General features: G+C 41.9%; 5 protein-coding genes, 2 non-coding genes and 1 pseudogene across 7 annotated transcripts; 3 read left to right on the top strand and 5 right to left on the bottom strand.

The window, feature by feature from the left end:
* Window positions 1–7,675: 7,675 nt before the first annotated feature.
* On the bottom strand, window positions 7,676–7,780 carry LOC112086006. Its single transcript, XR_002899242.1, has one exon. It is a non-coding gene; the product is annotated as a small nucleolar RNA R71 (small nucleolar RNA).
* An 8,861-nt stretch (window positions 7,781–16,641) lies between these two features.
* Window positions 16,642–18,789, top strand: LOC112085992 (uncharacterized protein At3g60930, chloroplastic-like). The gene is made up of 6 exons (XM_024154809.1): window positions 16,642–16,836; window positions 16,912–17,304; window positions 17,365–17,545; window positions 17,634–17,954; window positions 18,019–18,359; window positions 18,430–18,789. Exons 1-6 carry the CDS (start codon window positions 16,642–16,644, stop codon window positions 18,787–18,789), a joined length of 1,791 nt encoding a protein of 596 aa, XP_024010577.1.
* Window positions 18,790–31,437: 12,648 nt separating this feature from the next.
* Window positions 31,438–32,175, bottom strand: LOC112085991. The gene has a single exon (XM_024154808.1). It carries the CDS (start codon window positions 32,173–32,175, stop codon window positions 31,438–31,440), a length of 738 nt encoding a protein of 245 aa, XP_024010576.1.
* Window positions 32,176–34,557: 2,382 nt separating this feature from the next.
* LOC112085990 lies at window positions 34,558–34,965 on the bottom strand (annotated as a pseudogene).
* Window positions 34,966–39,101: 4,136 nt separating this feature from the next.
* On the bottom strand, window positions 39,102–39,878 carry LOC112085989 (uncharacterized protein At3g43530-like). Its single transcript, XM_024154807.1, has one exon. It carries the CDS (start codon window positions 39,876–39,878, stop codon window positions 39,102–39,104), a length of 777 nt encoding a protein of 258 aa, XP_024010575.1.
* A 2,039-nt stretch (window positions 39,879–41,917) lies between these two features.
* LOC18015330 (probable leucine-rich repeat receptor-like protein kinase At5g63930) lies at window positions 41,918–46,185 on the top strand. Its single transcript, XM_006397323.2, has 2 exons — window positions 41,918–45,142; window positions 45,649–46,185. The coding sequence occupies exons 1-2, from the start codon at window positions 42,220–42,222 to the stop codon at window positions 46,017–46,019; spliced, it is 3,294 nt and encodes a 1,097-aa protein (XP_006397386.1). The 5' UTR covers window positions 41,918–42,219; the 3' UTR covers window positions 46,020–46,185.
* Window positions 46,186–51,184: 4,999 nt separating this feature from the next.
* On the bottom strand, window positions 51,185–51,291 carry LOC112086002. The gene has a single exon (XR_002899238.1). It is a non-coding gene; the product is annotated as a small nucleolar RNA R71 (small nucleolar RNA).
* A 13,627-nt stretch (window positions 51,292–64,918) lies between these two features.
* LOC112085988 lies at window positions 64,919–65,353 on the top strand. The gene is made up of 2 exons (XM_024154806.1): window positions 64,919–65,110; window positions 65,168–65,353. Exons 1-2 carry the CDS (start codon window positions 64,919–64,921, stop codon window positions 65,351–65,353), a joined length of 378 nt encoding a protein of 125 aa, XP_024010574.1.
* Window positions 65,354–70,960: the final 5,607 nt, after the last annotated feature.

Below are 70,960 nucleotides of genomic sequence, written 5' to 3'. Positions count from 1 at the left end.
TTCTTATTTGTCGCTTTGGAAGCTTGCATTGACGGATTTGTAGCAATGAAGAAAGTGGTAACTGTTGATGTAACTTTTTTGAAAGCCGGAATGGGTTGTCATATAGTCTTTGCTGCTTGTCAGGATGGTAATCGTCACCATTATCCGATTGCTTTTGGAGTAACTGATGTAGAAAAATATGACAGTTATGGCTGGTTTTTCATGGAGTTGAAAACTGTTATACCCGATAGTCCTGGATTGGTTATTTTTTCTGACAGAAATGTATGCCTCATCAATGCAGTAGCTGAGGTTTATCCGGAAGCTAAACATGTGTATTGCATCTGGCATCTGAGCCAGAATGTGAAATTGCAAGTTTCAAGGGATAGAAAAATAGTTGCAGAGACATTCATGCAGTGCGCAAGACAGTATACAGAGGCCAAGTTTTTTGATCATTATACGAAGATGGCATTAAAGTATCTTAAAGTGACCGAGTATGTAGAAAGGCGTGTAGAAGTATGGAAATGGGCCAGGTGCTATTTTCCAGGAGATAGGTACAACCTAGAGACTAGTAATGTTGTGGAGTCCTTGAATAGTGTATTTAAGGATGCAAGGAGGCTATGCTTATTACCTATGCTGGATAAGATTATTGCAAAGTTGTGTGAGTGGTTTAACAAGTATAGGAATGAGGCTGCTTCTACGCCACCAGGACGTAAACTGGTGGCTTTTGTTAAGAATATATCTCACAGTAGATGTGCTGAAGGGAAGAGGGTAACTGTCACCGAGTTAAACATCAGTCAGATTGAATACAGTGTAATCGGAAGCGATGGGATGAATTAGACGATGAACTTGAAAATTAAAACTTGCTCGTGCAAGTGGTTTGATATAGACAATTATCCATGTGTGCATGCCTTAGCCGCACTTGAGCATTACATGAAGCGGCCAGACAGAGAAGAGGATATATACGTAGAGGACTTGTGTTTGAAGTATTATTTAAACGAGCAGTGGGCTTTTGCTTATAACAGAACGATCTATCCAGTCCCACACAAGTCACACTGGATTGTCTCCGATGATATACAGCAGTCGAGTGCTTTACCCCCCGGAACACGAGAAAAAGAGGGGGGCAAAACAGTAGAAAAGGCATCCATCCGTTGGAGAGCGTCGACCAAGGTCTAAAAAGGTGAAGACGAGTAATAAGCGTCGCCCTGAATCTTATGGAATTTATTCCTATTTTACTGCAGGTCAAAATGCTGGAGCTGAAAATGCTGCAGGTGCCTCTGAAAGTACTGCAAGTGATAACGTGGTTTAGTTACTCTGAACTCTTTTAATTGGAGGTGTGATGTTTTACTCGGGATAACTTGGTACGACTACAATCGACTATTCTATTTGGAAATGTGATGTTTTACTATTTTCCAACGGCGACTGCAAAAGTGTTTAGGGAGTTGTGCCCTCTTTTATTTAACATAGATCCAAGAAGTATCTGAAAACCAAAATACTTAGAAGTGGCCCTTAGGGATTTTAACAAAATCTCCAAGGATCCAATCTTGTTATATTTGGATCCATGGAGGAACCCCCCCAATATGTGTGATACTTGCTACTGGACAAAGCAGGCGGCAAAATTCAGTCAAATTATTATGAGGTTTGTAAAGAGTGGCATATCTATTGTTCTCTCTCTCAAATCGATGTTCTCAGAAGTTCAATGGAAAATCGAAGTGTTTGTTGTTACTTATACTATTTATTTTCTATTAGACAATTTGTAAACAATGCTAAAAAATAAAATAAAATGATGTGTTGCTTTTAAGTGTATCAACAATGTAAATGTTTAGTTTTGGTTAGGAAAACTTGGTATAACTACACTCTAGTTATAATGTTTAGTACGGACATTTGTTGTCGAACACAAATAATTGTGAATTGGGGAGGAGAAACAAGAGCAAAAAAGTTGTGTAAAAGAAAAGTGAAAGTAGTACTTTAAGGTTAGAGCATGTCGTGTAAAAGTTAAAAACCCGATGGAATGTTCGTCGAAAGAAGAGCAAGGCGATCATGTGTTAGGTAGAATATTATTATAATAGTTGGAAATAAGATAAAAGGAGACCCGTTTCCAGGTGACGTCGTTTTTGAAGAGGTTAACCAACCCTTAACCACCAATAGACCAATTTAAACCGATTTCATAATTTGGAGATGGAAAAATACGACCACGATAATAATCAGTATTTTAAAATATGGTCGTTTTCATGCTAACACTTATCATGGACTAGTAAACAGGGTTTTAAAATACTAAAAACAATGAAGAAATAATACAAATCTCACCGCATCCGACACTTAAGTGTCAATCTCCTTCTATAGTCACATTGTCAAGCTTAGGCCATCAATGATGGAAAGAATACGTATCATTCTTTTCCTCGAATTTTGTTTGATGAACAAGTTGATAATTTGATTTTATAACCAATAATGAATCGTATAACCGGAATATATTCTTTCAAATTCAGTATTACTGCGAATACGGTATATCCACCAAAAGTATAACTATGTGGACGATGAGTATAACTGGAAAACAAGGCACAACTACTTTTTAAATTCCTAGTTACAATAAATGACATGTGTCCATAATAAAATAAATTATGTCAGCCACACGTGAGTTACGACAAGTGTTCTTTACCTGAACACGTGTCTATGTGTCAGGTAAAATATTATTATAATAATAGAAAATAAGATTAAAGGAGACCCGTTTCCAGGTGACATCGTTTTTGAAGAGGTTAACCAACCTTTAACCACCAATAGACCAATTTAAACCAATTTCATAATTTGGAGATGGCAAAATACGATCACGATAATAATCAGTATTTTAAAATATGGTTGTTTTCATGCTAACACTTATCAGGGACTAGTAAACAGGCTTTCAAAATACTAAAAATAATGAAAAAATAATATGAATCTCACCACACCCGACACTTAAGTGTCAATCTCCTTCTATAGTCACATTGTCAAGCTTAGGCCATCAATGATGGAAAGAATACGTATCATACTTTTCCTCAAATTTTATTTGATGAACAAGTTGATAATTTGATTTTAAAACCAATAATGAATCGATAACCGGAATATATTCTTTCAAGTTCAGTATTACTGCGAATACGGTATATACACCAAAAGTACAAGTATCTGGCCGATGTGTATAACTGAAAAACAAGGCACAACTACGTTTTAAATTTCCAGTTACAATTAACGTCATGTGTTTTCACTTGAACACGTGTTTTATTGGGTGGAACAAATAGACCCTACTACAATTATTTATTATTTCCTGGGTTTATCCATAAACTCAAATTTGTTTTTCTCCCTCCCAAAACATACATTTCCAATTTTGAGTTTCCTCCTCCCAAAACAGACATTTCCGAATTTGAGTTTCCCCCCAACATCAAAATTCAATAAAATATATGGGTTTAAGAACAAAACAACCAAAACACAAAACACTCAGTTTTTTGCAAAATAAAAATTTCTTGCAAGAATGCCAAGTCTCGACTCGTCATCCGACTCGGAGATTTCATGCGGGAGCCCTCCACCCGAATTGTACGAAGATTCTAGAATCTCGCGATTCTGTTATTGTCATCGTAAACCAATCATCAAAACTTCCCACACCGTTTTGGATCCGGGAAGAAGATTCTTCGCTTGCAATAAGGAATACGTAAGGCAAGTTCAGCTGTTGATTGCTTTTAATTTCGTACCAACGGTTTGTGTCTTGTAGAATCCCGGATGTCATCTCTTCAAGTGGTGTGATGAGTCGATGCTTGAGGAGATTGCAGATGTTTGGCATGATTTGATCGAGATGCAAGGCCGGAGTGGTTGGACTAGAAGTATGAACCGGATTCACTCGACAGAGATTTCCCAGCTACAGGAATCGGTAAACAACCTGAAGGAGGAAATGGTTAAGGCAAGGAAGTCTCATGCTCTCCTTTATGAGGTGGTTTGTGACTGGGTTTTGAAGGAAATGGATAGGGAATTGGAGCAGACGCGACAAACTAAGATATTTAAGACATGGTTGTTCTATCTGTTCTTGCTGTGGCCTCGGTTTCTTTAACTATCTACCTGTTCAAGTAGTTACGATTCATGGTTCTACTCACGACTTACTCAATTTTCCGAAAAACATGTGGTTTCACCAAATGATACTGAGTATTACATATTTTTGATTTTCGGGAAAATATGTGGTTACACCAAATGATACCGAGTATTACATATTTTCGATTTTCGGGAAAACATGTGGTTACACCAAATGATACCGAGTATTACATATTTTTGATTTTTGGGAAAACATGTGGTTACACCAAATAATACCGAGTATTACATATTTTCGATTTTCGGAAAAACATGTGGTTACACCAAATGATACCGAGTATTACATATTTTCGATTTTCGAAAAAACATGTGATTACACCAAATGATACCGAGTATTAGGGTTTTCTTATTAGGGATTCCTTATGTATAGACTGAGATAATATAGTAGATAGAATAACACAAGGAATTTTAATAATAATATTTTTTGTAAATAAATATATTACAGACATAATTTTTTAATAATAAAATATTTTACAACGGAAAATAGTAAAACATAAAATTTATTATTTTATTGTAAAAACGCCATGAATTAATTCATGGCGTGTGCCTCGGTCATCAGGTGGGCCTCCTTCTTGAACCTCTCCGGTTCCAAGACGCACATGCGTGCGACGTCTGCGAGGTAGTTGTTGTGTGAGCCAAAACTCGCACAACCAAAGATTTGTAAGAAAAAACTAAGGGATCCGAAAATTCTCGGGTAATCGCAAGAACAGTAAGATCAAAGAAGGTTTTTATTGCTGTGAAAGTGTTTAGGTATTGTTGCTTAGGGTTTCCGAAGTTACCAAAAATTGCATACATTGTCTATTTATACTAACTTTCTAAACCACCTAGCCGAGAATCTCGGGAGAGATTTTAGGAACATTTCCTTATCGCTTTATGCGGCTACCGCCTCAAGGCATCGCCTAGGGTTTTTATGGGCTTTCTCCCTTCAAGACTTTGGTTCGGTCCATCTCGATAGGTAACGGCTCGGCCCACTCTCCTTCTTGCACGGCTAGGCCCATCTTCACTGGTATACGACTCGACCCATCTTCTCTCATACGCGTGATAACACCGGATTTTGACCATTTTTATGGATCATTTTAATATCTTTTACAGGTGTTTTTACTCCACTTTCAAAGATTTTTGAAGGATTTCTATGTTTCCGGATTTTAAAAGACTTTTCAGGTAATTTGAGATAAAGAGGCATAAAATGGAACAAAAAGACTATTTTGGATAAATGCAGACTGTCAGAACTCTCATGGAGAGACGAAGACCTTCTCACCGTCCGATCACCCTCAAAATTGGATAAGTTATAGAAGAATCAACCAGCTTTCAAATGCACTTGGTTTGGAGACATTCCAACGGTTGGATATCAAGATATTCCATTAACCCCGAAGCCACGCGGAGTCGGCCAGCAGCTCACGCGACCGCGGCCAACAAGCTATCTGCCGTGGTCAGAAGCTTCCCGACCGCGGCCAACAAGCCAATTGCCGCGGTCAAAGCACTCCCGACCGCGGCATTCAAGCTCCGACTTAAAGCCCACTTATCTGAAGCCCAAAGTCATTCCCAACCTCAATTCCGGAACCCTAGAGACCATGGAGTATTGGAGACTATAAATACATGTCATTTAGGTCGTTTTTAAGAGAGCTTTTGGATACTTTACAGAAACCCTTTTCCTTTAGCCGTTTTTATGCGATTTTTGTAGAAGATTGTTCAAGTCCGAGTTCTTCAATAGAGAAGCTTTCTTTATCCCTTTTCTTTACTGTTTTTCATTACTTTTATTAAAACCAATGATGATGTCGAACTCAGCCATGTCTGAGTAGATCCCGAGTTGGGCTTAGGGCTCCCGAAAGGGGCTCTCATAATCGATTAAGACATCTAGGTTTATAGATCTGGGATTTCGACCTGTTCTCTGTTTATTCTTGTTCTTATTGCATGTATGCTTGATTGATCACCTAGTATCTGATCTAGATAGTTAGTGTTGCAAAAGTTTTCATTAAGTATCAGCCCTAGAATGAAACAGGCGATTTTTTCCGTAGGAGTGGAAACCTACCTGCGGCGAGATCGTGACTATTGACAAGTCTTATGCAGCTCTTGCGTTCTCTCCCTTCCAGGGCCAGAGTGGAAACCTACTGGTCAGGGTTGCGAGAAACAGTTGGTTATGATCACGACAGTGACGTAGTCATAGCGCTGTACTCTAGCTCTAGAACCCATATATTGTTATCCTTCAATCCCAATCTATCTACCTTAATGTTAAAACCGATTATGATCCCTTAGAGTTCCCAAAAGCTCAGCGTTTTTAGCCATAGTTTACAATTCCATCGATTTTTACTTGCTTTCTTAGACCTCCATTTCAATTTCCTTAGTTCGTTATTTACTTGCTTTATTTACCTTTCATGCGATATTTTACTTGCCTTATTTTTGTTTAGTTCGATATTTTACTTGTTCTACTGCCTTTCATTCGATTTCTTTACTTGCCTTTTAGGATAGATTTATTTGCTTTATTTTCCTTTTGTTTAATTCAAGAAAAACAACCAACCTTTAAAACCAATTTAGTCTAGACATAAAGTTAAAAACCATAGAAGAATACCAGGCACACAAATCTCTGTGGATTCGATCCTTAAATACTACAACAGATTAGCTGTGCACTTGCGGCTTTCTTTTGTTTTGTTAAGGGTAAAACTTGTTCCCTCACGTAGTTGACACACTCAGCACCGCATCAAGTTTTTGGCGCCGTTGCCGGGAATTTGTTTCGCTGCCTTTTGCTATTTTTCTTGTTTTAACTTCTGTTCTAGACACCTGATCTCTAGTTCTTTCTTAAAGTTTTTCTGAACTATCTTTCCCTTCTTTTGTCTTTCTCTGAATTGCATGAATACCAGGCGTAGACCTGCAGGAGACATTCAAATTCTAGACAAGATAGACAGACACGAAAGAGAACTTCGAAGGCTTAGACGAACGCAACAACGACGACCAGCCTGGAGATCCTATTAATCGAAATTTAAATATGGACCAAGACGGGTCCGAACATGGAGAAAACAAAGAGAATGATCACATAGAAGGTGATCATGCTCGACAAGATGGAGAGGAGGATGAGGTTCTTCCAAGAAACCACCAGAACCGAGAGAGAGAAGGACGTGAAGACCTTGATCCACCCATCAATGTAGCCGATGGTGACCACCCAGCAATGCAGCCGAATGAACGCATTCACCGCCCCATTCCGCCAGCAAATCAACACCGAAGACAAGCTAGGAACCATCGCATAGCTGATTTTGATGCACCTACTCAAAATTTTCAGAATCGATCTGCGATTCAAGTACCATTTCCAAACCGGAATGAGTTTGAAGTCAAGCCTCAAATCATCTCATTGGTGAAGCAAAACCAATTTCATGGAGTTCCTTCTGAGCACCCAATGGACCATATCGAGCTTTTTGAAGAAATTAGCAGCATGATGAGAAAAAACCAAATTCCACCTGACTATCTAAAGTGTAAGTTGTTCCCTTTTTCATTAGCAGATAAAGCTCACCGTTGGTTGAAGTCTTTGCCTGCAGGATCGATTACTAATTGGGAAGAATGTAGAACTGCTTTCTTGAACCACTTCTACACTAAGTCAAGGTCGAACAATTTGAGAACAAAGATCTCAACCTTTCAACAAGGGCCAACTGAATTTTTCTATGAAGCTTGGGAACGTTTTAAGGTATGAACGAGATTGCCCTCATCATGGATTTCATGGATCAAGCTTGCTGAGCACATTTTATCGAGGTTTGCAACCAAAATACAAACTTTCACTTGATACAGCTAGCAATGGAGATTTTGGGCAAAAGACGATAACTCAAGGAAGAGCCCTCATCGAGAATTTGGCTCAAGCCAATAGCAATGATTGTCCTGAATATGATCGATCGATGAAGCAAGCCGGAACAGACAACAAGGAGATAACCGAGTTGAAGAACATGGTGAGCCAGCTTCTGAGGAGCAACAATCGCCCGATCCATGCTTGTGAAACCAACAATGGCGCAGAAGATGAAGGACCTAGTGATATCGATCACATTAATCAAGCATTTCAAGAAGAAGATGTGAACTACGTAGGAGCACTAGTGCCATACCAAAATCGCTCCAACAACAACTTCAACAACAACTTCCGGAATGCAAATTACAACAATCTCTCTTACCGCAATCCAAATGTGGAGAATCCTCAAGATCATTACTATCCACCTCAGCAAAAATCATTTCAAAACAAGTGTCAAGGCGGAAACTTTGGATGAATAGTACCATACCAACCGCGACAGCCATATAACTACCAAGGTACGAATTTTAACAATCAATTCGTACAACAGCAGGGAGTCACGACGAACCAGCTAGCTTCACAAATCGGTAGACTTGAACAGTCAATCCAACAACTCGTTATGACGAACGAAAAAGCATCTAAAGACGTGAACGTGAAAGTGGACTGCATGTACAATGATCTGAATGGTAAGTTTGAATCTTTATCTTCGCACGTAAAAAAGTTAGATGTGCAGGTTGCCCAAACAGCCGACTCTATGAAGAGGCAAAGTGGAGTTCTTCCAGGAAGAGTTGAAGATAACCCTAAGAAGTTTTGCAACGCCATAACCACATTTCCCGAAGAAGAGTCCGGAACCGATGGAAAGGAAGAAGAAATCCCGATCTTTGTAGCACTGTACAAGGATATCGATCCCAAGCAGCCACCGTTTAAGGTACCCGAACGATCACCGTTTCAAAGGCTTACCAAAGCCGATGATCCGGGACGTTTTGTTTTCCAGTGTTTCATTTCAGGAATAAAGTTTACAGACTGCTTGTGCGATTCCGGAGCCAATGTCAACATAATGTCTAAGACATTTGCCAAAAAATTGGGCATAAAAACCTTAAGGACATCGACGGTTAAGGTTATCTTTGGAGATTCATCTCAAAAAGATACTGAAGGGGCGATTCATGACCTACAAGTTCTAGTGGGAGATAAGATTGTTCCAGCAGATTTCCAAGTCCTGGAGATGGATAAAGACAAGGAGAGGCCACTCATTTTTGGGAGGCCATTCCTAGCTACGGTGGGAGCAATAATCGATCACGCAAACCGGCGTGCTGTTTTCCTCAATGTGGACAGAAAAAGGTACTATCCTACTATCTTAGATGAATTTCCAAGCAAAGGAAACAGGCCAAAAGAGAAAGAAAAGGAGAAGCCGAAAGATTTTGCAAAGATCAAAATCATCATTCCACCACATGCAACAGAAACTAGTGAGGACCAAATCCAGGAGCTGATCGAAAACACAAAAAGGGTTCTGAACAACATTAAGGTCCGAAAGAAGATTAAAGGTAAGAAGATTTCTCTTCAAGGGGAAGAAGTAAAACCTCCACCAACCGGAAGTGATAAAGGCACATCAAGTGGAGTGCCATTCAAATCAGCCTGATTCATCATGCTTACGTCGAGGTAAACGACTTAAAACAAAAGCGCTTAATGGGAGGCAACCCATTTAGGTACTCTTTCTTTTAGTTTTCTTTTCCATTTTAGAATTTATGCTTTCTTTTTCTTTTTAAGTTTTAGGTATTTTATAAAACAAAAACACAAAAAAAATCAGAAAATTAGAAAAACCAAAGAGAAAAAGGTAGGTCTTTAGCTGCTCGGCCCGGTAAAGACGAGAAGATTGAAAAATAGGCCGCAGGAGGAAGACCCGCGGTCGCAACTGACGGGACCGCGACAAAAGGTGCATCGACCGCGGCAACGTGAATGCGACCGCGGCCGAGCCCTCATCCACCGCGGTTGCGCGTCTCCTGACCACGGCCGTTGGTCGTTGAGGTGATGTCGCGGATTTGTGACGTTTTTCGGTGATTCCCGGTGTTTCCCGAAATGTTCCCGGTAAAACCCGAAAAGATCCTCCGTAAGTTTTAAACTTTCCTAATGTGCAAACAAGAAAAGGTAAGTTCCCGTAAACTTAAAAATTTCCAGAATTTTTCCGTTTTTGTTTCAAAAACGCTTTTTAAAGAAAAGAAACAAAATTTTTGGATCAAAAATCTTTCTTCTCTTCTTCTCCAAAAAAAAAAAAAAAAAAAACTTAGAGATTTAGGAAGAAGAACACATTTTTCAATTCTTAAGCTTTTTAAGAGATTTTTGGCTCAAACCTCACTCTTTTTCGAAGCTGATTTCAATTATGCCATCAATTCTCTCTTTCCAGCAAGATATGAACCTCAAACTCACCATTCTTACTCGATTTTGAACTTAGGGTTTTCTTTAAAAACCCAGAATCTTGGTCTATTGATGGTGGAAATAGTTTAAGGATAATAGATTATCCATTTAGGTTATCTAAAAATCGATTTTAGCACCTAGCTTAAGAGGAATTGAGATTTTTGAAATTTGGATTCTTCATGCTTCATAAAAATCGAATTTGGAACAGCAAAATTGATGAATTTGATTTAGTCTTGTGTGATTAGTGATTAGGATTGGGTAATCTTTAGAATTCACATGGAAATTGCTCATAAAAACCGATTTTTAGAAGATTTCTATGTTGAGGACATCAAAAATCCGAATTTAGTCATGAACTACTCGATTTCTCTGATTTAATATCAATTTTGTTTGCTAATAATTTTAATTAATCTCTTTATACTAGTATTAGTATAACAGATCTTAATTTGTTAAAATTAGCACCCAAATTCACTCTTTTTCCAAGAATCATTTCATTTTGCAGAAAATGGATGAAACCAGATCCCGAAGGAGCCGTCAAACTGGTGACAGCTCCGATGACATTCCCGACGATGCTACTCTAGGAGAGTACATGCTGAACCAAGCCAGACCGAGAAGAAGAAGCTATGTGATGAGATTGCTCCAGCAATCAAGAGAAACACGAGCACCTCCCGAGCCACCACAGATTCGATACATTGGGAGGGAGACAAACCCGAGAGTGGACTATGCAAGGCGTTTCAAGAAGCTGAACATCAAACCCACGCCTTGCATTGATTATCATACACTTGAGATGCTTGGAATCAGAGAGGATGTAATATGGTACATCGATGCACTTAAGCTGAGACCCTACTTGGAGCTGAACCTTCCGACTTATCCTGAGCTAGTCCGTGAGCTTTTAGCGACCGTTACACTCCACCACACAAAGAGGAGGAACCCTAGAGCATCAGATGGCATCTTGTCATTCTCTATCCGCGGACAGCCTTATTCTCTCACCATTTCCGAGGTTTGTGAAGCTCTTAAGCTTCCATACACTGATGGCATTTATCTTGAAGATGAACCTGATCTTAACCTGTGGAGGGAGATTGGTCATGGAACCTATGATAGTGGGAGATCTAAGTCAGCCCTTCTAAGCCACCCAGCAGTGAGAGTTGTGCACAAACTCTTAGCACACACGATTTTCTCTAGAGCCAACATGGGAGGTGTCTTGAAGACTGAGCTCATTACACTTCAGATTCCGTTTATGGATGACCCACGACTTGCCTGCTTTGCCTGGATCATATCGCAGAATATGGTAAAGGTGAAGCATGATTTACATGGTTGCGACGACGCTACTCCAGCCTTCGGGAGTGCTATTACAGCGATACTACAGGCTGTAGGATTCGATTTCTCATCTGATGATCCACTTCCCGATGTCTGGTATGATCTACTTTATCTTTCTCTCGATCACACTATCTCTCGCGCCGATTTCGATCCAGACAGGTTTGGTTACAAATATTGCACTCGCACTGAGGAGCACCGAGTCCGCTTACCTTCATTATCTATACCGAGATTGTGCAACGGAGGACGCCCTCGATGGACTCCGGAATCCGATGATTTTCTGCCATCCGTACCTCGATTACCATTCACCATTGGCCAGTACATAGTGGCCAAGGCGAGGCGTGATGCAGCTGCGGCCCGTGCTCATTTTCAGTCATCCATTCCGACCGGCCACGCCTCATCATCTACATCATCACACACTCATTCCAATCTGGAGCGCAGAGTTGAGAGACAGGGACGACGCTTTGAGCGCGTTGTCACCTTCTTACAGGAGCAGCACCAGTTCACAGACGACACTTCAGAGGATGAGTGATTGACCAGCACTTCACTACCATCACGGTTCTATCATCATTTTCTTTTCTTTTATCTTATTTTGCTTTTATTCACCATCTTCTCACCAACTTTTTCACACTGGGGACAGTGTGATTTAAGTCTGGGGGAGGATGTCTATCCGTACTGATTATTTTCCTGCTTTTGCTTTTAAATTTCAAGTACTTTTTAAATTTTAATATGTAACCTATTCGACATTAAGTATTTTTCAGGAATGTTTGACGCAAAACTATGATGATTTAGACCTGCACACTTCTACACTATGCATGATAGCTCATTTGTGGTTAGCACTAGACTAGGCGGTAGCTAGAGTACTTGCACCACGAACTCCCACCAGAGGACTTCTATTCATGGAGATTCTTTCTGACAGGATATACTAGCTCACTATATTTGGACTTAATATTGATATCTAATTTTCTCATCATTGATTTTAGGCAGGCATCGACATACACATCTAGGACGTCTTTTACCATCACTTTTACCACTCTTTGTCGTCCTAGATGACCAGTTTATCTTTATATGGTACCTTACCCTAAACCCAAAACCTTTGTTTTCAATCCTCATGCATTCTCTCTTGAGTTTATAGCAGCAGATATGTGCAAAAACGTCGGAGAGAAGAGGAGCGACGCAGTTTTCAGTCACTCGCAAAAGAGACTGAAAGGAATTGGGAAGGAAGAGTATCAGAAACATAATAAAGCTTTACAAGACAGATATTAACTGGTAAATTCGTGCTCTCTAAGACTCTATATCTAAAGGTGTTCCCTTTTCTTTAAAAAAAAAAAAAAAAAAAAAAAAACGTGAAAAGAGAAAGGGAAACAAAAAGCCTAATGAGTCTTAGATTGTCGAAATTTGTGGAGCAATGAGCAACCACTATTCGTTTAAGGAGCTATTGTTTTGAAAGATTTACAAAAATCTAAGTCTGGGGGAGTTTGGAGAGAACTTGAGGAAGAAGACCATGAATCTATGTCAAGAAGAAAGTGACTGAAAACTGTGGATACCAACAGCTTCACTCTCTTTTGCGGTTTTGCATAATGTCCTGCATCCTCCAGATCTTCAGGTAACCCTTAAACACAAAAAGCCATAACCCCAAAATAATCCTTCTTTACACCTAGCCTAGATTGCCTTGCCTAGATTTTCTTTGATGAGAACCACCGAGATTTTTAATGAATGTTAAGAGCTAGTTGACTGGAAGTTAGATCTTAGTGCATAGATTTCTGCATGACGGATTAACGGACTAGTTATGCCTGTATTGCTAGTGAGAATTTTCTAGGCTATTCCCGATTGATGCATACTGATTGATATTGGTCTAGAAGTTTGGTCTCTGAGATTTTGTTTAGTTCCTGCGTTTTCAAACCTCTCGCCGTGATTTAGCCTTTGTTTTGTTTGAGGACAAACAAAAGACTAAGTCTGGGGGAGTTGATAACACCGGATTTTGACCATTTTTATGGATCATTTTAATATCTTTTACAGGTGTTTTTACTCCATTTTCAAAGGTTTTCAAAGAATTTCTATGTTTCCGGATTTTAAAAGACTTTTCAGGTAATTTGGAATAAAGAGGCATAAAATAGAACAAAAAGACTCTTTTGGATAAATGCAGACCGTCAGAACTCTCATGGAGAGACGAAGACCTTCTCACCGTCTGATCACCCTCAAAATTGGACAACTTATAGAAGAATCAACCAGCTTTCAAATGCACTTGGTTTGGAGACATTCCAATGGTTGGATCTCAAGATATTCTATTAACCCCGAAGCCACGCGGAGTCGGCCAGCAGCTCACGCGACCGCGGCCAACAAGCTATTTGCCGCGGTCAGAAGCTTCCCGACCGCGGGAAACAAGCCAATTGCCGTGGTCACAGCACTTCCGACCGCGGCATTCAAGCTCCGACTTAAAGCCCACTTATCTGAAGCCCAAAGTCATTCCCAGCCTCAATTCCGGAACCCTAGAGACCATGGAGTATTGGAGACTATAAATACATGTCATTTAGGTCGTTTTTAAGAGAGCTTTTGGATACTTTACAGAAACCCTTTTCCTTTAGCCGTTTTTATGAGATTTTTGTAGAAGATTGTTCAAGTCCGAGTTCTTCAATAGAGAAGCTTTCTTTATCCCTTTTCTTTACTGTTTTTCATTACTTTTATTAAAACCAATGATGATGTCGAACTCAGCCATGTCTGAGTAGATCCCGAGTTGGGCTTAGGGTTCCCGAAAGGGGCTCTCATAATCGATTAAGACATCTAGGTTTATAGATCTGGGATTTCGACATGTTCTCTGTTTATTCTTGTTCTTATTGCATGTATGCTTGATTGATCACCTAGTATCTGATCTAGATAGTTAGTGTTGCGAAAGTTTTCATTAAGTATCAGCCCTAGAATGAAACAGGCGATTTTTTTCCGTCGGAGTGGAAACCTACCAGCGGCGAGATCGTGAGTATTGACGAGTCTTATGCAGCTCTTGCGTTCTCTCCCTTCCAGGGCCAGTGTGGAAACCTACTGGTCAGGGTTGCGAGAAACAGTTGGTTATGATCACGACAGTGACGTAGTCATACCGCCGTACTCTCTCTCTAGAACCCATATATTGTAATCCGTCAATCCCCAATCTATCTACCTTAATGTTAAAACCGATTATGATCCCTTAGAGTTCCCAAAAGCTCAGCGTTTTTAGCCATAGTTTACAATTCCCATCGATTTTTACTTGCTTTCTTAGACCTGCATTTCAATTTCCTTAGTTCATTATTTACTTGCTTTATTTACCTTTCATGCGATATTTTACTTGCCTTATTTTTGTTTAGTTCGATATTTTACTTGTTCTACTGCCTTTCATTCGATTTCTTTACTTGCCTTTTAGGATAGATTTATTTGCTTTATTTTCCTTTAGTTTAATTCAAGAAAAACAACCAACCTTTAAAACCAATTTAGTCTAGACATAAAGTTAAAAACCGTAGAAGAATACCAGGCACACAAATCTCTGTGGATTCGATCCCTAAATACTACAACAGATTAGCTGTGCACTTGCGGCTTTCTTTTGTTTTGTTAAGGGTAAAACTTGTTCCCTCACGTAGTTGACACACTCAGCACCGCATCAACGCGGCTCGCCCATTTTCTCCTCACGGTTCGGCCCACTTGAGTTTGGCCTACTCCTCTCACGGCTCGGCCCATCTATCTTTTTCCACGGCTCGGCCCACTCGTCTTGGTGAGCACAGCTCGGCCCACTTGTTTTGTGGGTCGGCTCGGTTCGTATCTGGCGGGCAGCTGTTCCTTCTTGCCTAATTGGTTTTCTCCGGTACTTGGTCATTTTCGAAATGGTTTTATCTGATTGGAGTGAAACCGACCTCAACAGTTAGCCCCCCAGCTCATCAGTTTCGGAGACGAGAGTGACGAGGTTCATTGCTCCTAGCCATGGGATAAAATATCGAGTTAAACCGTCGCGGAACAATTCCAGGTGAGGCGTTTTGGGAATAAAAATGCCAAGCCGTTCTTTGACGACGCATACAAGCGAGCCGTCTTCGGCGAGGCTGTTCGAAGGAAATTGCCGAGCCGTTCAAAAGATGATGTTACTTTGACAAAAATAACGCCGAGCTGTTTTCAACGACGTGGTGTTTACGTAGTGCCGAGCTATGTTTAGCGACAAGGCGTGTCAAGATAAGAGATAATGTCGAGCCGTTTTGTTAACGACGAGGCGTGGCGCAATCTGTGCTGCTTGATGAGATATCTTTAGGAAAAGGATTGTACGCGAGGCAATTTGCGAAAGTTATGCCGAGCCGAATAAACGACAAGGCGTTTTGTAAAAGTTATGCCGAGTCGAATAAACGACAAGGCGTTTTGTGAAAGTTATGCCGAGCCGAATAAACGACGAGGCGTTTTGTAAAAGTTATGCCGAGCCGAATAAACGACAAGGCGTTTTGTAAAAGTTATGCCGAGCCGAATAAACGATGAGGCGTTTTGTGAAAGTTATGCTGAGCCGCATAAACGACGAGGCGTTTTGTGAAAGTTATGCCGAGCCGAATAAACGATGAGGTGTTTTTTTCGAAGAAGATTGCCGAGCCGTTTCGCGTTAAGGATAACGACGAGGCGTTCTTATGAAATTGTCGAGCCGTATCGACAAAGCATGGTTCGGTTCGCACAGCTTGATAAGATATTCTCAGATAACCATAGCTGTGTCATGTGCTCGGTTTATCTGGACATAGCGGCTGTTAGTTCTTTCCAAGGCATCTTGAGTGTTGGCGTGTATGATGGACGCGCCAAGAGGTTACGCATTTGCCGCGGACTTCACGCGCCCCCATTGAACACCTTTGCGCCATCCCGAGGTCCACGCAGACTTCATGCGCTTTGGTTTTCCTATAAATAGGTGAGCTCCTTCGTTCCTTCTCATAATCTTCAGATCCATTCGTTTTCACTAAAAGGTAGCTCACCCTTCTCTCTTCTATCTCTCTCTAGTTTATTTATTTTTCGGCTAGGGTTCCGAGGTCTCTGCCGCCTCAGATCTTTTTCTGACGAAAGTTGGCCGGGTAGAATTGTATTTTCCGTTCCAGCTGTAAATCATGTCGAACCATTCCAACGATTCATTAGATTCACTCTTTAACTACGGGCCGAGCCGTGTAGACGCCGAGGCGAGAGGTGTAACAGGGTCCTCCGAGGCGTCTATCTCGCCGAGCCCTTCCAACCGTTCATCCGAAAGCAACGAGGCGCTCGCTCTCCAGATGACGAGCCGTCGGTTTCGACGAGCCGCCCTCAAGGTCCTGCTCTCGACAAAGATGTTAATCATGCCGCAGTGAAAGCCGAGGAGGAAGCGTTTCCCTTTGATCTGTTAGGAGGAAGCGTTTCTCTCTGATCTGTTCGAGGCGAAGCGTGAATTAGAACGTCTCATGGCATCCCGAGGTGCTTCTTCATCTGGGCGAGGGAAGCCAAAACGAGTGAAAAGACAAAAACCTGACCCGCCCGGCTCTACGCTCTCCTCCCCTGACTCACTCGAATCATTGAGATGTCATTTCGGGATATCCGAGGCGGTAGAGTTCGTCCTTCCGGAGAAGAATGATCGAGCCGACAAACCCCCTGAGAATCAATTTACTCTGTACGAGGCGTTCTTTGAGCTTTGTTTTCTCTGGTTCCCGATCTGCGGAGTTATCCTTGAGTACCTCTGGAAACATGGGATCTCAATCGGGCAGATCATGCCGAGGGGTCTGCGGCACATGATCGGTATTCTGGTTTGAAGTTTTGAATGCGGGCTCGATATCGAACTGAATCACCTGCTAAACTTTTTGGAGATCAGAAAAGCTCCGAAGGGAGACAGATTTTACATCTCCAACAAGTCCAACCGCCAGATCATAGGTGGTTTTCCAAGCAAGGATCAGTTTTGGACCGAGCGCTTCTTCTATGTCTTGGTGAACGAGGCGTCAGTTGGCGAGGATTACGTTCAAAAAACCAAGACCGCTTGGGGACCACTTGGTAGCCGATCCGAAGCTTTGCCTCGGCTCGAACTGTTATTGTATAATCTTCCCTTACTGAGCTGATTATTTTTGTGTTGTTTTTGCAGTTCAGAACATTCTTCCCCCAATTCTCGACGACCTCTTTGTTGTCCGAGATTCTCTTGCGGCTCGGAGAGTTAATTGGAGGAAGCATTTTTCATTCGAGAGAGTGGAAAGAGCACGAGCCATTCTTGCCGGAGTTCCTGTTAGCTCTTCGTCTTCAAATTCCTCACTAGACACAAGGGAGAAAATGGTGATCATTACACTTAGAGATAAGAAAAGGCGTGAAGAAGAAGAAGCTGCGAGACGAGCCGCTAAGGCAGCTCAAACAGAGGCTGAGGCTGTCCCTCAGGATGATCCGCCGAGCCGTGGAGGCAAACGTTACCGAGGTAACCGAGAAAGAAGCAGCGCCCGAGGTGGAACCGGGCGAAATTATTCCCGAGGCGCCCAAAGATGACTCTGCGGCGCGGAGTAAAACTCCTTCCAACTCGGCTATTCTGGCTCTTCCAAAGTCATCGAGGCCCCCGACTTGGGTTTTACAGAAGCATGATTCTGGCCGAAAACATTCGGCCGCTGATAAGGGGAAGGGCATAGCTATCCAAAAGGACGAGCCGGCCAAGAAGAAGCGCAAGCAGGCTCCCGGTGATCCCGCTTCACGCAAACTGGTCGTCGACGACCCTGACGCCTCGGCAATGATGTTTGCACGTGTTAACAATGTGAATACGCGTCTTCCTCCTCTTGAGAAGCTGAGGAGACCGAGGTCGTATGGCGCGATGGCACAGCGCGGTACCAAGGTATGTTCTGTTTACTCTCCTTATTTTATCAAATTCTTACTAAGTGTTTAACGCGTATTATTCTTTGCAGTTTGTAGCGGCCATCAACGAGCTGATGGTTGAATACGAGGCGGACCTGTCTAAGGTCGAACGTCGCCTGGACGAGGCTCGGAACGAGACTGCGGCGGCGAAGGGGAAGCTGGACGAGGCAATGACCAGGTTGTCGAGGCTAGAAGAGGAGAAGATAGTTCTTCATGCCGATATCGACAAGGTTTCCGCCTCGGTGATTCGCCTCGAGGAAACTAGGAGAGCCAAAAGCGTCGAGGTGGCGTTGCTCAAAAGGTGTATCGAGGCCAAGGATGCCTTGTTTAACGCCAAGGTCAAGCGTGCGAAGAAGGAAGCGAGGCGAGAGCTGACGGCTAAGTTTCAGGAGCGCCTTGCCAAGGTGTAGGAAGGTTTGGCCAAGCTCGAGAAGGCCAAAACCAATGAGAACGAGCTGGGGCAAATCAAGGGCAACCTTGCGATGATTGCCGATCTAAGGAAACCAGACGCCCCAACGCTCGACGACGAGGAGGCGAAGCTAAAGACCTGGGAGAGCGAGTACACCGACGACGAGGCGTATGAGCGCATTGCCTCTGAGATCCGAGGTGAGCTGGTCTTCTCGCCCGTGTTGCCAGACTCTGTAGACACCAGTCTTGGTAACGAACCACTCGAAGAGACAGCGGCCAACTTGGGTGTCGTAGATCCGACCGGATCGAATGCGGGTACGCCAGCCCTCTCGAACCTCCTTGCCGAGCGTGGAACGCAGTCCGCGGCTTGATTCTCTCCTTTTCCCTTATATCTTCTGTCTTATATGTTTTTGTACTTAAGGTTTGGATGACTTTATCTGTTTCTCGAACTTTGTATGTAACTGATGCCTGGATGGCTTTATCCACCTGACTTATTGATTTGGCTATGGTTATATTCATCTTTTCCTTGGTCGTTTTTTTTGTTGGATTTGATGCGTTTGTTCTTGATTGAATTTTTTTGACGAAAACTGTTTGTTTGGAACGAGTTATCATTATCGAGCTGTGTCGGGAATGCTTTCGATTGCTTCCCTGGCCGAACTGTTTACGAAAGATCGATAGAAAAACGGGCTAAGGGACAAGTTGTTAAGGATTCTGTTTAAGTCTAAATCCCGAGCTGGGAGTTGATTCGTGGAGTGTCTTCGTTTTAGGTAACTCTTAAAAGAAACTAAAGTTCCTTTGTGCCTTCCATCGTTAGTGTCGAGGCGTTTGAGTTAGGAAAGAGAGAAAAAGTGTGAGGCATTTCAGATCGGATTTGGTCTATGGCCGTTTGAAGCGCTAAGTTTGGATCTCCCGTTGCCGAGGTCTACGTCCTGAGACGATATCAAAGTTTGATTATAGACCGGCGTTCCCGAGGGGGTGAATGTGTTTAGCCGGGTTTTAAGGGTTCGTTCTGGTTTTAGAGAAAGCGATGTAGTCTCGACTCATAATCTCGTGTACGATGACGAACCTTGGTGACCGATACGTTTTCGGTCTTAAATTTGTATAACGCGCTTGATTTTAATCCATGGAGGATGTAACTTGCACCCTCGTCCTAGGAAAGGTGGTTAAAAGTCCATTTAGAGAACTTTGTGACTGTTGCCTCGCTGTGGCCATCAACGAGGCGAGGTGTTTGGAGACTTAGTTTGCCAAAGTGGATACAAGGACAAGTGAAAGTCCGAGGCGATCAAGTCACGATAACTTGTCGAAGTGATGAATGAACGAATTAAAAATCCGAGGCGAACATGAAATAAGTAGCTGATTTAAAACGAATGAGAAACTAGCCGAAGTGACAATGAACGAATTAGAATTCCGAGGTGAACATGAAATAAGTAGCTGGTTTAAAACGAATGAGAAACTAGCCGAAGCGACAATGAACGAATTAGAATTCCGAGGTGAACATGAAATAAGTAGCTGATTTAAAACGAACAGAAAATTGGCCGAAGTGGCAATGTTCCTAGAGACGGTAGACGAGCTAAAATTGTAGAGTTAAATGAAGGTATGTGTATACGTACCCACCCCCCCCCCCCTTTTTAGGAGGAGGGACAGCTGAACCCGTCCGAGGACGGGCTGCCTATGTATTCTTTGCAGGGATCAAGCCGTCCCGTAGTTCATGTTGACCGTGTTGTAGCCTTAGTGATAATACTTCTTCAGGTGCATTGCATTCCACGATTTTGTAATTGCTTCGTCAGCTACCGTCGCAAGTTCGTAGACTCCTGGGCAAACTACTTTTGTAATCTTGTAAGGACCTTCCCAGTTTGCTCCGAGCTTTCCTGCATTCTTCTCGGCAGTGTTTTGGAAAATGTTTCGAAGGACGAGCTCTCCTTCTTTAAATCTTCGACTGCGGACATTTTTGTTGTAGTATCTCGCCGTCGCTTGTTGGTAGTTTTGAATTCGGATTAGAGCCTGGTCGAGCCTTTCGTTGATCAAATCAAGTTTGTCCAACATCATTAAGTGATTCAAGCCTTCTTGTCCCAGTAGAAGTCTTCGTCGAATACCTGGCATTACGCATTCCGCTCCATAGACTAGAGCGAATGGAGTTTCTCCGGTGGCTCGGCGCGGAGTTGTCCGATGCGACCAAAGGACTCCTTCGAGATCATCTGCCCATCGTCCTTTCTTGGCGTCGAGCCTCTTTTTCAGACCGTCTAGGATCGTCTTGTTGGCTGCTTCGGCTTGTCCGTTCCCTTGAGCATATCTTGGCATAGATTTGCTTAAACGGATTTTCCATTTCTCGCAGAAAGCTTCGAAACGCGTCGACATGAACTGGGTTCCGTTATCGGTGACTATCTCGTAGGGGACCCCATGTCTGCAGATGATATTTTTCCAGACGAAGTGTTCGACTTGAGCATCCTTTATGCTCGCGTACGAATAGGCCTCGACCCACTTAGAAAAATAATCCGTGAGGACGAGCAGAAAGCGCTTCTGCTTTGATCGATGTCGAGGTCCAATAATATCCATCGACAATCTCATGAAAGGATAAGGTGACGAGATCGATGACAGCAGCTCGGTAGGTTGGTGAATAGTTGGCGCGTGCCGTTGACATTTCTCGCACTTCACCGTAAACTTCTCGCAGTCCTTGACCATCGTAGGCCAGAAGTAACCGTGTCGTTTTATTTTGATCGCGAGCGACCATCCGCTAGAATGGTTTCTGCTCGCGCCGCTGTGCACTTCGTGCATGATCTTTCTTGCCTCCGGTCCTTCGACTCACGTCATGAGCGGTCCTGAAAATCACCATTTAAACACCTCGCCGTCGACAAGAACATATCGCGCGGCCTGAGCCTTTAATTTGCAGGCTTCCCACTTGTTGGTTGGTACTTCCCCATCGGCGATATACACTCGGATGGCTCCGAGCCATTCTTTGTCGCAGCCGTACTCCAGCTCGGCTGGTGAGGCGTCTTCATCCATAGCGACTGCTTCGTCGTTTTCTGGTTCCTGCTCGGGAGGGTTTATCATCCGAACTCCTTCTACCTCTTCGATGCTAGGACGTTTTATGAATTCGACTAGAATTGTCTGTCGGAGATCCGGGTCTGAAGTCGAAGCAAGTGCTGCCAAGGCGTCAGCCGAGGTTTTCACCTCGGGGTATTCGTGTGAGTTCGAACTCGTCGAACTTTTGCACCAACTCTCTGACCACCTTGAGGTAAGCTCCCATTTGTCCGTCCTTCGCCTCGTATTTGCCATTGAATTGACATGCTACGAGCTGTGAATCTCAAAAGGTTCTTATCTTTCGAACTCCGATTCTCTATGCTAGTCGTATGCCGGCGATCAACGCTTCGTATTCTGCTTCGTTGTTCGAGGCGTGGATGTTCAAGCGAAAAGACTGCTCCAATATTTCTCTGGTGGGAGAGGTGAGACGGATTCCTATTCTGGAGCCGTGTTTAGACGACGATCCGTCAACGTGCAGCATCTATACTTCGTATGGGGTTGGCTCGTTCGTCGCTTCGGCCGGAAGTTCGATGAGAAAATCTGTGAGCACCTGTGATTTTGCGGACGATCTGTTTCGATACTCGATGTCGTACTCGCTTAACTCTATGGCCCACTTGGCGAGCTGGCCGGATTGGCTCGGGCTGTGTAGGATCGAGTGCAGCGGAAGTGTAGCAAGCACCACAATCGAATGTGATTGAAATACGGACGCAGCTTGCGAGCCGGGATTACGACGGCTAGGGCGACTTTCTCAATCTGGAGGTAGCGGGTCTCGGCGTCGGTCAGTGTCTGGCTGACGTAGAAAATGGGTTTTTGCTCGGATCGTTCTTCTCTTATAAGCACCCCACTCACAGCTGTAGCAGATACGGCGATGTAGAGGAAGAGAGGCTCTCCTTCAACTGGTTTCGCCAAGATCGGCGGGCTTGCCAGATAACTCTTCAATTCATGGAAATCTGCTTTGCATCGCTCGTCCCACACAAATTTCTTATTTCCCCGAAGGGTGTCGTAGAAAGGCAGGCACTTGTCGGTGGAGCGGGAAATGAACCTGTTTAGCGCAGCGACCCTTCCTGTAAGCCTTTGCACTTCTCGCTTCGTCCTTGGAGAGGGCATCTCGATTAATGCCTTGATCTGTTTGGGATTCGCTTCGATGTCTCGGTGAGTTACCAGATAGCCGAGAAACTCCCCCGAGGTGACCGCAAATCTGCACTTCGTCGGGTTCAGTTTCATGTTGTGTTTGTTCAACTGTTCGAAGCATTCTCGTCGGTCCGCGATATGATCTTTCTCTTCGAGTGATTTGACTAACATGTCGTCGATGTATACCTCCATTGTTTTTCCGAGCTGATCTGCGAACATTTTATTGACGAGCCGTTGATATGTTGCCCCTGCGTTCTTAAGTCCGAACGGCATGACTTTGTAGCAGTATATCCCGCGATCAGTTATAAATGCCGTTTTTTCCCGATCATCAGGATGCATCAGGATTTGGTTGTAGCCGGAGAATGCGTCGATAAATGTTAACAGCCTATTTCCCGCAGTGGCTTCGACGAGCCGGTCGATGTGCGACAGAGGGAAACTGTCTTTTGGACACGCCTTGTTGAGGTCAGTGAAATCTACACAGACCCGCCACTTACCGTTCTTCTTCTTCACAACCACTGGATTCGCAAGCCAGTCTGGATATTTGGCCTCGGCGATTGATCCTACTTTGAGCAATCTCTCCACTTCGTCGTTAACTGCTTTAGCTCGTTCGGGTCCGAGCTTCCTCCTTTTTTGCTTGATTGGTTTGAAGGTTGGGTCCACGTTCAGCTCGTGAAATGTGACGTCGATGCTTATGCCCGGCATATCTTCGGCTGTCTAGGCAAAAGTGTTGATGTTCTCTTTGAGGAGGGAAAGAAGTTTGCTTCTCAGAGGTTCTTCTAGTTTTGCTCCTATTTCGACGCATCGTTCTGGACGCACTTCGTCAAATGCACACCGAGTCCACTGCATCACATACCAGCTTGGTGCGTGTTTCGCGGCTCTCCGCGATCTGTAATTGCTATAAGAGTTTCGAGAGCTCGTTCGCAGGCTCTCGGTTGATAACACCGTATTTTGACCACTTTTATGGATCGTTTTGAAATACTTTTTCTATGTTTTTAATTGCTTTTAAGTATTTTTATTACGTTTTTCTAGTATTTGTAGTTCCAAGACTCTTTTCAGGTAACTTAGGGAAAAGCTTAACAAAATGGATAGAAAACCAGATTTCAGCTCAGAGTCAAATCTTCAGAAGTTCACCCCTGATTGAAGGCCTTCTCACAGTCTGATCCAGCTCAAATTTGGAGACCTTAAAGATGGAAGTATCAGCTTTCCAGTGCACTTTACAGCTTGGCAATCCAACGGTTCAATCAAATGATACGCGAAGAGCAAGATGTCCCGTAAACCAGCCGGCAAGCACTTCCACCCGCGGCCAAACACTCATTCACCACGGTCAGGAGCATCCCGACCACGGCAAAACACTCGTTCCCCGCGGTCACACTTGTCCCGACCGTGGTCATCAACCTCCGAGCCCAAAAAGCCCATTTCTGAAGCCCACATTTGGAGAAACCCTAAGTGACGTCCAGAGAGGTCTTGAGCACTATAAATACATGTCTTAGGAACCCTAAACGAGAATAACCGAATACCATCTATCATTACTTCATACTTTTATTGTTTTTGCTATAGCTTTTAGGGAGAGAGAGATTTGTTCTCTTGAACCCTTGTTCTTTCTTTTTCAATTTCGGTTTCTATTCTACTTCTTAATACTATGTCTTTGATTTCGTTCATCATGTCTGAGTAGTTTTATTGTTGAGATTAAGGGATTTTCGATGGGGATTATATGTTCGATGAGGATTCCATGAGCTTTTGAGCCGAATCTTAGAACTTTTTCTTCTGAATTCATTTTTACTGCATGAGAGTAGCGTCATGAACTACAATCTGATCCAGATGCTTGGTGACACGAAAGTGTTCATCAGGTATCAGATCTAGTTTGGGAGAGCAAAACAAACATAGGAGTGGAAACCTACCTATGGGCGATTTGTGAATTAGGACGAGTCTTAAACATAATGCATCTCTTCTCTTCCAGGGCCAGAGTGGAAACCTACTGGTCAGGGTTGAGAGAGATAGTTGTCTATGATCACGACAGTGGCGTATTCATACGTCTGTGACTCCAGTTCGAAAAGTTTAAGCTAAGATCTTATCAAATTTCCTCTCTAGCAATGTTTTGAATCGTTCGTACCCCTGAGAAAACTTCCCTGAACCCCAACGCCTTCTTTCCCATTGATTTACACCAATTTTCTTTCAAGCTTTAGTTCAATATTGTCTTTCCTTTTTAGTTCATTTTCATTTAAGCAATTAGATATCCGTTTTTTACATTTTTTGTCATTTTCGTTAAGTTTAGTTATTACGTCATTTAATTCCCGTATTCTCTTTTAATATTTCGTTTTTACATTTTAAACACACTACCAAACCCCCACTAAACCATTTGGTTCTAGACTTCCTTACTTTATACTTATTTCAAAGTCTTTTTGTAGGAAAAAATCCTTCTTCCCTGTGGATTCGATCCCTAAGTACTACAATCGATCAGCTGTGCACTTGCGGCTATTGATTTCATTTAGGGTAAAACTTGACAACCCTCGACACCCACATCAAGTCACCACTCAACATCAAGTTTTTGGCGCCGTTGCCGGGGAAGGCACGCATTTTCTTTTCTTCAAAACCCCGAGAAAGGTTAGTAAATCGACTCTAGAACCCCCTTTTCTGCAATTTTCCATTTTCGGTTATTTTGTTTCCATTTCAGAAGATATGGATCCTATAAATCGAAATATACAAAATGAGGAAGGTTTCTATAACACTCCTCAAGCCACAAGACGCAGAGAGAAGCATCTACACGATCTCTACGAAAAAAACTCAAAGCGAAGACTACACAACGTTCCAGAAGGAGCCCTACACACCTCAAATGGCAAACCCTAGATACTCTATGTATCGCCTACCTCACCAAGTTCTCCAACAAGATGAGAACGTCCAGCTCAGCAATAGACTGAGTCAGCTCGAAGGCGTGATCAGACAGTTCATAGAAGCTCAAGCAACCGCTACAACTGCTCTAAACGAAAGGATTGATGGGATATCGAAACTTTTCAATGAAAAAATCGATAACTTAGCCTCACAAGTCAATTCAATTGAAGAACGTGCAACCAAGGACGCAGCTATGATCGCTAACAGGTTCAACAGCATGGAGGAAGAGCAAGCAAAACACAACTATGAGCTTCGCAACACCAAAAAAAAAGTCATGGACCTGGATTTCAAACTTGATGACGTGGACAAAGCCCTAAACGAAGCTAAGAACGAGTCTTATGACTTTACAGTCGAAGTTTCAGAGAAGGTTTACAAAGTCATCGACAAAACCGAAGAGTTTGACTAAACCATGGACAAAGTAGTCTATGCTCTTGATGAAGTTGAAGAAAAGGTTGAGGAGATCATGCAAAGACTTGGAGAACAGATTCCAGCAACCAAAACTAAAGACTCAAGTCCAGAGAGGAAGTACATCGAGCCAGAAGACCCAGGAGACCATTCAGGAAGCAAAGGAGGAAGCAACAGCAGCAGACCAGCTCGGAGGCAAACTCCCGCGGTCGCGTTGGCTCCGACCGCGGCCAACAAGCGTTCTCCCGCGGTCGTGATGGGTCTACCCGCGGCCCATTGTCGTTTCCCCACGGTCGCGGCACCTGCAGTCAAGGCCAACCGTAAAAACGTTCCAAAACAGTCCCGTTCAGCTCATACAAGCATCTGTACGTCTGGTACACCTCCTGGGATGACTAAACCGCTTCATCAACAACTGGTTTGCTCCATAAGCACCCAAAGATCTGAAGAAGAGGACAAGTCACGGCCTTGCAACATGGCTTTGTCTTGTGAAGATGAGTATGAAGAACAATACTCTGAAGATGAAGAGTATGGATTGTTTGTAGAAGATCCAAACGCAGGATATTCCTCAGAAGATGACTCAGGAGAAATTCAATGGATCACCAACAACATCAGTAGAGAGAAGCTAATGGAGTTCAACAACGTAGTCAGGTCATTCCCTGCTCATTTAAGCTTTGATGAAATCTGGAAACTTGGTACTTCAAGGAGTCTAAATAGGATATCCATAGATACTTTATGAGAGCTCGATACATGACAACACCAGAAGCAGCTGTCTATGCGATTCACCTCAAAAATCCGGAAGAGTGCAGCCACTACACCAACAAAATCAGCAAAGAAAAGCTCGACGAATTCAATGATGTGGTTCGAAATTTGCCTGAAGGAATCACGTTTTCCAGAGCTTGCAAGGACTTTATGATAGGCCACTACTTCTGTGAGAGCAAAGAATCAATCCCTGAGATAGAAGACTTGTTCAATCATGCAAGAAAAGGTAAACCTGTTCGAACACTTCACAAAATCGAAGGTGTAGGTCAGTTTCTTATCTCTTGTTCTATTAGAGGAGAAATGTTTAAAAACGTGTTATGTGATTCTGGAGCTTGTCTTAACATGATGTCCAAGGCAATTGCTTTGAGACTTGGTATTAGACACCTGCGCAGGACTAGAGCAAAGATTAGCCTAGCTGATGATTCAAATGCAACACCTCAAGGAATAGCTCATAAAATTCCTTTGAGAATAGGAGATTGCATAGTGCATGTCGACTTCTACATTGTCGAGACGAGAGATGCAACATATCCAGTGATTCTCGGATGGTCTTTTCTAGCAACTTTCGGAGTTATAATGGACTGGCCAAACCGGAGGATTTCATTTGCTAATATCGACAAAGATGTCTTCACAGAAGCTGTCCCATACAACAGCAAAGCAGGAAAACGTTCTGCAACAGAAGAGTTTGAAGAAGAACTTTGGAGTGACAAAGAACCTGCTAGGCAAAGCAAGGAGATGTCGAAAAAGACTTGTCTCAGGACAAGGTTTTCTTCATTGGAATAAGTCACGTCCAACACCAAAAGTCGAGCTAAACGACTTAAAACAAAAGCGCTTAATGGGAGGCAACCCATTTAGGTATTGTTTTCTTTAGAATTTTTCTTTCTTTTTCTTTTGATCTTTTTCTTTTTCTTAGTTTCAGGTGTTTCTTATAAAACAAAAAAGCCAAAAAAATAAAAAAACCGAAAAAAACCAAAAAAAAGGATGGTACCTGACTGCTCGGCCCAGCAGGAACAAAGGAGAAGCAGGAAGAGGCCGCGATATAAGCCCCCGCGGTCGCAGATGTTCTGACCGCGGGAAACCTATCATCGACCGCGGTCGCGTGATCCTGACCGCGGCCAAACGCTTGGTTGCCGTGGTCGTATGGCCCCTGACCGCGGCAATTGGTTGTTGAGATCCAAACCCGACCCAAACCATCCCTTTCACCTCATTTCACCTCACCAATCACCCTCCACATCATTCATCACCTTCCACCACCTTCAACCAACTAATCACCTTCCCAAACCCCTTCGAATGAATCCGGTTCATCTCCACCAGCATCCCGGATCCAGGTAAGTTCTCTTTGTCTTTACCAATTCGATTATCTATGCATTTTTCTCATCCAATCTTGACTTGTTTCACACTGAGGACAGTGTCATTTAAGTCTGGAGGAGGATTTCATCCCTTTCTAACCACTTTTCTTTCATGAGTCTTGCATTATCTACACTTTTTGCATTTTCCTTAAAGTTTTTCAAAATCGGTTTTCAAAACAAAATACGTTTTAAAGGGAATGGTTAACATAAATCAATGATAGTTGACTGTGTGCTTTAGATTGTTCCTAGTGACATGCTCATTCATGATTTAGGACTAGAGTAGGCGGTAGCTAAGCACATTTGAAACGAAGTACCCCAGAGGAATTTGAATGATTTCGATTTAGATGAAGGGATACACTAGCTCTGTTTTATTTGGACTTAATTTGGACTTAATTTTTTCATTGAAGCATTAGACCAAGGAAACGAATCATACATTCAGGACTCCTTTATCTTTTTACCACTCTCTGTTGATCTTGAATGGCTAGTTCATCTTTAGCTAGTTCCCCACCTTAACCAATCCTCTTTCAAACCACATGCACTCTTGTTTTCTATTGTCTTATATGCAGATAAGTGCAAAAACGTTGGAGAGAAAGAGGAACGACGCAGTTTTCAGTCACCAAGGACAGAGACCTGCGATTTGCCGGAAAAGTTCCCGGAAGGATTCAACACAAGAGGAAGCTCAGTTTGCCTTAGAAAAATCTCAAATTTTGGTACAATCTCGTTCTCTAGTCTCTCTCTCTTTAAAAGACATTTCCGTTCAAAAAAAAAAAAAAATAATCCGAAAATAAGAAAAGAAAGGAAATAAAAGCCTTAGAGAGTCTAGAGAGGTCGAATTTTAAGTCCTAAGGCAACTGGAGTTCGATTTTATGGAGTTTTGGAGATTGTTTTCTGATTCCCGGAAAGAATCTAAGTCTTGGGGAATAGCTGTTTACAACAAAAAAGGAAGGATTATGCAACAACATTTGGCAAGAAGAAGTGACTGAAAACTGTGGTCATCAACAGGTCCTTATCTCTCTTGCGGTTTTGCATATTATCTTGCATCCTCCAGATCTTCAGATAACCCGAAACACTTTAACTCCACCACTTAAATAGCCCTTTAATGCCAAACGCCGTCTACCCTGGATGATGTCTTTAATGAGAACTCACTATTGAACTTAATGAATGTAGAGAGCTAGTTGACTGGAATCAAGATTTAGATTGTTTAAGTTTTGCATGACGGAAAAAGTGGACTAGTATCTCTTGTGCATTGGTGAGAATTTTCTAGACTAAGTTGTGGATTGATGCACTATCTTTGGTCCTAGTTTAGGAGTTCATGTCTATGAGATTTGTGTATTTCCTATTTTTGTTGTCACTTAACCAGTTTATGCTTTTGCTTTGTTTGAGGACAAACAAAGGTTTAAGTCTGGGGGAGTTGATAACACCGTATTTTGACCACTTTTATGTATCGTTTTGAAATACTTTTTCTATGTTTTTAATTGTTTTTAAGTACTTTTATTACGTTTTTCTAGTATTTGTAGTTCCAAGACTCTTTTCAGGTAACATAGGGAAAAGCTTAACAAAATGGATAGAAAACCAGATTTCAGCTCAGAGTCAAACCGTCAGAAGTTCACCCCTGATTGAAGGCCTTCTCACTGTCTGATCCAGCTCAAATTTGGAGACCTTAAAGATGGAAGTATCAGCTTTCCAGTGCACTTTACAGCTTGGCAATCCAACGGTTCAATCAAAAGATTCGCGAAGAGCAAGATGTCCCGTAAACCAGCCGGCAAGCACTTCCACCCGCGGCCAAACACTCATTCACCACGGTCAGGAGCATCCCGACCGCGGCAAAACACTCGTTCCCCGCGGTCACACTTGTCCCGACCACGGCCATCAACCTCCGAGCCCAAAAAGCCCATTTCTGAAGCCCACATTTGGAGAAACCCTAAGTGACGTCCAGAGAGGTCTTGAGCACTATAAATACATGTCTTAGGAACCCTAAACGAGAATAACCGAATACCATCTATCATTACTTCATACTTTTATTGTTTTTGCTTTAGCTTTTAGGGAGAGAGAGATTTGTTCTCTTGAACCCTTGTTCTTTCTTTTTCAGTTTCGGTTTCTATTCTTCTTCTTAATACTATGTCTTTGATTTCGTTCATCATGTCTGAGTAGTTTTATTGTTGGGATTAAGGGATTTTCGATGGGGATTATATGTTCGATGAGGATTACATGAGCTTTTGAGCCGAATCTTAGAACTTTTTCTTCTGAATTCGTTTTTACTGCATAAAAGTAGCGTCATGAACTACAATCTGATCCAGATGCTTGGTGACACGAAAGTGTTCATCAGGTATCAGATCTAGTTTGGGAGAGCAAAACAAACATAGGAGTGGAAACCTACCTATGGGCGATTTGTGAATTATGACGAGTCTTAAACATAATGCATCTCTTCTCTTCTAGGGCCAGAGTGGAAACCTACTGGTCAGGGTTGAGAGAGATAGTTGTCTATGATCACGACAGTGGCGTATTCATACGTCCGTGACTCCAGTTCGAAAAGTTTAAGCTAAGATCTTATCAAATTTCCTCTCTAGCAATGTTTTGAATCGTTCGTACCTTGAGAAAACTTCCCTGAACCCCAACGCCTTCTTTCCCATTGATTTACACCGATTTTCTTTCAAGCTTTAGTTCAATATTGTCTTTCCTTTTTAGTTCATCTTCATTTAAGCAATTAGATATCCGTTTCTTACATTTTTAGTCATTTTCGTTAAGTTTAGTTATTACGTCATTTAATTCCCGTATTCTCTTTTAATATTTCATTTTTACATTTTAAACACACTACCAAACCCCCACTAAACCATTTGGTTCTAGACTTCCTTACTTTATACTTATTTCAAAGGCTATTTGGAGGAAAAGATCCTCCTTCCCTGTGGATTCGATCCCTAAGTACTACAATCGATCAGCTGTGCACTTGCGGCTATTGATTTCATTTAGGGTAAAACTTGACAACCCTTGACACCCACATCAAGTCACCACTCAACATCATCGGTACGTCTTCATCTTTTTGCGATCTATGTCTGCTCGTGCATCGGTGACGGGATTCTTCAGCTTGTGCTCTGCGAAGCAGCACATTCACGACTCCTTCTGATTTCCCCAGATCGTTTTGATGCCTGCTGGAGTCGGGAATTTGAGGCAGACGTGATAGGTGGAAGGGACCGCCCTCATCGCGTTGATCCATGGAGTTCCCATAATCGCATTGTAGATTGCTGGGTGATCGGTGACGCAGAATTCGATGATCCTAGTGACTCCGCCAGCTACCACAGGGAGCCTAATTATTCCCATAGTCATCATTGTTTCTCCTGAAAATCCGGTTAGAGGTTTGGGGATCGCCGTCACCTCGGAGAGATCGATTCCCATCCTTCTGAGTGTCTCCCAGAAAATGACGTCTACCGAGCTCCCAGTATCGATGAGCACCCTCACTACATCATGATCCCTGATCGTCAGTTCGATCACCAGTGGATCGTTGTGTGGCCTATCGATTCCTGCCGTTTCCTCCTCGGCGAAGGAGATCACTGTATTCGGGATATCGGTCGGTTCTGTCCAATTTTCCTTCGCTTCGGCTCGGCGCTGATAAGCTTTGATGGAGGACATCGTATCTTGGTAATATTGAGATCCACCCATGATCATGTTGATCCTTTGCCTCGGCTCGGGTCGCTCTTCGGGTTCGCCTCTCCTGTCGCGCTTGGTGTTATCGCTCCTTCGGGGAGGATTTGCGGGTTCTGCCGCGCCGCTCGGCTCGGCTCCTTCTTTTGTTTCATTAGGGACGAGGTCTTTGAGGTTAACCGCGTTCTGGAGCTCTCCCGCCGCCATCTTATCTGCGAGTTTTGCTATAGAGTTCGGCATTGTGCCGTTGAATGCCCGTAGGTCTGGTGATACTCGCAGAATGCCTTTTCGTCGTAGTTGGTGGGCTTTCTTACCCAAGTGTTGTTGCGCGGCTCTCCTCTTCCGCGTCCAGTGCCTACTTGGTAGTTATGGGCACTTCCGCTTCTAGGTTTGTCCGAGCTCTGCGTTGTTGCGTTGTTTGATGGATTGCCTTTCTTCGAGGGGCGCGTCAAAATTGAGCTTCGGATTGCTGCTTTCGTTGCTTCGTACTGCTCGTCCAGATTCTTCATCTCTTCCTCGTTTACGACGAAGTCTGATGACCGATGCAAGGCATCTTGAATCGTTTGTGGCGTGTTGAGTGCCATTTCCCGTCGGAATTCGGATTTGTACCACAAAGACCGTTTCAGAGCTTCGAGTGCAGCTTTGTCGCTTATTCCTTCTATTTTGGATACGACTGCCTTGAACCTTGCCATGTAATCCCGAAGCTGTTCGTTCGGTCCTTAGGATAGCGTCCACAGGTCGGCATCAGAAGTTCCTCTATCCATAAACATCGAGTATTGTTTAAGGAACAAGGCGGAGAGCTGTTGGAAACTGCCGATTGAATTGCGCTCCTGCCTCGAAAACCACTCGAGCGCGGTTCCCTTGAGATGTTCCACGAAGAGCAAGCAATATCCGGCATCTACTTCCCGCTCGGTCAGTTTGGCAGCATTCTTCATGAAAGCTCATCCCATTGCTATCCAAAACGCTGTGATGTGTGCTTTCGGATCGGTCGTTCCTTCGTAGAACGGTATTCTCACCTTCCCGGGCTCGGGAATCATAGCCTCCGTGATTCTCGCCGTGAACGGTGTTCTCTGGGTTTCTTCAAGCATCCGATCGATCTCGGGCGCAGCACTCGTCGCGTTATGCACTTGAGACTTCATGGCGCGTATCTCGGCTACTGTCCGAGCCATTGAGGCTCGCAGCTCTTTGATTTCAAGGGTTTGCGCGTGAGTCATTCCCTTTGATTGGGGGAGTCGTTCCCACTCTTCTCTCCTCGGCTCGTCTTCGCGTTCCGCCTGCTCGATCCATTGGAGGTTTTCTTCTTCTTCAGTTGGGTTGTCGCCGCGAGCCAGATCGGTGATTTCGTCAGTCCGGACGCCATTTAGTGCCGAGGCGAGCTCTTCTTGGCTTATTCGCCAAGCCGAGCCGTTCTGTTGCGAGTTCGTGGTTCCATCGTGCTGTTGGGCGTCCACGTCGATCGCGTCATTCTCCTCTTCGCCGGCTCGTCGCCTTGAGTTCCGACAGAGTGGAGGCGGCTCGGTCATGTTGACTAGGGTTGCCGCGGGAGTCTGTTCGCCGAGAGGACGAAACATTGGTGGAGCCAAGGGATTCCTTGCGCCGCTTCCCAAGGCCTCTGCAGGCGTTGAGAAATCGAAGCGTCTCCGGATTCCATCTATCGGGTCGGAGATTTCGGTTCTCCAAGTTGGGTGTCGTTGCTCGGCCGCCATCGCGTCGAGCCTCTCTGTAATCGTCTCGTTTCTTTTGTCCTGCTCGTCAATCTTCTTCATCAACGCAGCCATCATGTTTCGCATCTCCTCTTGGGTTTCGGTCGTCGCCGTCGTTGCGCCTGATGCTGGAGCGTCCTTCTCCGCGCCGTTATCGTTGTTGTTGTTGTTGTTGTTATCGTCGAGGGTGTTGCTCGCCATGTTCTTTGGATCTTAAAGTCTCGTCGATTTAGAGTAAGAAAGTTTCGACTCCCCACAGACGGCGCCAAATTGTGTGAGCCAAAACTCGCACAACCAAAGATTTGTAAGAAAAAACTAAGGGATCCAAAATTTCTAGGGTAATCGCAAGAACAGTAAGATCAAAGAAGGTTTTTATTGCTGTGAAAGTGTTTAGGTATTGTTGCTTAGGGTTTCCGAAGTTTCCGAATGAATTGCATACATTGTCTATTTATACTAACTTTCTAAACCGCCTAGCCGAGAATCTCGGGAGAGATTTTAGGAACATTTCCTTATCGCTTTATGCGGCCACCGCCTCAAGGCATCGCCTAGGGTTTTTATGGGCTTTCTCCCTTCAAGACTTTGGTTCGGTCAATCTCGAAAGGTAACGGCTCGACCCACTCTCCTTCTTGCACGGTTCGGCCCATCTTCACTAGTGTACAGCTTGGCCTATCTTCTCTCATACACGGCTCACCCATTTCCTCCTCACGGTTCGGCCCACTTGAGTTTGGCCTACTCCTCTCACGTCTCGGCCCATCCATCTTTTTCCACGGCTCGGTCCACTCGTCTTGGTGAGCACAGCTCGGCCCACTTGTTTCGTGGGTCGGCTCGGTTCGTATCTGGCGGGCAGTTGTTCCTTCTTGCCTAATTGGTTTTCTCCGGTACTTGGTCATTTTCGAGATGGTTTTATCCGATTGGGGTGAAACCGACCCCAACAGTTGTCCTCTTCCTCCACCTTAGGGTGAAGCAGCATGTCATGGAGCGCTTGGAGGAGTTCCTTCACTGTCGTTCCAACCCTCCAGGTAGCGGTGACGAGTAGCGGATGGAAGACGCGGGGTTTATCGATGTTGGGGTGCAGAATCGGCATCCACGACACCATTGGTGGCCTGAAGGGGTACTCCGGTGGGAAACGGATGGAGATGAAGAAGATGCCCCCTTTGTATGGACTACTAGTGTGGCCCAACAGCGTTGCTTGCCATTCGTAAATGTCTTCTGCCACCGGCCCTGCACTGAACCTATTCGCCGGAAACCGCAGCAACTCCCTCAGTTGAGTCATGATCCACGCCTTAGGGTCCATTTTGAAGTGATAAAGAGAGCAACGATAGCACTAGATAGAGAGAAGAGGATTTAGAAGATAGATATGAGTGAGAGAGAGAGCGAGTTATATTTATAGAAAGAGAAAGAAAAATCCTAGGGTGTGACTCATATAATAAATACCCTTCAATTGTTCAGCCTTATCGTGCGGAGAAGTTACAAGTCACATCTTTCTCTCCCCTAGTAAATCAAAAAAATATTTATTAACTTAATGTATTGGTAAAAATCAAATATAGTGTTGTAGTTGTACCAGTCTTACGTCAGTTAATGAAAGACTGGTACAACAACCAACACTAATGCAATGACTGTAAGACTGGTACAATTATCAAGCATTAACAGCCGTAAGACTGGTACAACTACCAACACTAATGCAACGGTTAAACATGTGGCGTGATTATCTTTTAGACAGTTATTATTATATATTTATCTATTCACTTTTACAGAGATAAATAAACGCGTCATTCCTTCTTTCCTCGTTTTCCGTCCATGCAACGCGTCTATACAAAAAATAATTCCTCTCACGTGAGTAAATGCTGAGTAGACAAATATCCAGGGAACATTGTCTATACACTAAAAATATTTAAACAATGTTTAGTAATCTAGTAGTCTTCCCCAAAAAATTTGAAATTCATGAAAAGTGAATACTATTGCCCACTCTATATAGACACTTGAGATATTTTACTTCAATAATTCTTCAAGTAGTCTCATCGTTTATAACAATACATAAACAAAATGGAGAAATCAGATGGAAAAAAATATGATGAGAATGGTCTGCTAATCATCAACCCACCACCTTTGATAATGAGATTTGGTGTGGTGGAACCTAAGTCGCCACCTTTGCCAACTGATTCTGAGATCGAGCAAGCAGAGCTGTGGGAACAATTTCATCTCCTCAGCAAATCAAATGATCAAGTCAAGCAAAATTTTCTAAAGGTAATATATTCTCTCTGTTTAATGGTTTATAAAATATGTCCTGATCATGAGTAAAAATTTCTATATTTTTTTTTCTTGAGGAGAAGGACAAAGACATCTCAGTCGATAAAACTCCCCACACACGTTATACAAAACCGGAACACAAATTGATTCTGGATCTGGAGATAGGATTGAAGTGCATGCATTGCGGATTCGTGGAGAGAGAAATTCGAAACATGGACACATCCGAATGTGTAAGTAATTAGTCATTTTTTGGTTATAGCAAATCTAAAATAAGTTGAAATCTATATAACTGGATTATAATCAGTTGATGTTGTTTGGTTTTTAAATTTTAATTGTAGACATAACTCATGATTAAATAATAATATTGAATACAAATTTAGGCTATATGATTTTTTAAACATAAATGAGATTTTCTACGTCTCTGTTCGAAGGGAGAGATAAAGAAGATAAAGAGGAAGAGGTCTGAAATGTCATCGAAATTCACATGAAGCCTCTTTTTTTATGAACAATTCATATATGTAATCTCTTTTTTTTTTCCTAAGAACCTTGGTGTTTAATTTTATGACATTTGATAATTTATCTTTGGAGAAATTTTTATGATTGGTTGAAAATTTTCATCAGAAAAATTGACAATAACTTGATGATATATAACATGCCAACATTTTAGTAATATAGACGAATGTTCGAATATCGCAGTATATGAGTAAAAATCATATATTTTCAATAACGCATTAATGAAAGTAGCAGTTATTCCTCTCTCTCTCATACGGTCGCATTTATTCGACATGACTACTCACTTCCTCCATTTTCTATTATTTAAGTTCGCAAAGAAGTTCCAAAATCCATTCTACTTCTTCATTACTTTCCCAAATCCATCACTTTTTCCTTCCTCCTCTCTCTCAGGATTCAGATTTTCCTTTTGGGGTGTTATTCAATCTGTATGTTGAAATCAACTCCACTAGATTAGAGTATATCAGATTTTAAAATTTTTTAATTCCTTTAGAATCTAATGTATATGAGTTGTTTAAAATTTTAAATTACTTAGCAGTGTATTTAGAAAGTCACATGCTATCATTTAAAATCTAATAGAAAAGAATTCTCAAAAAATTTTGTCGAAGTAAAAAATCTCACTAGTCTCTATAAACATGGCAAAGAAATTATCAAAACAAAAATCAGAACAATTGCTAATCCAGAAAGATATTATTTTTTCTTTGATGACTTAGGGAGAGAGAGAAGAGAGAGAAATGTGTGCTAAAGAAAAGAGAGAATAGTGAGAAATTGAGTTTTCATAATAAATGGCTTGTTGACTTATGGAAAGAGAGAATGGAGAGAGAAATGGACTAGGAAAAAAGAAGACGTATGAAGAATGAAAAGACAAAATGGAGGGAAAAGAAAAAAAATTGGAGGGATGAAGAATGATGTATTCGATGGATTAATACATGGAGGGAAGAAAGAAAAAAACAAATGTTAATAATTATTTGTATTGAATTTTATAATTATCAAAATCTGAGGGTAAAAGGTTAGATTTTGATTGCTATATTTAACACATAAAAATAGGTTCAAATTCAATTAAAATCTTTCACTTAAAATCAGTTGTAAGAATCTGTTAAACATGAATAACATAAGATTTTAATTGACTTATTCAACTCTTTAATTGAATAACAATGGATTTCAAAGTCTATTAATGAAGAGATTGTAAATACATGAACCAATAACATTGGATTTTGAAGGAGAAATCAAAATCAATTATTGAATAACAATAGATTATAGATGGATTTAAACTCTATTAAAAACCATGATTGAATAACACCCCCTTTATATTGCAAAATCCATCATTTTCTCTTAAGGTTTCAGAACACAAAACTCGGCCTCGACCACTTTCATATATAAATCCATGGCAGACTACTCCTACCTACTAGTCCTACCAGATGAACTACTGGAAAAGGTTCTAGCAAAGTCGGCTAACACAATTGGTGACCTAATAGGGATTCGCTCGATTTGTCATAGGTTCAACGACTGCACCAGAGGCCCTGGCTTATACGCTGAAGTTGATCCCTTTAATATGGATCATCCAGTGGATCAAGATGTCCATCTTATCATTGATGTCATCAGAGAGTTCTATAATGCACGATATCCAGGCATGCTTTTCATGTGAGGTATGCAACTCTTTTTTCATCGACACGATTTTGGAGGGATTCTACTGATCAAGGATGCAGCGGATAGAGGGTACACACGTGCAGTATATGTCTACGGGATGTTCATGAAACTTGTTATGGAACATCCCGAGGGTGATGAGTACCTCATCAAACTAATCCGGGAAACAATAAGGAAGTTCACCCGCGAGCTCGTTGAAGAAGTATATCTTGGTTGGCCAATGGGGTTGCAAGAGATGTTCGATGAATGCCACCGTCGCTTTTTACCGCGCCTCAATACTCTTATCTACTGTCCGTGCGGTACAGTTAACCGATGGGAGCGTTGGTGGAATGATGAGTATAAACCAGAGAACATCTGCAACTACTGGTTCTTAACTCGCGAATGCGGAAGGTTTTTCCTATATGTGTACCGGGTAGTTAGGGTTTTTAGGTCAACTGGTGAATGTGTCTGATGTTTTATGTCTTATGTTTTTTGTTTTTTGTACTTCCTTATGTTCTGGATTCAGTATGTGCACAATTCGTAATGTTTTGTACTCCCTTATATTGTGTACAAATATTATTCTAATAATTTTAACTCAAACTGTTTAGGCCTAGTATTCTACATATATAAGTGGTTACACCAAATAATACTAAGATGGTTACACCTAATAAAACTAGGTTATACCATTTATATGTGGTTTCACCAATAATACCAAGTTCTCCCAATATTTGGTTTTCAATAATCCAAAATCAATAATAAAAATAGAAGTACACACCCTAATACAGTTTAATCCAAATACAAATACATATATCAAATGTCATATGAGACTTAACGTCTCTGCCTTGTGTTTGGCCCTAGCTTTGATTGCTCTTGTTTCCGTTTACGTGCACCCACTTCTGCGTTCACAACGTCAGCACCGTCTGGTTCTACATACACATACCAAGTAATACAACATAGTGTTACCACAAAATATTAAGTATTACCAAATCAATGGATATTATTCTTCAAACTTCAATACCTCTTTACTTTTAAGCAGGTACGGAGATCGGGCTACAGCTGCTCTGCCTCTTTCAGCTCCGCCTCTTTCAGCTCTGCCTCATTCATCTCCGGCTCTTTCTGCTCTGCCTCCTTCTGCTCCGCCTCCTTCTGCTCGGCCTCCTTCTGCTCTGCTTCCTTCTGTTCCGACTCCTTCTGCTCCGGCTCCTTCTGCTTCTTCTTCGGCTTCTGCTTCAGCTGTTTCTTCTTTGGCTGTTTCTGCTTCCTCGCTTTCTCAGTTGTCACCAGACTTTCAAGTTTCTCTCCACTTTGTTCATGTTCATGTTCTACATCATTTCGGAAAACTTCTTCTCCCTCATCTCCTGGTCCTTCCCTTTCTCTTCTTGTCTCTTTTACATATTGTTCTACAGAGCAGAGTCTTGTATCAAAGCCATCCATTCGAGCACTGATTCGGAGAAACTGAGCGTCCATACTCTTCTGCAAGCTCTGAAGCTGTTCCACCAATCCAAGAGGCGCCACCTTCTCCGTCCCCACATTATTCTTAGCCGCTACAGGATGGTTTACCCACTCCTTATTATCTCGGGCATCAACATCGATCTTGCATATCTCTTTCCAAAATATCGGCTTCTTTTCCTCAACTAAACGCCTCGTCCAATTTTCAGGAACAATATCTTCCTCTTCATTCCTCTCCATGACTCCAGCAAGCATAATTACCTCATCCTCGGATGGTTGCAATATACTCTCGATGACCCTAGGGTTACCCAGTGTTTCATAGAGTTCCGACAAAGGAAAACCTTTTAGGGTGAATGGTTGGAACTTCTGCCTGCACATCCGGGGACAATCCCTCTCTGCTTCTCTAAATCTTCTTTGTATTTGTTCTTCAGACATGGGATGGCCTCAAAGGCTAGCAACTACACATAAACCCAACAAATTACACTTAAGCTCATAGTATTACATAGTTACAAATTCTTTATAATGTGACATACCTCCAAGGAAGTAACAAAGCTTGGAAATGTCCAGGCATCTGTTTCGACGACCCCTTTGCCTCATTGTGTGCTCAATTTCTTTCATATTTACATCGAATGAATACTTACCCTAAGAAAACCTTTTACAAGCCTCGAGATCATCCACAATCCTCAGGAATAAGGGGTCAACAGATGGTGCTCCCTTACCGGTTTTCGTTTTCCCACTAATTATAGAGGATAAGAGGTAGACGACACACATCTTCAACCGAACAGGATTAACAAGCCCTCGCATCGACTCTAGCTTTTTCTCAACAGCAGCAAGGGAGGGGACGGTTTCCTGAAAATATATATTCTTAAACGAAGAACTTCCTATGCTCTCATAGTCCTCTGGGTACGGGAGACAGTTTAACCCATACAAAATGACATGCTCTCTAAGGGAATAGCGAATTGGTACGCCATTCACTACAAACCAGGCTTCCCTCTTCTTATTTGTGTTTGCTGTCCGAAGAAGAAGCAACCACATTCCCATCATCTTGTGTGTTGTGTCCTCATGCATGGCCCTATGCATATGCCAAAAGTGCTTGAACTGTGGGTGTTCTGTAAACCATAACAGCTCATGGGATTCAAGGTCTAGGGACTCCAATTTCGCAACAGCTTTGTGGATATAACATCTTGTTCCCAGCTTTATTGCATTATGATACTGACTGGGCTCGAAGAACATTCTAACGGGTGGCAATGGCTGGTTCTCCTCCTCCTCAGCCTCAGCCTCAGTTCCTCTCCACAACACTATCTGATTATTACCCGTCTCTGATTCGGCAACTCCTTATACTATTTTCTCCTGCGATGATTCGAAATCTGAGTACAGTTCTAGTCTAGCATATCTAAACACTCTTTCGTTGCCTAAATCCATGACTCATATTTTGTAATTACCAACCGAATAGAGAACATATAAATCGAATTTTTGGATTCTACACAAAACCAAGTTCAAATCTACAAAGTAATCTAGATAGAAATTAGAAATCAGAGGACGAAGAGGAACGAACCTGATTTAGCGAGGCGTTGATTCAAGACAGGCGCAGAAAATCACTTGTAGTTGTCCCAAAGAATACTAGACGAAGACGACGACGAGAGGACGATTGCGAAATTTGATTTTTTTTTTTTTTAATTTAAGGTTTGACTTACCTCATTTTTGTCCGAAAACCCGATTTCTTCGGATTCAACCCGATATGACAGATTGAGTGTGGATCTTCGTGGTTGGGTTAGTAAATATGAAATTTTAGTAAGAACCTCCAAGTATTTGACCGTTTTCTCCCTTTTTTTTGCTTTAAAATAAATCGAAAACAAATTAAATATTATGAGGAGGAGATTTGAGAATTTTTTTACTGCAGAAGGAGTATGCGAGATTATTCTTCCATAAGAAAACAAGTTTTTTTTGTTAACTGTTTATCTCTCATCCTTTTGTCTAATAAAGGCAGTGATGGCATTATGAAATTAATACTGTTCAAAAACTACTTGAAATATATACATCTAAAAACATATCTTTTTAGCCAATTAAAAACTTAAAATTACCGTATTTTTTAAGAAACTCGTTTTTTATTGTTGGAAACTACTAAAAAGACGAAATTATTTAAGCATTCTTATAAGATTGAAAAAAAGAATTAAGCATTCTACTTTTAACTTACAGTAATTATTTTTTATTTGTTGTAGCTACAAAGACAAAACGAATATTCAGGTTCTTTTTTAACTTGAAATAAATATAAGCAAAGTTGATAGTCCATTACACTTGAAGGCTTCTGAAACTAATATTAAAAGACGCAGGCCAGTACGAATAGAGATTATTTTAATGAGGGAAAAAGCGAATTTCAAACTTCAAAGCTCTCAATGATCAAAAAAACTAATCATGCCTGGACCATTTCCTTTAAATATTGTTTTCTTGGAAGGTCTGCATCTCCTTTTTTTTTTTCTCGCTTTTTCTCATCAAGAAACCAGTTTCAAAAGTCGCTTTTTTGCCTAGAATCTTCAGAGGTAGGTGTTTTGGATTTAGATCCATGGTTTAGGGTCTATGTTCTTCTTTTCGATATTCTAGTTATGCTCAGATGAATTGAGTTTCTTTTTTCTTGGATAATCTTTATGGTATGATAACATCTTGTTTGATGTCTTGTAAGGAAGACTAAAGCGATTCTGTGTGTGAATGAACCGTCAAGGAGATGATGAAGCTTACTGTTGTTGCCAAATGTTTTTTTCTTCTTCTTTCCCTTTTGATATCTGAGACGAGAGGGTTGAATTTAGAAGGTCAATATCTTCTTGACATCAAGAGCAAGTTTGTGGATGATTTGCAGAATTTGAAAAACTGGAATTCAACTGATTCTGTACCTTGTGGATGGACCGGTGTGAGTTGCGGCAATTATTCCAATCCAGAAGTTTTGTCACTGAATCTCTCCTCGATGGCTCTCTCGGGTAACCTATCACCAAGTATAGGTGGATTGTTTCATCTCACGGATCTAGATCTGTCATATAATGGGTTATCAGGTAATATTCCTAAGGAAATTGGGAATTGTTCAAGCTTGGAGGTTCTTAGGTTAAACAATAACCAGTTTGAAGGTGAGATACCTGTGGAAATAGGAAAGCTTTTGTCTTTGGAGAAGCTGATCATATTCAACAACAGAATCACAGGGTCTCTTCCTATGGAGATTGGGAACCTCTTGTCTCTCTCTCAACTAGTGACTTACAGCAACAACATCAGTGGATCATTGCCACATTCCATCGGCAAGCTGAAAAAACTGGCAAGCTTTCGAGCTGGTCAGAACATGATTTCTGGAAGTTTGCCTTCTGAGATTGGTGAATGTAAGAGCTTGGCCATGCTTGGTCTTGCACAGAACCAGTTGAGCGGTGAAATACCAAAAGAGATTGGTAAGCTCAAGCAACTTTCACAACTGATTCTTTGGGAAAATCAGTTGTCCGGGTTTATTCCAAGGGAGATTACAAATTGCACAAGTTTAAAAACTCTTGCTCTCTACAAGAACCAGCTTGTTGGGCCGATTCCGAAAGAAATTGGGAACCTTGCGTCGCTTGAGTATCTCTACCTTTACAGAAATGGGTTGAATGGAACAATCCCAAGAGAGATTGGGAATCTCTCAAGTGCAATTGAGATAGATTTCTCAGAGAACGGTTTGACCGGAGAGATACCATTGGAGTTTGAGAACATAAAAGGGCTGGAGCTTCTTTATCTTTTCGAGAACCACCTCACTGGTACCATCCCAGTGGAGCTTACTACTTTGAAGAATCTAACAAAGCTTGATCTCTCCATCAATGCTTTAACTGGTACTATTCCTTTGGGGTTTCAGTATTTAAGAGGGCTATTCATGCTGCAGCTGTTTCAGAATTCTCTTGGTGGGATCATTCCTCCAAAACTTGGCGTGTATAGCTATCTCTGGGTGCTTGATCTGTCAGATAACCATCTCAGAGGAAGAATCCCAAGCTACCTCTGCTTTCATTCCAATATGGTCATCTTGAACTTAGGTGCAAACAACCTCTCTGGCAACATTCCTACTAGCATCACCACTTGCAAAACTCTGGTTCAACTTCGTTTAGCAGGAAACAATCTCGTTGGTAGATTTCCATCGAACTTGTGTAAACTGGTTAATCTCACTGCCATTGAGTTGGGACAAAACAGATTCCGTGGTTCCATTCCTCGGGAAGTTGGGAACTGCAGCGCCTTGCAAAGGCTACAGCTAGCAGACAATGGCTTTACGGGCGTGCTTCCTAAAGAGATTTGCACACTTTTAGAGCTTGGGACCTTGAATGTCTCATCTAATAAGCTTACTGGAGAGATCCCTTCTGAAATCTTCAATTGCAAGATGCTCCAACGACTTGACATGTGCTGCAATAATTTTTCTGGAACTTTACCAAGAGATGTAGGTTCTCTTTACCAGCTTGAGCTTCTGAAGCTCTCGAATAATAAACTTTCGGGTATGATACCGTTGGCTCTAGGGAATCTATCTCGTTTAACCGAGCTACAAATGGGCGGAAACTTGTTCTATGGTAGCATTCCAAGAGAGTTGGGAAGCTTGACTGGTTTGCAGATAGCATTGAACCTCAGTTACAACAAGTTTACCGGAGAAATACCTTCTCAGCTAAGTAATCTTGTTATGCTTGAGTTACTTCTCCTCAACAACAACAATTTGTCTGGTGAAATACCAAACTCTTTTGCTAATCTCTCCAGCTTGTTTGGTTACAATTTCTCATACAACAACTTGACTGGTCCTATTCCACTTCTCCGTAACATGTCCACTTCTAGCTTCATTGGTAATGAAGGACTTTGCGGCCCGCCGCTCAACCAGTGTATCCAAACACAGCCTTCCTCACCTTCTCAGTCGACCGCAAAGCCGACAGGAATCCGTTCCAGCAAAATCATAGCCATCACCGCAGCTGCAATTGGCGGGGTCTCTCTTATACTCATTGTTCTTATCGTCTACCTCATCAGACGCCCGGTGAGGACTGTCACTTCTTCAATCCAAGATGGTAAACCGTCAGAAACGTCTCTCGACATTTACTTCCCACCAAAGGAAGGATTCACTTTCCAGGATTTAGTTACAGCCACCGATAATTTCGATGAGAGTTTTGTAGTTGGGAGAGGAGCTTGTGGAACCGTGTACAAGGCGGTTTTGCCCGCCGGGTACACTTTAGCTGTCAAAAAGCTAGCATCAAACAACGAAGGTGGAAACAACAACAATGTGGATAACAGTTTTAGAGCAGAGATACTAACTCTTGGGAATATCAGGCACCGAAACATCGTCAAGTTACATGGATTCTGCAATCACCAAGGATCAAATATGCTTCTGTACGAGTACATGCCCAGAGGAAGCCTTGGAGAAATACTACATGATCCTTCGTGCAACTTGGTTTGGTCTATAAGATTTAAAATTGCTCTTGGTGCAGCTGAGGGTCTTGCGTATTTACACCATGATTGCAAGCCGAGGATCTTTCACCGTGACATTAAATCAAATAATATCCTGCTTGATGACAAGTTTGAAGCTCATGTGGGTGATTTCGGATTAGCAAAAGTTATTGATATGCCACATTCAAAATCCATGTCAGCCATTGCTGGCTCCTATGGCTACATTGCCCCAGGTATTTTTTTTTTTTTACTCAGTTTGTGCAATTTGGTTTTACGGTTAAGAGTGGACAAAATTCTTGAACCGAAACAAAATTGATCAATCCCAATTTGAGCCAATTTTTATCATTAAACGGTATATAAATTGGTATGAAAATTTTTCCAATCAATTGGAACAAATTTTTTTAAGTTTATGCAACCTCCTTCCCCAATCAATAGAAATCTATTAAAAAAACACTATTTTAGTTAACCATACTGGAAAACAATATATTCAATATATATATTTTTAAAATAATTCATTGTTGAAAAATTAATCTTAGTTTTCGTTGCAGGTTTACCGAACTGATTCCGAACAGATAAATTAAATCTAAACCAAAATAAAATTTGTAACTATTTTTTGTAAAATCTAAAATCTAAAACATAATTTTAACAATCCAAACCAAACCAAACCGAGCCGAGTACTCGATGCTTTAGCCTATTCTAGGTGAGAGTAATTAAACTGAAACTTTTTATAATTTTGCAGAATATGCATATACCATGAAAGTTACAGAGAAGTCTGACATCTATAGCTACGGGGTGGTTCTGTTGGAGCTAGTAACTGGTAAAGCACCGGTTCAGCCGATAGATCAAGGTGGGGATGTGGTGAGTTGGGTGAGGAGTTACATAAGAAGAGATGCATTGTCATCTGGAGTTCTCGATGCTCGGTTAAAGCTAGAAGACGAGCGAATCGTCTCCCATATGCTCACTGTGTTGAAAATTGCATTGCTTTGCACGAGTGTGTCTCCCGTCGCAAGGCCATCGATGCGACAAGTTGTTCTCATGCTTATTGAGTCAGATAGAAAGGAAGGAGAAGAAAACTTGGATGCAGAACTGAGACACACTACTATCTCATGACTCCATACATTGGTATTGTAACTTATCTCAGATATGACTTTTCTATGTAATCATGCCGGATAACTATTGTAAATTCTATGTAGCTGTATCAAAAGATATATCTCTTACGAGGATTCTAGCCTTCTAGAATTTAATAAAATATCAGTGAATGTAATATGGATTATCTGACAACTAGGTGGCGCGGGCATTATTATATCTAAAAATTATTAACAAAATAATTTAGTTTTTAACTAAAACTGACTAATTATTTAATTTTACAATCATAAAAACATTGCAATCTTAAAAACATTCGCAATCATAATAACAGACACAGTTCATGGTGATGGTTTATTCGTGATTATTTAGATTTCGATTTCTAGATTTATTGAATTTTAGAAACATCATAACTTTTCATTTCATTTTTTGAGAAATAATTAATTTAATTTTCGCAAAATTTTTATTATTTTCATTTACTGAATCATGAAGATGTATAAATGTTATAATAAACTTGAAATTAATATTAAGTTTCCTAATGTTTTTTATTTTATTTCAAAAAGTAAACAATAATTGGTTTTGTTTGATTTCAATAAATATTAAACGTAATTATTATAATTATAAACCATATTACATATATTAAACATAGAATTGTTTACACTCCATACCACTTTCTGACTTTTAATTATATTATATATCACTTTTTGCTATCCTAATATTTTCTCACATTTTACATTAGCTGAAAGACAATTATCTCTTTCTTCTATATTTGTAATTTATTAAAAATAAAACAAAAAGAAAAATAAAATTTTTTCTTTCTCATTCTCTCATGTCGATAACTTCAAAAATATTTGGTTTATTTTTTTTTATTTTTTTCTCTTTCCTCTCTTTCCCCTAAACTTATATCCCTCATATTTTATTTTATTTTATTTTATTTTCTTTTTATTTATTTTAAATAAAATAAATAAAATAAAATATGTAGGATAGAAATTTGGGGAAAATAGAGGAAAAAAAAAAAAATAGTGGTAGTAATGGCGACAAGAGAGAAGGAGAGAGATAGACTTTTTATTTTTTATTTGTTTTATATATAGAGTTGTTTACACTCCATATTACTTTTTGACTTTTAATTACACTCTATATCATTTTCTGATATCCTAACACTTTCTTACCTTTTAGATTGGTTGAAAGAAAAAATATCTCCTTCTTCTACCCTTTGTAATTTATTAGCTAAAGATAAAGCAAAAATTAAAATAAAAAGTCTTTATCTATCCTTCTCTCTTGTCGACAACTTCAGAAATATTTGCTATAACCTATATTTCAAAGTCAAACACCAAACTAAGCTCTTTTTTTTGTCTCTCCAACTTTTGCCATTTTGTCACAATTTTATCCTTCCCACCTAAATTATTAACGAAAATGCCATTATACATCTATTATTTCGATTTTTCCTTAATTTGGCTAAAGTCTCATTGGTCCTCCTAAAGACCTTTAATTACAAAAATGCCATCTTTTTCAATTCCTTCAACCACCATGAACAACCACGAAATGGGAATAAATGCTTCTCAACCAATTTTAAAGCTGTAATAAGTAAATATCTGAGCTCATTCACTCATAACCTTGCTCATTCTTTCATAATTTCTTCTCCAAAACATCTGGGCTAAGTTACAATGCGTTAGGCCATGTATTTTTGGTGATTTCTGGTTACTCGACACCTGGGTTGTTTATTTTCGGTGAAATCATGAGTTCTAGTGCTTAAGAGAACCGTGGGCGAGCTCAATTTTGTTAAAAGTAATCCTCGCACTTCAATTTCTCCACATTTCAGTTTTCATATCGCGAAAGTACACTTCTCGTGAAGTATACTGAAGTCTACTAGTGATATGTCTATATTTTGCATCATTTAGGCTGCATTTTAGAGTCCATATCATGTGTTTTCTCATGTATATTGAGTCTTTAGGCATCAAAATAGGTTTTAGGACTTGCATTAGGTTCCAAAGAGTCTTGCATGTTTTGAAGTCTTTATCAGGTGCTTTGGAGGCTATTTGGAGCTTAAGAGGAGGATATGGAATGAAAGCGGTAAAGAAAAGGGTCAAAAATGGTGAAAACAGCTTGGAGGAATTTCTCGGCCAAAATTCGTACCGGCTGGACGAAAACCTCGGCCAAAATCATTACCGAACGGTCGTTATCGGCTAAAAATGAGTATCGGGTGACAATCCCATCGGGTGAAGTTTTACGCCGAGGCGAGAAGATTTATCGGCTAAAAAGCTTACCGCGGTACATGATTCTCGGACATTTTCCTTACCGCGGGAAGCATTTCTCGGCCAAAATCTATTTTCACCCGCGCACTTCAAAGATCACCAATCCGGGGAACCTTCCAGTCCGAACCAGTTGACGGGGTCTTCATCAAAGTTGGAGATAATCAAGCCAAGATCTTAGAAAAGTTGGAATCATGCAATTCGGACCAGTGAGAAGAGAGATATCGCCTCCGGAAAACATGCCTGTCTCGCATGCACCCGAACGCCGATCAGCTGAGCTTCAAAGATTACGTGGGACGGAACCCTTCCGATTCAAACCAGTTTACAGAGCCTTCATCAATATTCAAGCTCTATGAATGTTCCTTCCGGAACGCTTGAAGTCACTCACTTCGGAGCGGTAGTTTGGAAGATACCGTCTCCGGAGTACACATCGGTCCAAAAGCTGTACTTTCCGGTCATTCCAATGCGGTGCAAAGATGAGCAATCCAGGAAGCCTTCCACCTCCCAAGCTCCAATGGTTTCTTCACCAAAGTTTGAGCTGAATGAGTCATCTTGACTGGAACTGGTCTCAAAGCATTTGGAGTCGTGTGCTGAAAGTTATTGCTTCCGGAAGACAAGCGGGTCGATACGAGCCCAAATGAGTTGCGATACGCGCTAAGTATTCTCTCGAGCCTAGACATCGCTACCTCGACACTGCTCAGGCCAAGGCTCATCTCTTGAGAGCATTTTGGGCTACACCTCGTACTGATCCCTCGGTATGTTGAAAATCAAGGTATGCTTACAAGAGAAGTAAAGCTGAAAACGACTAAGTGTTGAACATGCACCTCGGGACAAAGACCTCAGCATTGCATGCCGGACTCCGTCTTCCTGAACCTCTCGACTACCAGGCTCCTCGGCATTATATGGCGAGGTCCCTTGTCACAACTCCAAAATCAAGAACAAGGTGACTTAAGAGTACACACGTGAAGATGGATCGAAGACTAGGGTTCATGCATGTTCTTGACGTGTTCTTCACGAGATCTCCATCTTAATCTTTGTTCACGTTCACCTCTCGCCATCAAGGCCTCGGCTTCACACTCCAACACACCGTGGTGCTCACCCAAAAACCCAAGAAGGCGGCTCAGTACACGGTTTGTTCCGGGCTGACCCGCAACACTTTCCCTTCACTATAAATAGATTTTAGGACGAAAAACCTAATCATCTTATCTTTTATCATCTTTTAGCTTTAAGAACTTGCCTCTTTTGTGAAACTTGATTAATCTAATCCGATATCTCGTTTTTGCATCAGAATCTTGTTCTTGTTTTATTTCTTTTCTTCTCCAGCATTAAACTCCTTATCATGACTAGCTACACGTCTTGCAAAGGACTTAGTGAGCTCGGTATGATCAGTGAGTAGTCGTTTAAGCGGCTTTAGATAGGTAGATTAGGGTGCTTTCAAGATAGATTAGTGGGTTTAGGTGTCTAGTCTTGCATGTTTCATTCTTTAACCGACGAGATCTCTAAGCTGGATCCAAGCACATCACTTGAGGTTCAGATCTGAGACATATCTCGCATCAAAAGTGTTTGTAGAAATGTCTGAACCACTCGGTTAAGGGTTTAAGAGTCTTTCATCGCGAGAGTGATAGTTTGTTCTCTTAAATGACTTATTGAACTGAATCTTAAAGCTGGCTGATTCATGCTTCTCAAAAGGGATTTTGGTATGAAAGAGGATCAATTTAGGTGTTTAATGATTTCATGAGAAGATTAACATACTTTGAGTTCATGTTAAATGAAACTACTTGATAAATCTGATTCATTAACTTACTAGTCTAGCTTGGAAGCACCCGAGTCACATATCCTGTCTAAAGCTTCTGCCTTTATCATATATCATCATCATCCGAATCATTTGCTTATTTACTATTGATCACTTGCATCTTCAGCTAGTTTAAATCTCATCTTTTGCTTCATTTTCATGTTTACTTGCTTGTTAAGTAGATTAGTAAAAAACCTTTACCTGTTCATCTTGACTTAAGACCACAAGTAACATAGACTAGTATCTCACACGCAAGTTTGGATTGATAACCCCTTGTACTACAAGACAGGGGATTGATAACCTCTACAAAGAGCCTCAAAAACTCTTAGTTATCAATTGGCGCCGTTGCCAACTTGTGGGAGCATTAGTCTCTTATTTGTTCTTATGATCAAGAATCTACTTTCTTTTGTTTTACTAACTCTTTTGCAAGTTCTGGCTTTGTTTTCAGGTGCATGAAAACCAGATCTCGCAGCACAGAACCACCTCTGCCCTACGACAATAACATCAACAGGATCGAAAGGCGAGCTCGCGAGAGAGAACGGCACTTTGAAAGGCTTGGAATGGCAGAACAGCAAAGGATAGAGCAGCAAGCTCAAGATGCCGAGCACAAGGCTCAGGCTAATCAGGCGCAGGCAGAAAGAAATGAACAACAAGCCTTCGTTAACCAACAACAGGCTCAAAGAAATGAAAGGCTTGCTCAGCAAAATCAACACCAAGCAAATAGAAATGAGCAGCAAGCCCATCATGTTCATCCGCCTCCGCCACCAGCTCAGAGACAACCTCCTCCGGTCTTTGTTGGAGAAAACGACCGAGCTAACGCACACCAATATAGAGCCGGGATTCAGGCACCACCTGTGAAAAACAATAACTTTGAAGTTAAAGCTTCCCTGCTCAATATGGTGCAGAACAAAAAGTTTCACGGTCTACCCGGAGAGGACCCTCTTGAACATCTTGATCAGTTTGATCGGGTTTGCGACCTGACAAAGATTAATGGCGTGTCAGAAGATAGCTTCAAGCTACGCCTGTTCCCATTCAGCCTCGGTGATAAAGCTCACCAGTGGGAAAAGAACCTCCCGAGGGGTTCAATACAAACATGGGAGCAGTATAAACTGGCGTTCTTATCAAAGTTCTTCTCCACATCACGCACGGCCAAGCTAAGGAATCAGATCTCACGTTTCACGCAGCACAACAACGAGAGCTTTAGCGAAGCCTGAGAACGGTTCAGGAGCTATACCAACCAATGCCCACACCACGGCTTCTCGGAGGCATCCCTCTTGAGTACTTTATACCGAGGTGCACTCCCCAAGATCAGAAACCAACTCGATACAGCTTCAAATGGAAATTTTCTTGGGAAAGAGATCAATGCGGCAATGGAACTAGTGGAGAACCTCGCAATGTCCAATGACACGTATGGAGAAGATTTTGACAGGGCAAACCGTTCAGAAGGTTCTAGTGAATAACAGCGCATGAAGAAAGATATAAGGGAGCTACAGAGCAAGCTTGACAAAGTTCTAATGGCTACACAAAAGCCAATACACTTTAGAGGCGAGTTTGATGAGCAAGGGCCAAGTTTTGATAATGTAAATGAAGATGGTCTAACTCAAGAGGAGCTGAACTACATAGGGAATCAGCAGAGGTATCAGCGGTTTAACAACTACAGCAATAATCCCAACCTCTCTTACCGAAACCCAAATGTAGCTAACCCTCAAGACCAAATGTACCCTGCTCACCAACACCAACAAAGCTATGCTCCAAAAGCTCCATTTCAGAATAGCTTTCAGCCCAAGCAACAATTCAGTGGGCAGCAGCAGAGTTACAGTCCGCAAAATCAACCAGCTCAAAGCAACACCTTTAACAGCCAACCACAGCAACATAAGTTTCCACCAGGGTTCAATCCGCAGCCGATGGGTAATCAGCAACAGAACCAGGGAACATGTAAGAATCAGATGGGACCTGATGTCTGTGGGATTCTACAGCAATTGTTACAAGGTCAGCAGAGGGTTGAGAGTCAGCACGCTACAATGCAACAGGATATTAGAGAGCTTAAGCAGAATCAAGCCTCTACATCATCAAGAGGACCGGCTTTACCAGGCAAGTCGGAGCCTAACCTCAAGGAATATGTGAACGCCATCACATTGAGGAGTGGTAAAGAATTACAAGCTCCAGCACCTAAGACAAAGCTCATTGAGGCCAATGAGCAACTCGGAGGGGAGGCAGCCTCAGATGATGCTCAACAAGAAGAGGTTTTAAAGAATGACCCGATTAAAGACAAAGAAAAAGAGGTGGAGAAGACACATGAGCTTGAAAAGCCCTACGTCCCACCACCACCTTACCAGCCCAAGATACCATTCCCAGGGCGTTTCAAGAAGAAAATTCTAGACAAGGCCAAGGCGGTCTTTGAGAAACACTTGGAGAACACGCAACTCACTTTGCCTATCATAGACGCTTTCTTAGCTATACCACAGCTTGGAAAGTTTCTAAAGGATGCAATTCTCAACAAGACAAAGGAGCTCCAGGGTATGGTAATATTGAGTCACGAGTGCAGTGCTATAATTCAGAGGAGATCTATACCGAGAAAGCTATCCGATCCGGGCAGCTTTACTTTGCCGTGTGCCATAGGTCACTTGAAGTTCTCAAATTGCTTATGTGACCTAGGAGCTTCTGTGAGCTTAATGCCTTACACGGTGGCCAAGAGACTAGGATTCAAAAGCTATAAGCCGGCCAAGATCTCCCTTGTATTAGCTGATAGATCAGTTAGACTACCGGTGGGCTTACTTGAAGATCTACCTTTGAGAATCGGTGAAATAGAGATCCCCACGGATTTCATAGTTCTTGAGATGGACGAGGAACCTCTAGACCCCATTATCTTAGGGCGACCGTTCTTAGCAACAGCAGGAGCGATCCTCGACGTGAGAGGGGGTATGATTGAACTACACATCGGTTCCGAAACCATGAAGTTCAACGTGAAGGAAATGATGAAGAAACCGACCATTGGACGTCAGGTTTTCTATGTGGATGCTATGGAGGAGCTAGCTGATGAGCTCCTAGAGGAGCTGAACGCAGAAGACCCATTACAAGTGGTCTTAACACGGGAACAAAGCGAGCACGGGTATTTGAACGAGGAAAGCGAGGTGTACAAGCATCTTTTAGACCAACCGAAGGAACTTGGAACTAAGACGAGGTTTCTGAAGCTCAGGAAGAGTGGCCTCGACATTTTAGACATCAGGGAGTCCAAGGGTGTTGAGGAGACACCTCGGTGTATCATGGCCGCGACAGCTTGTGCCGAGGTCGATGGTAAACCACGCGAGAAGGAAAAGGCCAAGGAAGCTGTTCAGGGCCAATGCAGCTTTGATGCCGATTTGAATGAGGCTGATGTGCTCCCTGTTGAGCTCAAGCCTCTACCAACAGGGCTCAGGTACGCTTTCTTGGGCTTAAACTCCACATATCCCGTGATCATTAATGATAGCCTGCTTGAACATGAAGAGAGTGCATTGCTTAGTGAGATAAGAAAGTTCAGGAGAACCATAGGATATTCTTTAGCTGATATTAGGGGAATCTCTCCTGACATATGCACCCACAGGATACACCTAGAGGACCAAGCTATGTCCTCTGTTGAGCATCAACGACGCCTTAACCCGAACCTCAAAGAGGTGGTTAAGAAGGAGATACTCAAGCTCCTTGAGGCAGGGATAATTTACCCACTCTCTGACTCAAGGTAGGTATCTCCTGTTCACGTTGTGCCCAAGAAAGGTGGGATCACGGTGGTTAAAAACGAAAAGGATGAACTTATAGCCCAAAGAACCATAACTGGTCATCGCATGTGCATAGACTATAGAAAACTTAATTCTGCTTCTAGAAAAGATCATTTTCCTTTCCCATTCATTGATCAAATGCTTGAGAGGCTAGCTAATCATCCTTATTTTTGTTTTCTTGATGGGTACTCGGGTTTCTTTCAGATCCCTATAGATCCCCGAGATCAAGAGAAAACAACATTTACTTGCCCTTATGGAACTTATGCTTATAGGAGAATGCCTTTCGGTCTTTGTAATGCACCGACCACTTTTGAAAGATGCATGATGCATATTTTCTCTGATTTAATGAAGAGAAAGTAGAAGTGTTTATGGATGATTTTTCCGTATACGGCTCCTCTTTCTCCGATTGTCTTGCTAACCTATCTCAGGTTCTAAAGCGATGTGAGGAGCACATGCTCGTCTTGAACTGGGAGAAATGCCATTTCTTGGTCCAAGAAGGGGTTGTCTTGGGGAACAAGGTATCAGAGAAGGGCATAGAGGTGGACAAAGCTAAGATCGAGGTTATGGTGAACCTACAAGCTCTGAACTCAGTAAAAGGAATAAGAAGTTTCCTTGGTCACGCAGGGTTCTACAGAAGATTTATCAAAGATTTCTCTAAAATAGCTCGACCCTTGACGAGACTATTGTGTAAAGAGTGGAGTTTATCTTTGATGATGAATGTGAAGAAGCGTTTAAGAGAATCAAGGAAGCATTGATCAGTGCACCGGTTGTACAAGCCCTTGATTGGTCATTACCATTCGAAGTGATGACGGATGCATCTGAATTTTCCGTGGGGGCTGTCTTGGGGCAAAAGAAAGACAAGAAGCTTCACGTGATCTATTACGCAAGCCGCACCTTGGATTCAGCTCAAGAAAAGTATGCCACAACTGAGAAGGAAATGCTCGCCATTGTGTTTGCATTTGATAAATTCAGGAGCTATTTAGTGGGATCAAAGGTCACGGTCTATACAGATCACGCGGCTTTGAGGTATTTGATGACCAAAAAGGACGCTAAGCCGAGGCTTCTAAGATGGGTTCTGTTACTTCAAGAGTTCGATATGGAGGTGCTTGATAAAAAGGGTATTGAGAATGGAGCTGCCGACCATCTCTCAAGGCTGAGAATCGAAGAACAAATCCCCATAGACGATGCTTTACCCGAGGAACATCTCATGCTAGTCAGGTCTTACTTAGAAGTGGAGGAAGCCAACACGATCATGGAAAGAAGCCTCCCGTGGTTTGCAGATCTGGTGAACTACTTGTCATGCGGTTTAGAGCCACCTGATCTTGATGCTTATCAGAGGAAGAAGTTCTTTAGAGATGTGATGAGATACCATTGGGATGAGCCCTATCTATACGTGCTTAACAATGATCATCTCTATAGACGATGCTTGGCCGAAGAGAAGATCTATCCAGTGCTACAAGAATGCCACGGTTCAACATATGGGGGTCACTTAGGCGCATTCAAGACGGTCGCCAAGGTCTTACAAAGCGGTTTCTGGTGGTTTCTGGTGGCTGACCATGTTCAAAGACGCTCAGGATGTAGTCTCGAGATGTGAAGCTTGTCAAAGGCACGATAACATATCCAAGAGGAATGAAATGCCTCAGAACCCGATTTTTGAAGTAGAGGTCTTTGACTGTTGGGGCATTGACTTCATGGGTCCCTTTGTAAGCTCATACGGGAATCAATATATACTTGTTGCTGTGGACTATGTGTGTAAGTGGGTTGAAGCGGTAGCATCTCCGACTAATGATTCGAAAGTTGTGGTAAAAATCTTCAAGAGCATCATTTTCCCAAGGTTCGGAGTCCCAAGGGTGGTCATCAGTGATGGGGGAAGCCATTTCATCAACAAGACTCTTGAGAGTCTGTTGAAGAAGCACAGAGTAAAGCACAAGGTGGCCAGCCCTTATCATCCTCAAACAAGCAGCCAAGTGGAAGTCTCAAACCGCCAGATCAAAGCCATTTTGGAGAGAACCGTGAGCTCATCTCGGAAGGATTGGAGCAAGAAACTAGATGATGCTTTGTGGGCTTACAGAACCGCATACAAAACCCCCATTGGAACCTCACCATTTAACTTGCTCTATGGGAAAAGCTGTCACTTACCAGTTGAGTTGGAATACAAAGCCTTGTGGGCAATGAAGCTTTTGAACTTTGATATCAAGACAGCTCAGGAAAAGAGAGTTCTACAGCTTCATGAGCTTGAGGAGATCCGTTTAGACGCTTTTGAGAGCTCCAAAATCTACAAAGAAAGGACAAAGGCGCTCCATGACAAGAAGGTACACAAGAGAGAGTTCAAAGAAGGGGATCAAGTTCTGTTGTTCAACTCAAGACTTAAGCTGTTCCCTGGAAAGCTAAGGTCTAGGTGGTCCGGTCCGTTTACTATTCTTGAAGTGAGACCATATGGAGCCGTTGTTTTAAAAGGAAAAGATGGACAAGGCTTTGTGTAAACGGTCTGAGGGTAAAGCACTACTTGGCATCAGAAACAAGAGAGGGAGCTACCTCAGTTCCTCTTCTTGAACCCGAAACTGCCTGAAAAGGTAAGTAAAGTCAAACTTAGAGACGTTAAACAAAGTGCTCTTGGGAGACACCCCAAGCTTATCCTTGTAAATACTTCATTTTTCATCTTCTTTTCCTTTTTACTTAAAGCTTTTTAAAGGGTTTGTGAAGTGTTTTCAGGTGTTAGACAGCGAGTCTTGTGATTAAAGAAAAGAGAAGCTTGAGAAGACACAGCATGATGACTTAAGAACAGGAGTACTCGTAGCCTCGGTATCGACCCTCGGTATATTCATACTGCGGTCACCTTTTACCGAGTGAAAGTCTGAGAACCTCGGCTAAACTCCTCGCCTTATTTGCATCATGGCCGTGTAGGAAAAGTGAAATGGTGAAATGACTAAGTGTAGGGGAAGCCCACAGTGTAAACACCTTGGTATAATTATACCGAGGAGCAATGTTTGCATGAAACGGTTAAAAACCTCGACTTGAGGGCGCAACCAGTTTACACCAAGGCCAACTCGTCAAAACCCCCAAGCACCAAGTGTTCTTTGTTCAAACAAGTACCCTCGGCATGATGCCCTCGTGGTGGAGCATGCCGAGGTGCCCGGTTTCACGAAAGAACAAAAACAAGAACACTTGGAACACTTAGATTGAAGAAGAAGGGTTACACGATTCATGGGAAAGACCTGAAGGCCACGGAAATCTACCCATTAGCGTGAGCTCAAAACCCTCGGCTTGGTACCCTCGTGGTGGAACATGTCGAGGCTGCTCATGTTAACACGAGAAAATTTGGTTTAGACTGTACGGCCCACGTCATTCCCATACCGCGGTCATTTGGAGGCTTTGCGCAGTATTTTGAATTCAAACGCGCGGTCAAGGCGATTTTTGGCGCGGTCAATGGCTGGAGCTGGAACAGAAGGGGGGACCAGTCCCACAACAGTCCAAATGTCAGCTGGAAAGCGCGCTCCAGCCCATACCTGCCTCCATACTGAGCCAAAACGCAGAGTTTGCCTTCTTCATCATTTTCTCTGCATTTCACGAACACAACTTTCTCATTTCTCATCAGTTTCACGCGATTCCAAGTGTTCTAGACTCGTTAGGGTGTTGTCTATTCTGCATAAGTATTTCGCTGAGCTTGAATCATGGATTCCCAAAGGTATTTGCATTTTAAAGAACTCATCTTTTTCCTTCATTCTTTGCGAGCATTATTGTTTGTAAAATGTGGAATCGATTCGTTTAAACCGTTTCAGCCTTTGGGAACGTTTTAGGCTGAAACGGTTCTTGCACTGAAAATGTGGATAGACAACACATAAAAAACCGGTTCTTGCACTGAAAATCGTTTGTTCTTGGGTTTTTAAAATTCACAAGAAAATGCGCTTGGAATCGACTTTAATGGTGAACTGAGTTTCTGAGCTAAACTGTCTAGATATCTTTGCTTCCACCGGCTGTATTGGCTTGTTTGCAAATCACTTTGATGTTTGAGAAGCTATTAAACCGGTCTTGTTAAAGAGATAGCTCTGTGCTTAGTGTTACACTTGATTCTCACATCTTCCTTGAGAGTTTCTTTCGCAGAATGACTGAGGAACAGACCATTCCGGCTCACGAGACAAGCAAGAACAAGGTCCAGAGGAAGGGCACAAAAGGGAAAGCTGTCGCCTTGGCACGAGGTGGGGGAACAAGAAAGAAAACCTCCGCAAGACCCGAAGGTGAACCGGCTGCGAAGAGAGCAAGGAACGATGAGCTCGCGCTTGCACCAGTGCCTGAGCCAAGGAGGGATGGGAAGCAGGTGGTTTCTGACTTTGATGAGGAAGACGATGGAGCTCTGGTTCCACAAAAAGAAACAAGGGAACGCGAGACCCACCGTGGCAAAGGACCAAAGAAAGAACCGAAAGCCGAGCCTGAAGGAGAGCATTTCCTAACCACTGAAGAGTACTTGGACCATTTTAACTCGGTGAGAGTGGCTCAAGGTCGGTTCCCCGACATGGATCTGTTGAGGAAGCTTGAGATTCTCGACGATGTTACCCTCATCTTTCAAAACATGGGTTTGGCCGAGTTCTTTGAGCTGAGCGACGTTGCATATGAAGGGATTACACAACAGTTCCTTGCCACTTTGGAGGTCATTATATACCCCAAGAGAGATCCCAAGCGCTTACATGGGAAAGGATTCGGCCATATAGAGTTTGATATGGATGGCGTGCACTACAAGATCAGTTTCAAGGAGCTTGATGAGATATTCGGTTTTGTGAGGAACGGGAGCTCCCTTGATAAATTTGTGTACCCGAAAGAGGAGTTAGCTGCTTTGTGGGAAACCATTGCTTTTGGACCCTACTTGGGAGGCAAGAGCAAGACGAGCTGCATCAGGAACCCCGCGATCAGATACGCTAACCGAGTCTTAGCCTCCATGTTCTTCTCAACCTATAATCCGGGAGTTATTCACTTGGCCGAGCTTGAAATGTTGGGACTTGGTCTGAAGATGCTCATCACGCAGATGAAGAACATGAAGGAGTTCCAAGGGCCAATCCATGTACCTTCTTTAGGCGCGTTCTTCGCGATCCAAATGCTTACCTACCGTCACAATGTGTGGTGTAATCGGAAGAAGAAATGCACGAGGAGGCTCCAGAACAGTTGGATTATGACTAAGATCTTGAGAGCTAAAGGGTTTGTATTCCCAGACTCACCGTCAAAGCCGAGCCTCATTGATGAGCAATACTTAAGCAAATCTTCGGAGGCAAGTCAGGGAACAAATGGGTTTACAACTTCACGCTGATGCACAGAGACGGGATGCAGGTTCTCTTGCCTAACCGAGGCCTCACCATGCTAGATAAGCAATGTAATGTCTCTTTCTACGTCCTCAAGGATCAGCTGTACAACCCGTTTCTCGATCCGCGAATGCGCAACCAGGCCGCGACTAGTAGGCCTCTGAACGAGAATGGCACGACCGGATGTGAGAATGAGGAGCCGAGACACTCTGAGAGAAGAATAGGGGCTGGCCGATACCATTTTGATCCATACGTGTGGGGAGAGCCTGAATAACATACCAAGAAGCTGTACTCGAGAGTCAACACCCTCCAAAAGTGGTGTAAGTGGCAAGACAAGACCATTCATGCGTTGGTGGACTGTGTAAGGCACCTGAAGAAGAAGGTCAAGCAACTCACCACACCATCTTCACCTGACAAGAACTCGGCGACCTCAACAGCACCGGTTGCACAAGAGGAGGTTGGAGAGAGCTCGAACGCGAGGAACCCGGACTTTCCACCAGGCAAAGAGGACTGAATCGATCTTTCCACGACATTCCTGCCTGAACCCTCTGAAAGCAGCCCACCACGTCAGTCCATACCCTCCTGCTCAACATCAAATCCCTCGCACTACTTGGGATCAGACCTCTCCGACTGAGGTATCGACTTCAAACCCTTGTAAATATGCATCTTGTATATATCATCTTGCATTTATCTAGTTTTTCCTTTTTACTTCTCTCACACGCTTTTATAACACAAGGGACTGTGTTATTTAAGTGTGGGGGAGGAGCTTTGTGTTTTCTGATCTTGTTTTCTTTGTTCTTATTTGACTTTTTGCATTCTTGAGTCTCATCTAGCTTAGTGCATATGAAAAACCTGAAAATTTTCACAAAAAAATGCTCACTCTAGTTGCATCTCGCATTTTAAAATCGAGTCTAGTTGCATCATGTAGGATTGCATCAATGCAAGGAGCAATGATAGGTTTTTCCTAGAGAGTAAATCGCTTGAGAACTTAAATTAAATATGCTTGTGAAATTCATTCTGTGCTTGCAAAGTCTGAAACGATTTGAATCTGAGAAGCAAGTTTAAATTGATCTCAACTCTAATTAAAGTGAGAACCCTGAACTTGACATCTAATTATCATGTTTGTGCATATCATTGTGAACTCATGGTTTCCACATACATATTTGAGCTTTCTTATCCCTTTTTATCACTCTCGCTAGCTCAAATAGCTGATCTCTCATCTTGAGACAGTTCCATGCCTTTAACCTAACCTTTCTTTGAAGCCTAAACACCCTTCTTGTGTGCATGATTTGTGAGGCCTTGTTTCTAGTAGACTTGGTAAAAAGTGTTGGGTTTAGAGCGACAAAGATAGCTCTGCATGTAGACACTGGTCCATCATCAAGGGCCAGTCTAGGCTACTGTGAAAGTAAAGCATCGGTTTTGAGTGAGCGAGCTGAAAAGAAAAGAAATTGAGTGATGAAAGTGGAAAGAACCGGATTGGATAGGGGAACGAGTGCTAAGATGAAAGAAAGCGAGTATATGCTAAAAAGAAAAGCTCATGTGTTAAAGTAAAAAGAGCCTCATGGAAAAGAAAAGAAAAGATTCAAAAGAGGCATGTCTTAAGAAGAGCTTGTGTGTTAAAGAAAAGAAACTCGCTAAGTTGTTAAAAGAAGCATTCCCCTATGATGAAATGAGGAGAGTAACGAGAGCTCATTGAGAGTCAAAGGCAAAATGCCATTTGGGGGTGAGTAGACTAGGGAGAAAGCCTTGTGAGGTTCAATGCCGAGTGTGAAAAGCATTTTGGGTATGGGGTAGATGCAGTTCTATCTTTGTATGCATCCGTTGCTTTTTACCCTTAGCATTTTACTAAAGTCTACTAATTTTTGAGTGATCCCCTTGCATGGAGTACCAGTTACTTGATTGAGATCATTTTTATCTCAAAACCCAGTCCCAAGCCGAATGAATTCATCTTGATTTGCATGAACATGATCCACCGGTTACAAGCTTAACGAATGTGAAAGAGTTGAGAGAGAAGAGAACTTGTGGAGATTCCTTGTTTTAGATGATATATATCTGAGTATGGCTTTGCATTGCATATTTGAGCATGAACTTGAGTTCTCATTGTGATCACTTCTCTCTAAAAAGGAAATATGAGCTCCCATTGCATTACAACCTCTTTCTCTCATTTGTTCTTTTTGCTTGAGGACAAGCAAAGGACAAGTGTGGGGGAGTTGATATGTCTATATTTTGCATCATTTAGGCTGCATTTTAGAGTCCATATGATGTGTTTTCTCATGTATATTGAGTCTTTAGGCATCAAAATAGGTTTTAGGACTTGCATTAGGTTCCAAAGAGTCTTGCATGTTTTGAAGTCTTTATCAGGTGCTTTGGAGGCTATTTGGAGCTCAAGAGGAGGATCAGGAATGAAAGCGGTGAAGAAAAGGGTCAAAAATGGTGAAAACCGCTTGGAAGAATTTCTCGGCCAAAATTTGTACCGGCTGGATGAAAACCTCGGCCAAAATCATTACCGAACGGTCGTTATTGGCTAAAAATAAGTATTGGGTGAAAATCCCATCGGGTGAAGTTTTACGCCAAGGCGAGAAGATTTATCAGCTAAAAAGCTTACCGCGGTACATGATTCTCGGACATTTTCCTTACCGCGGGAAGCATTTCTCGGCCAAAATCTATTTTCACCCGCGCACTTCAAAGATCACCAATCCGGGGAATCTTCCAGTCCGAACCAGTTGACGGGGTCTTCATCAAAGTTGGAGATAATCAAGCCAAGATCTTAGAACAGTTGGAATCATGCAATTCGGACCAGTGAGAAGAGAGATATCGCCTCCGGAAAACATGCCTGTCTCGCATGCACCCGAACGCCGATCAGCTGAGCTTCAAAGATTACGTGGGACGGAACCCTTCCGATTCAAACCAGTTTACAGAGCCTTCATCAATATTCAAGCTCTATGAATGTTCCTTCCGGAACGCTTGAAGTCACTCACTTCGGAGCGGTAGTTTGGAAGATACCCTCTCCGGAGTACACATCGGTCCAAAAGCTGTACTTTCTGGTCATTCCAATACGGTGCAAAGATGAGCAATCCAGGAAGCCTTCCACCTCCCAAGCTCCAATGGTTTCTTCACAAAAGTTTAAGCTGAATGAGTCATCTTGACTATGGAACTGGTCTCAAAGCATTTGGAGTCGTGTGCTGAAAGTTATTGCTTCCGGAAGAAAAGCGGGTCGATACGAGCCCAACTGAGTTGCGATACGCGCTAAGTATTCTCTCGAGCCTCGACATCGCTACCTCGACACTGCTCAGGCCAAGGCTCATCTCTTGAGAGCATTTTGGGCTGGACCTCGTACTGATCCCTCGGTATGTTGAAAATCAAGGTATGCTTGCAAGAGAAGTAAAGTTGAAAACGACTAAGTGTTGAACATGCACCTCGGGACAAAGACCTCAGCATTGCATGCCGGACTCCGTCTTCCTGAACCTCTCGACTACCAAGCTCCTCGGCATTACATGGCGAGGTCCCTTGTCACAACTCCAGAATCAAGAACAAGGTGACTTAAGAGTACACACGTGAAGATGGATCAAAGACTAGGGTTCATGCATGTTCTTGACGTGTTCTTCACGAGATCTCCATCTGAATCTTTGTTCACGTGCACCTCTCGCCATCAAGGCCTCGGCTTCACACTCCAACACACCGTGGTGCTCACCCAACAACCCAAGAAGGCGGCTCAGTATCCGGTTTGTTCCGGGCTGACCCGCAACACTTTCCCTTCACTATAAATAGATTTTAGGACGAAAAACCTAATCATCTTATCTTTTATCATCTTTAGCTTTAAGAACTTGCCTCTTTTGTGAAACTTGATTAATCTAATCCGATATCTCGTTTTTGCATCAGAATCTTGTTCTTGTTTTATTTCTTTTCTTCTCCAGCATTATACTCCTTATCATGACTAGCTACACGTCTTGCAAAGGACTTAGTGAGCTCGTTATGATCAGTGAGTAGTCGTTTAAGCGGCTTTAGATAGGTAGATTAGGGTGCTTTCATGATAGATTAGTGAGTTTAGGGGTCTAGTCTTGCACGTTTCATTCTTTAACCGACGAGATCTCTAAGCTGGATCCAAGCACATCACTTGAGGTTCAGATCTGAGTCATATCTCGCATCAAAAGTGTTTGTAGAAATGTCTGAACCACTCGGTTAAGGGTTTAAGAGTCTTTCATCGCGAGAGTGATAGTTTGTTCTCTTAAATGACTTATTGAACTGAATCTTAAAGCTGGCTGATTCATGCTTCTCAAAAGGGATTTTGGTATGAAAGAGGATCAGTTTAGATGTTTAATGCTTTCATGAGAAGATGAACATACTTTGAGTTCATGTTAAATGAAACCGCTTGATAAATCTGATTCATTAACTTACTAGTCTAGCTTGGAAGCACCCGAGTCACATATCCTGTCTAAAGCCTCTGCCTTTATCATATATCATCATCATCCGAATCATTTGCTTATTTACTATTGATCACTTGCATCTTCAGCTAGTTTAAATCTCATCTTTTGCTTCATTTTCATGTTTACTTGCTTGTTAAGTAGATTAGCAAAAAACCTTTACCTGTTCTTCTTGACTTAAGACCACAAGTAACATAGACTAGTGTCTCACACGCAAGTTTGGATTGATAACCCCTTGTACTACAAGATGGGGGATTGATAACCTCTACAAAGAGCCTCAAAAACTCTTAGTTATCAACTAGTCAACATAAGGTTATTTTTGCAATTGACTTCTTAAAAGTAGAATTCGTTAAACTTCACGAGAAGTTTACTCGACATCCTTTGAAACAAAAAAAAACCTAGTAGACTTCGTTTATAGGCTTAAGAAGTCTACTAAAGAAAAGAAGTTATTTTTGTAGTTGACCGTATTTTGACTTTTGAATATAGACTTCCGTATGAAGTCTACTGTTTACGTCTGCAGAAGAAGTCTACGTTAAAGTTACTTTTGTAGTTTGACCAAAAACGTATAGGTCATTTTTGTGTTTGACTACGGTTTTTTAAAAAATAAAAAATATTCCGAAAAACTTCAGTAGACTTCTCGAAGAAGTCTAAAAACTGTAGACTTCTTTGGGAAGTCTACTTATATTTTTCGGTCAAACTTAGAAGGAATCTTTTTTTGAGTAGACTTCATTGTGAAGTCTACTAAAAAAATTCAATTGCAAAAATAACCTAATTTTTTATGTAGTCTTCTATTAAAAAAGTAGACTTTAAAAGTAGACTGTCAGAGAAGTCTACTCTTACATGAAGTCTACAATAGAAGTCTACTTTGTTAGTCAATGCATCGGTCAAATGCTAAAGTAACCTTTTTGGCCGGAAGTCTACTTCTGAAGTCTACTGAAGGAAAAGTCAACGGATTGGTCAATTGCAAAAATGACCTGTATTTTAGTAGACTTGTTTAGTAGACTTCTCTATGAAAAAATAGACTTCTCCTCCAGTCTACATTTGAAGTCTGCTGTAGAAGTCTACTTTTTGGCGTTTTTTTAAAAACGCGTTTTAGCCAAATTTATAAAGTATTTTTTAAATTTTCTGGATTATAATTGATTTTTAGTAAGTGATGAACTACCCAGTGAAATTCATTTCATTTCATTCGACATTTATTGTTGAATCAGAAGTTTCGATTTTTAAGCTACTTAGCTTATCAAAGTAGACTTCGTCGTGTAGTCTACTAATGTTCTTTTCGGGAGAAGTCTACTCTTGATACAAAAGTCTTTATGCAGTGTTTGCTAATATGGTTTATCTGGTTTTTTTTTTCAGAGAATGGCTCAAATTCTTGTTGTGTACGGGGAATGGAAGATTGAGGAGAATTCATGACATTTTGTGGTGACATGGCCAAAGGTGGAAGAATGTGGTTTTTGAACGATGGTTGCACCTTGGGGGAGCTTACTGAGATGGCGCGAGATGATTATAACTTGGGCAAGAAGACTGAGCTCATCGAGTTAACCTACTCACCACCAGACTCAATGTTGCAAACTATGGCTCCAGATACACCTCCAATGCATGTCACCAATGATAGACAAGTTTCAAGCTTGATTGCGTTAAGCAGAGTGCATATGGTACGTGAGATGGATACTTAGGAGAACCAGGAAGGATTAGATGAAGAGTTAGGTGAGGAGTCTGAGGAAAATTCAGAACATTCTACCGATGATGAGGCAGGTATTTCTGATGTGAACGAGGATGGAGAAGATGTTGACGATGCAGCTTACTCTGACGGAGAAGATTACAGTGTCTACGGTAAAGTGAAAGATGATGATGAAGATTAAGATGAAGAGTACACTCCGCAATCACCACTCTGAATATTTTGAGGTATCTCCGTACCTGGTACTCGTGAATGGGTGAACGGCGTGTAGGGGAACCTCCACTTGTCATCGTCAGGTGCACATGTCTGAAGAAGGTAGGGTATCATAACAGCAAGAGGCTCCACAGCTTCGTCAATTTGGGCGTCAGATGCATATTTGGTTCTCGCATGACTATCCTATATCGTGATATGCCTCGTCACAAATGAAACCCATATTGCTACCCAATGGTCCTCCCTGATGTGCAACATGGAGTACAAATAGTCGACATCATATGCCCACGTCTTCTTAGTTTGGCAGTAGATAGGTAATTCGCCAGTGTAGTACGAATACGCTCGAGGCGGTAGAAGTTTGCCAGACCCATCTGCATTCGGCTCAGAGTTTTTGAAGTCATTGTAGTCACGCCTCCTAACAGTAGCGAACATGGAGTTGAGGAAGCAAATCCGGTCGGATACAAACCACTCCGGATGCTTGGATAATCGCAGCCTGAATACGTTATGTAAGCTTCCATGTGCTGCACATTGATGAAAATAAGACATGAGTGAAGTCTACAAACGAAGTCTAATGTCTGCAAACGAAGTCTACTATATAAGTCTACATAATATGTCTACGTATGAAGTCTAAACATGAAGTCTAATATGAGAAAGTAAAATACTAACCGTATCAGCTAGCCATTTCGTCGGTGTCCGGAGAATGTAATACCAGTCGATCGAAGAGTTTTTTGGGCGTCTTGGCCAGGCACTGTATAAGTGAAAAAGTGAGACAGGAAATAATACTACGAGGAAGTCTACTTACATACGTATATAAGTCTACTTACAGGTTTGATTTCAGAAAGTTCATTAGAGTGGTATGCTTCGCCTTGACACCGGTTTTATCGAAAGGATCATATCCACGGACACGGCCGGAGTGAGATGCCGACGATGGAATGATGGACTTTGCGGTGCTGTTTCCTAAGAACGGACTCTTCTGTGTCGCAGCCAGCTGTCGGTGTCTGGCACTCGTTGCTCGAGCAACTAACTGAGCCGCTGCTCTGGCTTTGGCATTTTTGGCTAGTGCAACCGCGTCGAAGTCAACATCACACGTCTTCGGGTCAATTTCACAAAAACTAGGCTCTGGGGCCTCTTCTTCCTTCATGGCAGCCTTCTTTTCTTTTGCATCCCCGGGGGCGTTAACACTCTCACACGCACCAATGTTGACATTATCTTTCATCGGAGCATCATCTTTATCTGAATTACTCTGCAGTTTATTGTCACAAACAAGCATGAATATACAAATGAATACACCAATGCTATAATTTAGTAACATGTTTCATCATAGTCTGAAAATTATAAACAACTAGTTTTTAAAACATAAGTAAATAATCTCACATGGTACATAACAGTAGTAAACATGTTCGAATTCAAATGACATTAGTATTAACTGTTTCTAACTTTGTGTGATCTTGTTTGCATGTAATTTTTTCGTATAGGCGGAGGGTTTTTGGTACTAACCCCTTCATGCTTCTTGGATCCAGTGCCGTCCTGCTGCTGGGTTGGCTCTACATTGTCTTTAACCTCTTCCTCAGTGTGCTTCGCCGACCCTGTAGTGAACTCCTCTACCGCGCGCTCTACAGATTCAACCTTCACGGTGAGAAGTTTGATCTGCTTTTCACAGCTACCAAGACCATTCAGCATCTTGGTTGAAAAGCTTTTGAAGCATTGGTCGAAGTGCGCTTTCATAGTAGCGACAACTCCGACCCCTTCATCACCAACGAATGAGGCGGCAGAGGCAGATGCTGTGCAGGGTCTCTTGCGACTTGATTCATCTGAGGGAAGGCTCCTCTTTCCGGCTTCTGCCTTGACGATGTGTGCACCCAAAACACCTTCCAAAGGCCAATGGTTTTTTGAGAACTTGAAATGGGGGTCATGGATTGCATTGACAATCTTGACAATATCTGGATCCTGTTTGTCATCATCCCACACGGGAAACATATCCGCCAAGTCCTTAGCCACACAGCACTGTATGCGAGCCGGGAAAAACACAATAAGTAAATGAATTACTAGCCATATGAAGCCCCGAAAAACTACTTATGAAGTCTACTCCTAAAGTCTACCATAGAAGTCTACTCTTGAAGTCAACACATGAAGTCTACTTTGAAAATTCATTACTACATAGAAGTCTACTACACTAATACAGTACCTGTTTTAGCATGTTGGCTTTGACGTTCTTTCGTCCTCTTGATCCTTTGTAAGCCAGCAGAAGAGGTTGAATATCATTTGGCAATGGTTCGCCAAATTCAGCAGCAAAATCCAGCAGAGCATAGTACACCCACACTTGAAGAGCTTGCACAAATCCTTCTATATGAATGTTTTTGCTGAAATCTTTCTCCTTAACAGACTTGATCAAATGCTGAAAAGTATTTCTTCCCCATGGAAACTCCTTAAAACCTTCGAGATCCATCACTAGTCTGGCATGGTTGACATTTGTGGATAAGCCAGGTCTCGTTGCCACTATGAAACCAGCGTAGATCCCAAGTTAACCCAACCGCAGCCTATCATCCCGAGACCATGATGAGCAGTTGGAACAGGCTTCAATAATTTCGATAGTGCTTGGGCCCGACTCGGCATCGACCCCCATTAGCTCCCAAAATGCACGCGTGTCATCGGAAAGCGCAAGACTAGTTAAAGCCAAGTCATCCACGTACCCGCAGTTGAGTCCGGTGATCTCCTCAAACTCATGCAATGAAAACCGAACTGGAGTGCTACCAATCAGGCTCCATATCTCGTACCTCTGCTCAAACTATCTGAAAGGTCAGCATGTGGTGCACCAGCCTAGAAGCCCAACCAAAATCCAAGTCGTGGAACTTTAAAAAGACACCCAACGGTGACTCGTAAATCTCTTCCCATTCATCCTCTTGTAGAGCGGACTTTAGTGCAGGTACCAGCCTATAATCATCAGAATAATAGCCGATGCTTTTATCCGGGGCTGGCTCAAACCCTTTGGTGTACAGTCTTCTAGGGAATTCAGAGGCCACCATTATCTAAAACAGATTTCTGCATCAACGGTAACAAAGCTCTAATGAGAAACACTAGTACGGTTTGAAACTATACACGAATGAAGTCTACTTTTTACGAATGAAGTCTACTTTTTCAAAATGAAGTCTACTTTTTCAAAATGATGTCTACTTTTTCAAAATGAAGTCTACTTTTTCAAAATGAAGTATACTTTTTCAAAATGTAGTCTACTTTCACATTCTAAGTACAATCCGAGTCGAGAAGTCTACTGAAGCCAACCGAAGCAATCTTAACATAAAAAAACAGTATATTAAGTCAACGGAATCCACATGAAGCTATCAAAACATCATAAATACTGCATATGCAGTCTACTGAACCCAACCGGAGCAATCAATACATGATAAATACTGTATATGAAGTCTACTAAAACAAATCATCCAAATGGAATCTACAAAGTTTATAGTGTTTACCGCCGTTATTAGATGAAGCTGGCATCGAGAAAAGGCAACCAGATCTGGGAAAAAAAACCCGACGGACATATGTAACTCAAACCTGACGGACAAAATTACAGGAAGATAGAAGAAATATAAGAATTGCTAAGTATATAACTACGGAACAATATCTACTAACCGTTTTGAGGCAGGAAATGACGTTAACCTCCAACGGCGAAAGCAGATCTGCAAAAAAAAAAACCCTAATTTCAGATCTGGAAACTGGTGGTTACGAAAACGGAAAGGTGATGAATACGGAGGAGTAGAGACGCATGGGGGTGTGGTTGGAGAAAGAAAACTTGCCTGAACGAGTTTATCGGCGGCGGTTCTGTATGTCGGCGGTGCCGGAGCAGAGAAACAGAAATCGCCTTCGACTTTTTTTTTTTTACACGAACTTTCGACGGTTTTTTTTTTTAACGGGATCTGTAAAATTCGTATATATAGTCTGGTAATTCCGTACGGTTCGGGTAAGTTTTTTTCGGTTAGGGTTACTAATTTTACGGGGTCTAGGTAAATTTACCCGATTACAGGCAGTTTTTCTTGGTTAAGGGAAGTTATTCCCGATTTAATTTCGGTTAAAATTTTGGTTAGGTTATTTTATTCGGTTTAGTAGACTTCAATATAGAAGTCTACAATTTTTAAAACCTAAATAATAAATTTACTTCTACTTAATTTAAAAACATACATATCCATTTAGCAATATCAATAAATAATTTCTGTACATTTGGGTTACGATTACGAAATTTATGAATGTAAATTTGATACCAAAATAATTTTTTAAAATTTTTTAAATTAAATTTACAGATTTAATTACTTAGTAGACTTCATTTCGATAAAATGAAGTCTACTATTAGACTTCTTTTTCCCTTTAGTAGACTTCGTCAGGGTGTAAACGGTAATTAGGACTTCCGTTTTTTGTTTACTCATACAAGATTAAATGGTCTTTTCACTACCCCTTTAGGTTATTTCTGCCAAATGTTTTTTCAGGGATCTACTTTTGTATTTAAAGTCAAGTTTTGGGTTATTTTTAGCAAAAACCCCATAATAATTTTCTTTTGGTAGAAATGTTACACGTGAATCTAAAGAATAAGTGGAATGTTCTAATCAATATAGTATTTTTTTAAACAAATAGATATCTAGGATCAAAACACAGGACAAATATTTTTTAAACAATTCTCCTTGACTGTATAATTCTGAAAAAAAAATCATAATTATATAAGGTAGACGATTATATGTTTCCATATTTTAGTGATTAATTTATACAATCAAAGCGGATATCTCAAAACTAAATAATTTATATTGGCCTTTTTGTTAGAATTGATGGTATATCCACTTGTAAAAATATCATGTAGTTACAATGAAACTCTAGATGGGGAGGAGCATTCAGAGTTCATTAATTCACCAAGTATCTCTGCGGGAATGAGAGATTTCAAAGAGATAGCTAGCTACTGCTCGCTGACAGATCTTAGCTATCACGGTCCATTATATACTTGGTGCAACAAGAAAGAAGAGGGGATTATAAGTAAAAAACTGGATCGTGTTCTTGTGAACAGTAATTGGACGCAGAGTTACCCAAGATCATACTCTGTTTTTGAACCTGGAGGCTGTTTGGACCATGTTAGATGTCGTTTTCACCTTGATACTAATAGGTTTGCGGGCCTAGGATTGTAACAAGCCCGTTGGTCCTCCAAAAGTTTTAAATTTATAAAACCATAGTGTCTGCAAGTGCACAGATGTACGTTGTAGGACTTAGGATGTCGATCCACAGGAAGGATGTCTAATCTGCAAGAAAAAACAAACTGGGAAGTAAGCAAACTCATAAACCTATAAAAAGATATGGGGTTTTTGGCTAAGATCCTAAACTAAACCTAATCTAATATTCACAAGAGATGCAATGCATAATGAATTATTAAAAGAACATCTAAAGCATATCGACTCAAACTAAAGACTCTTAAACTCATAGGTGGCGATTTAGACTTCTCCGGTTTACTCTAATTGATGCATGATGGCATTTCCAACTAGCTTCCGGGCTATTTATCTTCATCTGTTTCTGGGAATCTACATTGAACTAGAATAGACACATGTATGAT

The sequence above is a fragment of the Eutrema salsugineum genome, unplaced genomic scaffold (assembly GCF_000478725.1).
Source record: "Eutrema salsugineum unplaced genomic scaffold, Eutsalg1_0 scaffold_25, whole genome shotgun sequence".
NCBI lineage: Eukaryota > Viridiplantae > Streptophyta > Magnoliopsida > Brassicales > Brassicaceae > Eutrema > Eutrema salsugineum.
This window is presented reverse-complemented; position numbering and strand designations above follow the sequence as displayed.

What these genes read in the sequence shown, in the direction of transcription:
- LOC112085992 (XM_024154809.1), top strand. Translation starts at nt 16,642, where the DNA reads ATGTCGAACCATTCCAACGATTCATTAGATTCACTCTTTAACTACGGG. An exon ending in TTCGACGAGCCGCCCTCAAG is followed by an intron (nt 16,837 to 16,911) that starts GTCCTGCTCTCG and finishes TTGATCTGTTAG; the next exon opens with GAGGAAGCGTTTCTCTCTGA. An exon ending in TGGCACAGCGCGGTACCAAG is followed by an intron (nt 18,360 to 18,429) that starts GTATGTTCTGTT and finishes TATTCTTTGCAG; the next exon opens with TTTGTAGCGGCCATCAACGA.
- LOC18015330 (XM_006397323.2), top strand. Translation starts at nt 42,220, where the DNA reads ATGATGAAGCTTACTGTTGTTGCCAAATGTTTTTTTCTTCTTCTTTCC. An exon ending in CTATGGCTACATTGCCCCAG is followed by an intron (nt 45,143 to 45,648) that starts GTATTTTTTTTT and finishes ATAATTTTGCAG; the next exon opens with AATATGCATATACCATGAAA.
- LOC112085991 (XM_024154808.1), bottom strand. Translation starts at nt 32,175, where the DNA reads ATGGCGGCGGGAGAGCTCCAGAACGCGGTTAACCTCAAAGACCTCGTC.
- LOC112085988 (XM_024154806.1), top strand. Translation starts at nt 64,919, where the DNA reads ATGGCCAAAGGTGGAAGAATGTGGTTTTTGAACGATGGTTGCACCTTG. An exon ending in ATGTCACCAATGATAGACAA is followed by an intron (nt 65,111 to 65,167) that starts GTTTCAAGCTTG and finishes ATGGATACTTAG; the next exon opens with GAGAACCAGGAAGGATTAGA.
- LOC112085989 (XM_024154807.1), bottom strand. Translation starts at nt 39,878, where the DNA reads ATGTGCAGGCAGAAGTTCCAACCATTCACCCTAAAAGGTTTTCCTTTG.